The 72,089-nt window shown below is 37.0% G+C and overlaps 1 protein-coding gene and 2 long non-coding RNA genes across 3 annotated transcripts; 1 reads left to right on the forward strand and 2 right to left on the reverse strand.

The window, feature by feature from the left end:
• Positions 1-1,806: 1,806 nt before the first annotated feature.
• Positions 1,807-5,879, forward strand: LOC113333716 (proline-rich receptor-like protein kinase PERK7). Its single transcript, XM_026580146.1, has 9 exons — positions 1,807-2,039; positions 2,689-3,355; positions 3,445-3,978; positions 4,225-4,311; positions 4,427-4,497; positions 4,603-4,679; positions 4,789-4,936; positions 5,057-5,218; positions 5,328-5,879. The coding sequence occupies exons 2-9, from the start codon at positions 2,770-2,772 to the stop codon at positions 5,592-5,594; spliced, it is 1,932 nt and encodes a 643-aa protein (XP_026435931.1). The 5' UTR covers positions 1,807-2,039; positions 2,689-2,769; the 3' UTR covers positions 5,595-5,879.
• Positions 5,880-38,189: 32,310 nt separating this feature from the next.
• LOC113333432 lies at positions 38,190-39,312 on the reverse strand. Its single transcript, XR_003351980.1, has 3 exons — positions 39,013-39,312; positions 38,465-38,522; positions 38,190-38,366 (listed from the first exon to the last, which is right to left on the reverse strand). It is a non-coding gene; the product is annotated as an uncharacterized LOC113333432 (long non-coding RNA).
• Positions 39,313-41,207: 1,895 nt separating this feature from the next.
• On the reverse strand, positions 41,208-42,193 carry LOC113333433. The gene is made up of 3 exons (XR_003351981.1): positions 42,149-42,193; positions 41,759-41,826; positions 41,208-41,372 (listed from the first exon to the last, which is right to left on the reverse strand). It is a non-coding gene; the product is annotated as an uncharacterized LOC113333433 (long non-coding RNA).
• Positions 42,194-72,089: the final 29,896 nt, after the last annotated feature.

The following is a 72,089-nucleotide window of genomic DNA, read 5'->3' on the forward strand; positions in this document are numbered from 1 at the left end:
ATATGTATCACCATCTTAGTTCTTAGTGCAACACTGCCTTTAATTTATAAGGTAAATGCATTTTATTATTATCCATTTCACTTAGCTTTTGTATTAAAAGAAAATTGTGGTCTTCAAGAAACAAAAACAGAAATGACTCTGGAAAAAGTATTAATGATGAAAATAATTTGAGTGAATTATCAAGGACGCACAATAGAGAAAGATCATTATTTTCTTATAGTGATTGTCATCTTTACGGTGTAAACCGTGCCGCAATTTCTTCTTGGTTATTCAAAAACAGTTACATTAGATTGATGTTCCATTGTGATTACTTACCATCATATCCTTATTCACATTTCACCAGTTTGATATTTTTGGTGAAATGTGAATAAGGATATGATGGTAATTATTCATGATGGAACATCAATCTAGTGTAACTATTTTTTGAATAACCAAGGGACAATTGTGGCACGAATAACACTGTAACGATGATAATCACCATAAGAAAATAATGATCTTGCTCCATTGTGCATCCTTGATAACTCACCTGTAATTACTCATGTGTCATATGCTTCACTTAGCCAATTCTTGACCTATTCCATGTTCTTGCATCATCCTTGAGTTTAGGCCAACTCAATTCTCCGGATATGCCTCAATTTATGCCAACATCGCATGTTGCATTTGTCACTTTGACGTTGTCTTACCTTTTTCCTGAATAAAGCTTCATTGTGTTGGCCAATAAGCTTCATCACTTAGCTAATGACTATAATGTATCGCCATCTTTGCGTATCACTGGCCTATCTCAACACTTAACAGTCTATGCAGTGTAGTGGCATCTTGGCCGTTCACCGACTAGGCCAGCTATGCTGGAACGCGCTATCTTGGCCGTTCACTAGCCTGACCAGTCATACTGGGTTACTACGTAATCAAACCCGACTGGGAACTTTATTTATATACCACTCAGAATTCGTCCCTTAAAATATACCCTTATTCAATTTTTAAAAATACCCATATCTTCTGAAAAGTGGAAGCAATTAGCACAAGTTGCTTTGAGAAGTGGACGCAACTTTATACAAGTTGCTTCCAAAAAAATGAAGCAACTTTCTCAAGTTGACTTGAAAAAGATTATTTTTTACCCCTCGAGAATATTTGTGCAAGATCAACAAAAATGAAGGATATTTATAACATTCCCATAACTGGATACTATGATACAGATACGTCACCCTAAGAGTTATTACCACGGTAGATATAAGCGGCAATGGAATAATTGGTCTTCAAATGAGGACACGAGTCCATATACAGTCCAATGTTTGTTGGTGGGTAGCTTTCTTGATATGTATCGGCAGTATTATACTTTTCGTTTAATCAAATCAATTTCTTCCATTAAAACGTGGTGGAAACAATGGGTGATTATTTTGGTGTTGGAATCGTACAGTTGCTCCATGGACCTAAATTCCACGCCAAGAAATGGTTTTAACTACCGCCAAATTTAATGAAAATTGGTGGATTTTTTTTTCCTTTTCTTTTCCAAGGTTGAATATCTTACAAGTGTTATATTGTTCCAGCAAGGTATATATAACTTCATTGACATAAATAGGTGAATTCAGTTGTTTGGTCTCAGCAAGGTCTATATAACTTCATTAACATAAATAGGTGAATTCAGTTGTTTGGTCTTAAAATGTGGAGAAATATGAGAGAGCAATGGAAAAATTACAGGCCAAGAATAGGTAAAACAAGTAACAAACTATAACTTCCACAAGTAAAGGTGGCAAAGACAACAGGGACAAGAAAGTAGCAAGAAAAAAAAAATAGAGTAAGAAAGCGAAACACAGATTCAGAGAATAGAGTTTTTAGTAAAAGAAAAAGTAGCGCCTTGTGTGGGCATTAAGTTTCTTTTTTTTTACAAAACAGTATTACATGTAAATGTTCCCTCCTTTGGAGGAAGCGTGACTTGGGGAAAGGAAGGGCTCCCCTTTCTGCTTGTCATCCAATCTCGTTTACTAACCATCTCTTCCTCCTTTCAAACCTCAACTTTTCTTACCTTCTCTTCTAATACACAGGTACAAACCTCCCTCCTTTTGATTCCATGTGTTTGTTTCGTTTTTCTTTGAACCAAAACTAGATGTTATGATCACTGCTTAATTAGGATGGTAAAGAGAGATTAGATCAATCTTATATGAATCTTCACCCCTTCAAAGAAAACAACATAGAAATGTAAAACTTGGGAGTCATTTTTCCCGGTGGGTTATATTTGCAATTTGTTTCGTAGACCATGTGCATGCATAATCTTTCTATATGCACGTATTTGTGTTTTTTTCGTGCATGTTTGTGTTTGTGTTTTGTTTTCAGTAAATAAGGAGTTGAATCATGAAAGTTCCGCACGTAGATTCGAGTGGAAACCCTTGGATAATGACCTCGAACAATAAGCGATCTTTTTCGGATCAGTAAAGAATTTGATGGTGACGAGTTTCGAATTCAGGTCACTTGTATCCCATCGAGTAACTTTACGAACAATAGGCAACTAATGAACACAAAGCACGGACGGAGAATTTTAGCACATGCACATTTTTGTTTGGCATTTCCTTTTACCTTTTATTTATTTATTTATTTTTGCTTCTTTTGCTTATATTTCCATGCAAATTTTGTGGCACATTTTTTTCTTCTTTTTGCTTATACTTCATGCAAATTTTGTGGCTATGTGTGTTTTAGAGATTCTCAATTGAAGGTCATAATCAGGCGAGCAGTTACGGAAGGGTGGAGTATCGAAGAACATTACGTTTCATTAGCAAAATGTCTTCGTCCTCTGTGACTGCTCAATCGCCATCCTCAGATAATTCGTCATCCTCAAATGATAAATCACCTCCTCCACCCGATTCGTCTCCACCACCACCACCTTCACCGGATGAGGCATCACCACCACCTAAAGATTCACCATCTAATAACGCCGCACCGCCATCTAATGACGACGACAAGAATAACAATAAATCACCACCACCTCCATCAAGTGATGATAAAGGCAACGATAAGTCGCCACCACCTCCTTCAAGTGATGATAATAACGACGACAACAACAACAATAACTCACCACCACCTCCTCCACCACCACCACCACCACCATCTTCTAATAAAGCATTATCACCACCTCCACCTCATACACCATCGCACCACAAAACGCCTACATCTTCGGATGACTCAGATTCATCACCTCCATCGAATAGTAGCAATGATATCAATGCTAAATTACCACTTATAATTGGAGTCACGGCTGGTGTGGTGGTTCTACTTCTTTTGGCAATCATTCTCGTGTCTTGCTGTAAGAAGAAAAAGAAGAGAAGACACGATCCCATGCAATACTATATGGACCCCTCTCGTAAAGGTACATGGTTTTCGGATTCCACATTCGGGCTGGATGTTTTCCTCATTAGTCCTCCCTCTTCATCATGTAATCTATGTTTTATCGTGCAGGTAGTGACTATTATCAAAGCTCACAAAATCAACCTCAGCAAAATTGGCAAAACGGTCCGCCATCAGCAGACCATGGTTACAAAGGCCCGCCACCTGGGCAAGGAATGCCTCCACCGGGTGGCGGCGGATGGCCTCCCCACAGTAGTGAAATGAGTTCAAATTTCTCTTCAGGTCCACGCCTACCTGTTCTACCACCTCCATCTCCGAGCCTCGCATTAGGGTTTAACAAGAGCACCTTCACCTACAATGAGTTGGAGACGGCAACAAATGGGTTCTCTCAAGAAAACTTGTTAGGTCAAGGTGGGTTCGGGTATGTGCACAAAGGGATCTTGCCTAATGGTACAGTCATAGCAGTTAAGAGCCTCAAGTCAGGTAGCGGACAAGGAGAGAGAGAGTTCCAAGCAGAAGTCGAGATCATTAGTCGTGTCCATCATCGTCATTTGGTGTCACTTGTTGGATATTGTATTGCTGGTGGACAACGAATGTTGGTTTACGAATTCGTTCCAAATAAAACCTTGGAATATCATCTCTACGGTACGTATTCTCCATCCTCCTCCTCCTCCATACCTTGCCTATAAAATGCAGCCCATCGCGCATGTTTGTTTGTACCTTTGAGAAAGAAAATCACAACAGAAGCAGGAATGAGCTAAGAGGTTTTGGTTGTGTTTCTTGCAATGAAAACATGATAACACTTGGAAAATTAGCCAAGAGGTGTGTACTGTGTAAGCAAAAAAGAAATTACCTAACTTCAGAGCTCTTTTGAATGGTTGTTAATAACAGGAAAGAATTGTCCCGTCATGGACTGGGCTAAGAGGCTCAATATTGCACTGGGTTCGGCTAAAGGACTGGCGTACCTCCATGAGGATTGTAAGCAACTTCATACCTTCTGTTTGCGTTGCTTCTTTCTGTTACTTCCTTCTTCTGGCGTTTTTTTTATACTGCTTAGCTGAAACTTACATGTGCTGTGCGATTGTATTACTAGGTCATCCTCGGATCATCCACCGTGACATTAAGGCTGCCAATATTCTCATCGATGATAATTTTGAGGCAATGGTATGTGAACGAAAGATTTCAGCAAGAAAAAAAGTCTTTGTTTTAAAACTTTAGTTGTCCTATATTTGGATCATTCATATAATGACACGACAAGAAAACAAACAGGTTGCAGATTTCGGACTGGCTAAGTTGTCTTCGGACACATATACTCATGTGTCGACGCGTGTCATGGGTACATTCGGGTAATGGGAACTTCCATAAGTAAATGCATTTGAATATGTTTGGCAAGTTAACATGAATTTCCATGGAGATATGGATACTGAGATTGTCCTTTTTTCTTCTATAACGCAGGTACTTGGCTCCTGAATACGCATCGAGTGGAAAACTAACCGAGAAATCTGATGTCTTCTCCTATGGCATTATGCTTTTGGAACTGATTACCGGAAAACGTCCTGTCGACACCAGTAATACGTACATGGAGGATAGCTTAGTAGACTGGGTAGGAAAAATGATGTTCAGATAATTATACAGATACTTAAATACTGCTGAAATTAGCTTTCTTGCTCGTTCTGCTTCATAATATTACTCTTAATTCTTCCTTATTTACATGTTGGAACAGGCTAGGCCTATACTGACTCGTGCCCTCGGGGATGGTAACTTTGAGGAGTTGGTTGATCCACGTTTGGAGAACAATTACAGCCCTAGTGAGATGGCACGCATGGTTGCATGTGCTGCCGCATGTATTCGTCATTCTGCCAGGAGACGCCCCAAAATGAGTCAGGTTCGTTGACAATTAATTCGTACAGATAACATATAATCCGATTTACATAATATTTATGTTCCCTTAAAATGTCTCGGATTTGAAATATCATAAAAACTATGTCGAGCAGATTGTACGTGCATTGGAAGGTGATGTGTCGCTAGAGGATCTGAACGAGGGAGTGAGACCTGGACAGAGCTCAATGATTAGCTCTGGGAGCTCAGAGTATGACACGAGTATGTACAATACAGACATGAAGAACTTCAGGAAAACTGCATTGGCAAGCCAGGAATTAGGGACCAGTTCAGAATTCGCACATACTAGTGATTCAGGAAATCACCAAGCGTCATCGAGCGCCGACTCTCGAGAAATGACAGATCGCATTGTTACGCCTTGATTATACTGCTAGTCCGCCATGCTTGATTAAGAAAATCAGTCCTTTTTGGTTAGAAATTCCTATGGATGCTTGAAAAGGGAAGGGATTAAGCATGGGTTTACTATGTAATGTTTTCTTTCTCTTTTTCTTTTTCTTCTTCAATTGTTGTTAAATTTGAAGTTAAGGTGGGTGGTATTTTTGTTGTTTAATTTGAAGTTAAGGTGGGTGGTACTTTTGGAATTTGTGTTTAAAGTCTTATTTGAGCAATGTATTTCTCTTTATATATGTTTACGATGATTACCTGTATACTGGTGTGAGATTAGACCTAATTTTGACATAAATTCCCAAAGTTCCCTAGAAGTGGAGCAATTCATTTTAAAATTTCATGTATATATTTGTGAAGTAATATCAACAAATCTAAAAACTCAATACCATCCTCGCTCCAGAATAGAACCGGGGTTGATGGAGTTTACTCTCCTTCCCATTAGCTGGTTACCGTAATCGTACTCTCTCATTGTTTGGATAAAAACCATTCGTATTCGTTGGATGAAATTTGGTAAAATATGGTGTATTGATCTGGCAATGTACCGTGTAGATTAGGTAAGTGTTGATACATACCCGACAACCGGCCTTCATTATTTGTTATGTATGACCGCTGAATGGTCAAGATTTGATTTTGGACGTCTGGAAATTTATTTCATATTCTTGCACTGGGTTTACATATTATTTTATGTTGAAGTATAACTAGAAAAAGGAAAACTCTTATTCAATAAAGAGATAAGTTACATATTATATAGGTTTAAGCCTCTATATATAGACTATGAGGTACATCCTGGTTACATCTATATGAGCTGTACATACATGGGAACAAGGCCCTACAACACTCCCCATTGTGCGGTCCAATGTTAATGCTTCATATGTATTTTTTTTTACTCGATCAATAATATTAAGAAAAAAGCGAAAATTGTACAAGGACTAGGCCTAACTAGTGGTTAGCCGTGAGGCCATCCACTAGTTTAGCCTATTTGAAACGGAAATAAACCTCAATTCCACAGATAGAATGAAACCTAGCCTACCCTCATAAAACTCAAAAATATCTTCATCCAGCAAACATGCTTTCCTGACCAAAGCATCAGCAGAAAAATTAACTTCCCTATAACTATGAATATAGCGGATGTTATTGAAAAAAGTCTTCGCAATTCTCCACTTCTGCATTAGTTGCCATGGCAGCTCACCCTTCTGAAAAGATTGAATGCAACACATCGAATCTGAATGAATGCATATATTTTTAACATTCCACCTCTTGGCTAACATCGTACCATAAATTACCGCACATTTTCGCATAATAATTAGTCTGCCAGCCAAGGCCAACACAAAGAACTCCAAGCACTGCCGAATTGGCATCACGAAAAGTAACACCAGAACTGGTCTGGCCTGGATTACCAAGTGATGCACCATCACAAAAAATCATGATTTCATCTTGGTTAGGAAGAGACCATCTAACCTCATTTGGTGTAGAAATTTTGCATGATCTGTGCTGCACTTTGAAATAATTCGAAATGCGCAACTCTTCCACATTGTTAAGCATATGGCCTCTCATTCTAATTGAGTTATCACGTATTACCTGATAAACCCTACCCTTAAAGACGAGCCATTGAACTTCCATATCTTCAAAATAAGCCTTGTTACGCAGCTTCCATAATTCTGTGATGATTGCAAGATTTGCGACAAGCCACAAATCCTTTATCATCCCGCTACGCCCCTTTGCATCCTTGTAAGAGGCCACCAGATCTTCATTAGGTTGCAGATTGCAAATTCCATCCTCCCAAGCCCAAATCCTCCTAACAACTCTGCAATGCCAAGTGATATGGCTAATAGTCTCGCAACTCTTCCTACACAGGCGGCACATAGTAGGCATGCTCCTACCAGTCTTCTTAATAATGTTTTCTTCACTTGCGCAACATTGTTTTTCCCAAACCTTCCAATATTGCACACTCAAAGTAGGATGCACAACCTTCCTAATGAACAAAGCCGTACTCGGCAGAATTTCCGCTGGCGCCTTAATAGCAGCCTCTGCAGACTTGACTGAAAAAACGCCCTTACTATCCAGATCCCAAATTTTATAATCTTCACCATCGACAATAATAGGAAAATTTTCCACATCAATGTTGCAATGTAACATCAAATCTCTCGTTCTTTGAGGTATGGTCAAGCACCATCAACAATAATATCACTAACCTTAGTCGTAAAATCATTAGGGCCTTTGGAAGTGATCCCAAGCCTCTGCGCAATCGAAAAATAACCGCACCAATTATTAAAGAAAAGGGAAGTATTAGCACCATTACCTATAATTGAGCGAGTATGTCTTTGCACAAAATTGTAAACCAATCTGATTCCCGGAAATACCGAAGAAGCAAGTTTATGATCAATCAAATTGCCATTAATTTTGAAGTATTTCTCCCTCAAAAATCTGGCCCAAGTCTTGTCCAAGTCTCTAATAGAAACCCACAGCTTCATAAGCATTGCCTTTAACATCCAACAACTTCTTAATACATAGGCCACCCTCACGCCTCGAGCAACACAGGATGTCATAAAGAACCGTAAAATATTTATGTTTCTCCACATATAGTAGCGCTTCACATATAGTGTTTCAGATGTAGTACTTCAAATGTAGTTCTCTCCTCGATGATGACCGTATATAAGTCTATTGCCTCATTAAAACCTCTCCAAGAAAACCCAGAGGAACAAAACTTGAACTAAGGAAAAAAGAGTAGAATATTAAGAAAACTTAGAAAAGAGTTGAACTTGCATATGTTGCCCCGTTAAAACCTTGACAAGGGAAAACCATGGGATAAAACCTTGAGGAAGGTAAAAGACTACAACGCGATAAGTCTGAAAGTATTCTTTTTCTGAATAACCATTGTTGATGGTGAGTTTTTGACAAGGGCATACATAGTAAAGTGGTGTTTTCTTACCTGCATAAATATAATGATAATCCTTGACCCGTGTTGATGGTGAATTTTCAACAAAGGCTAAAATCGTAAAATCATGACTTTCCATATTTCTGACACGGCTTCAGACACGTATGTGAAACTCATATTTTAGGATTTGTGAAAGCTCATTTCACAATCTCTTCCTGAGTGTACAGCCTCTCAGAGCATGCATGAACATGTGATCCTTAAATCCTCTCAACTGATCTTTCAATAATTCACATATTTCATCAACACTTCTATATAGAATCAATAGTGATTGGACAGCTCCTAGACATATTGGATGCTAGTATAGAGCGTTAATGTCTTCAGGATGTCTCGGTGTTCCCTGACTATACATAACTAATATTCAGAATGAGTATGATGTCTCTACTATCTCATACCTCGATTCTTGAATAAACATAACGCTCCAAGACATATTGCATGATAGTATAGAGTCATTCATATATTAATTCTAACGCAACATTCATCAATTTAATCCCTAGAAAATAATATATTTTATATCATTACTCCATTTCATGGATTTTCTCAGTTGAATTCCATGGATTAGTAATAAATGTTCACTTTTCGGGCATCTGGGCCACCACCGAGTAAGCCCCAAGAAAACGGTGCAAGTGTACTTAGCAATAATGCACGAACGAGCACCCAAATGCATAAACGAGCATTCAAAAATATGGACGAATGAGGAAACCTATGCAAAATAGGAAAGGGAAATAATAAAGAAAAATAAATAAGAGGTGCACGGGACCGGCCCACCGGCCACGGCGACATCCTTTCCCTTTTATTTTTCACCTTATTTTATTATTTATTTTCCTCATCTCTTGAAAACTCCCTTGTTTGAGCAAACTTCCTCGTTTGAGAAAAACTCATAGTTACTCCATATTTCTTCACATGAGGATGAAAAATAATAATATAAGATAGGGAAGATCGTCATGGGACCGGGTCCACCCGCCGGCCATGCCTTGGTCGTGGCCAGTCCCACGCCTCCCTAATTCCGTATTTTATTATTATCTCTTCTCTCATTTCATCAAATTCCCTCGTTTGAGCAAAAACCTTATTTTTCCATATTTCTCAAACTTCCAAAAAGTCAAATGGTCACATGACCGTCCGGGCTTCTCACGGAAAATATTAAAGTATCATTATTTTAATGTTCTTAAAATATTGGTCGCTCGAGCAATGTCCTACTTGCTCATTCAAATAAAATTGATATTTTTTTGCTAAGTTCAAGCAAAATTGAGAGTTTCAGTCAAGATTTTGCTCTTCTGAAAATCCAAAATATTTCTCTAACGCACACCAGAAAATATCAAAATTATCAGAATTGAGCCACGAGCAACATGGTGACACGAGCATGCCACCTTGGTCGGCCAGGGGCGCCCCTTTGGCTTGCAAGATCCGGTCCCACATATTTGATGATTTTGACCTAATTAATCTTCTACAGTTCATATTGGGTTCAAACTCTTTCCAAACAACTTGGAATTTGATCCATCGACCGTGAGCTGGTTCCACGACCCCCAAGGGCCGGTTTCATACCCCTTGGTTGGTCCCTCGTCTCTCCATATTTAGGTTTTACCACCTAATGATTAGACAAGCACTATTTTAATAATTATTAAACGAGCATTTAATTATCCTTTTACCAATGGGTCTACAAAGGATTTGGTGCATGCTCATTCGAGCATATGGGCGCTACATGGACGTCCCATCATGTCATGTAGCCGGTCCCTATCTCATTCATGGTTGATTTTCAGTAAATCATCAATCGATCAACAATCAAACAAAATTAGGGTTTCAAACCAAATGCTCTGCAAAGCGTAATTCTGAACAGGTCCAAACACTAATAATTTTATGTTGATCCAGCAATCAACATTCTAATTAATCATGAAATATTCGGCCAACTACCAGTATTTTTAATTACTATTTTATTTGGTCCTGTTACCAATAATTCATTAATCGAGCAATATTTGCTCAGACCAGCTGTAGATGGTGGATTTTCGACAAAGGATAAAATCATAAAACCGTAATTGTACATATTCCTGATCCACAATAAAATGAGTATTATGGATCATGTCTCCCATTGAAGCATGAAAACTCATGTCGCAAGAGTCTGTGACTGAGTTTATTGTCTCTCAGAGCATACGTGAATATGCAGTCTCTCAACTGAGGCAACGACATATCTCATGAATACTGAGCAATTTCAGTAATCACTTTTATATAAAATCGAACGATTGGACGGCTCCTAGACAGCTCGCCTGCTAGTATAGAGCATAACGTCTTCAGGATGTAACAATGTTTTACCCGAGTATATAAAAGACATGCATATATAATCTTAACGATTGGACGGCTCCTAGACAGCTTGCCTGCTAGTATAGAGCAATAACATCTGCAGGATGTAACAATGTTTTCCCTGAATATATAAAAGAAATATGACGCTTCAACAAGCTCATATCGCTCAATTCTTGAATAATTAATGCTCCTAGACGATCGTGCTAGTATAGAGCCATCAATTAATTATTTCTAAATCATTAGATTCATTAACTGAATCCTTAGAAAATATTCTACGTTCTTCATAATATTTCATTACTTCAATTCATGGTTCTTCCCAGAAGAATTCCATGGGTTAGTGATAAATATTCAACATACGGGCATCTGAGCCGCTATCGAGTAAGCCCCGACCAAAATGGTGCAAGTGTATTCAACAATAATGCACTAACGAGCACCTCAATTCACGAAGGAGCATTCCAAAAAATGAAGGAACGATGAACCCATGCAAAATATAATGAAAAATAATAATAATAAAATATCAGCTAAGGCGCTAGGGGACTGGGCCCACCGGTCGGCCAGTCACGCCGTGGCCAGTCCCATGCCTAACTCTTTATTCTATCATATTTTGTTATTTTTCCTTGATCCCATGAAAATTCCTTCATTTGAACAAAATTCCTTCGTTTCAAGGAAACTCCTCAGTTTCATGGTGTTTCCTTCACACCAAGGAAATAATAAAAATTAGGAAAGGTGTCGCGGGACCGAGCTTACTAGTCCTCCGGTCATGCCCTAGTTGTGGTCGGTCCCACACCTTGCGTTCTTATTATTTTATTATTATTATTTCTTTCATCCCATAAAATTCTTTGATTTCATGATATTTCCTTCACATCAAGGAAAAGATATAAAATTAAGGGAAGACTCGCGGGACCGGGACTTAGCCGGCCGACCATGCCCTAGTCGTGGCCGGTCCCACGCATCCCTTATTTTATTGTTATTAATATTTATTATTTCCTTCATCTCATGGAAACTCCTTCACTTTAAGGAAAACTCAGTTTCAACAAACTCCTTGATTTCATGGTATTTCCCTAAAATCATGAAAATAACATAAAATTAAGAAAATGTCATGGGACCGGGTTTATTGGTCGGCCATGCCTTAACCATATCTGGTCCCACACTTCATGATTCCTTAATTTTATTATTATTATAACTAGTCATAAAAACCCAAAGTGACCAAACTTGTGATACAAAAAACCCACTCAAATGTTGGGATTCATTAAAACTCCATCTCAAACTAAATTGATACAAAAACCTCAAATTGTAAAAATTTGATGCAAAAACCTCAAATTTCAAAATTGGTTTCATCAAATTTTATGATGAAACCAAATGTTGGTTTCATCAAAATCTTTGGGGTTTTTGTGTTACTTATGTTTTTTGGGGGTTTTGTGTTACTTTTTTTTTGGTGGGTTTTTTTTTGGATGGATAGTGACACCTTTGTGGTTATAATTCACGGACCGTTATTATTATTTCTTTCATCTTATGAAGTTTTCCTCAGTTTCAGCAAAAACCCTGATTTCTTCGTATTTTCTCAAAATGTTGCTAAAACATGCATCAGAAAATATCAAAATTATTAGGACTGAGACACGAACACTTTGTGACATGAGAATATTACCTTGACCGACCAAGGTTGTCTCTTTGGCTTGCAAGAGGCAGGTCCCGCACATTTTTATCATTTGACCTAATTTGTTCACATTAGGTTTAAACTCTTCCAGACAATTTTGGAATTTCATGAAATGATCGTCAGTCGATCCCATGACCAACCGGGGCCGGTTTCATGACCCATTGGTCGGTCCTTCATCTCTTCATAATTAATTAGGTTTCATCACCTAAGGTTCAGACGAACCTTTTTTGAATGAATGATTAAACCAACATTTAATCATCCTTTCACCAACTAGTCTTCAAGAGAATTTGGTATTTGCTCACTCGAGCATCTGGATCTACATGGTCGATCCATCATCCCATGTAGCCGGTCCGTCATTCACTCTGTGGTTGGTTTTCAATAAATCATCAATTGATCAGCAATTGATCAAAATTAGGGTTTTCGAATCCAAGGTTCATAATTCCATATTCAAACGCTAATAATTTTACGTTGATCCCATGATCAACATTTTAATTGATTATACTCGGTTCAGTTCCCAGTATTTTAAGTTAATATTTTATTTGGTCTTTCTACCAACAATTCATCAAATGAGCAATATTTGCTCACCCTAACTATCAACACTTACTCGAGAAATATACCTCTGTCTCAACAGACATGTTAAATTCATGAGTCTTAGAACATTTGCAAATCACGTTCGACTCAGCAATACAAGGACTCATCGTCCCATAAAGTCAGTAACTGACTAACTAAATGCACGTCTGCCTTGCAGACTCCACAATCACGAGACATCAATCGTGTCACATGGGGGGATATTAACTAGGGTTTTGGTTTGGCGGTCTACAGCACGTGTGTTCATACACACGATTAGAATGTGAGAAAGTCATGCAATCAGTTGGAGGAGTTAGCAAAGTAGTGGATGGAAAATCAACCAAGTCTCCGCACAATGAGCAACTGGTTTTAACACGATTTCCACTTCCCCACTCTTTGACTCCAGCAACTGTCACACTTCATGAGATCAAGGTGTTTACAATTCTAGCAATATAAATAAGTCTCTGAATCATGATTGAAAAAAAGGCAATCTTTCGTCAAACAGACAACAAGAGATTAACAACTCGACGTCTGAGCAATTACTCTCAACAGAGGAAATTTAATCAATCAGAACTTATCTTATTTCTTCACGCAGAATACACAACACACCTACAATTTCGATCACCATTGATCTCACACATTTCCCAGCTTCCCTCCTACAGATCGACCCATCCTCTCTTGTGACCGAATTGACTCTGGAATGGCCATTGGCTTGGCTTAGGTAGGATTCCTACAGATTGATCTCTCGAACTCAAAACACTCCCTTTTTTTAGTGCATCTGTGTGAGGTTTGACAGTTCGCTCTGTTCAAGGATTTTCCTCCGCACGGTCGTCTTCTCAATTCCATAAAAACCAACAACTCGTTTTTCCCCATCTACAGATTGGAGACCACAGTGGGAGATTAATCTCTCGGTTGCAATCTCAATTCGTCAAGATGGTCGGTCTTAGGTCTAATTCAGTTACCAATTCGGGTTCAACACCCAACTCTAACATTTCAAGTTCTAGTGGTACTGCCGCTGCAAGTACTACTCCTTTCAACGTTGCAGGCTCTAGTGGTACCGCTAACACCACTCCTCCGGACACCAAATCTAACATGTTACTATTACTCCTTCGAGTGCTGGTGCTCCTGTGATCACTCTTGTCAATGCTGCAAGCAATGCTACTGGAACTGTCAACAATCCACCTCCTAGAGAATCTCCTGAAGAAACCATAGGAAATCATCCTACCATAGTTGATCTCATGAAGGTTCAGACTAAAATGGCTGCAACGCAGAAAGAGTTGTGCGCTTATCTCAAAACTCTCACGAACAAGCTTTCGTCTGAACAAACTCAGCCTCAACACGAGAAAGGAAAATCTAAAGAAACATCTTCAATCGTTGATCCTGAAATCTCTCCAATCCATGTTGTAGATGGTGAAGAAGTCCGCAAAGCTGCAAACAATCCACCAGCAAAGGAACCTGCAAGTTTCATCACTTGAGAGGACCTGAAGCGCTTTTTAGAAGATCGTGGAAAAGACAAGACATCATCTATCCACCGTCACCAACCTCCGTACCCTGCTGCTACACAAAGGATTCCTCTGCCAAAAGGTTACACCTCTCTAACATTCACTCTTTATGATGGAACGGGAAATGCTCGAGAACATGTTTATCGGTTTATGGAATCACTGGGTGAACATGAGCACAATCATGTCATCTGTTTGAAGGAATTTTCAAAGTCTCTGACAGGCAGAGCATACACATGGTACAACAACATTGCACCAGGAAGTATCACCAATTGGGGAGAAATGATTAATGCTTTCTACAGAAAATACTTCTCCGTCTCAGAGAAGATCACTCTCTCTTACTTAGGATAAATGTATCAGAAGAACAATGAACATCCGAGCAATTATGTGAAGAGGTTCAGAGTGCAAGCTTTGGATTCTCATGACCCGAATGTCACAGACAACTGATGGACTTGTGCATCAACGGAATGATCCCGGTCTATAGAGCCTTGCTGGAAAATCTTCGGTTCCAAACTTTCTCAGAGCTTCATGAAGCATCCAAACGATCAGTGACTACTGCACCTGCTTTACTGGAAAGAGGAAAGTCTGCAAGGTCGAGGGACCTCAAAGCAGTCGATGCCTAGTCAACAATCAGTACAATCTCCAGCCTTCAACAAACGTTGTTGCTGATAGGAAATCCGAGACACAGCATCAAACCGCTTCTCCAACATCCCAGGATCCTCTGAAGGCACAAATAAAAGATAACCAATCCTGAAATACACAAACCTCGACCCAGCATCAACGAACGGGGAAATAGTCTGACAGACTGAAACTTCTCTCTTCTTATGAAGGAGTGATCGAGTCACTGGAAGTCTGGGTTCAAGATGGTATAACCAAATTGTCATTCATCAGGAGAGAGACAATTGAAGAAGAAATGGAGAATCTCCGGTACTGTCTCCTTCATAGGTTCATCGATCATCCAACAAGTAACTGCAATATTTTTAATCACATCTTCAAAGAGAAGGTTGATCCCTAATAGCTTCAACTAGGGACTTAAGGATTATAGAAGAATCCTCTCCAGTCAGAACCTTTACACTCTGAATAACCAGCCAAAGAAGCAGTTCAATCGTTGATCGAGCATATCTGTGAAATTGCTCTATCTGTCTAAGATACAAAGGAAATACATGTTCACAACATCGAATTACATTGTGTCAGACGTCTGTCCATCCCGGAAATACTCCTTGAACCTTCATCCACAAACAAGGAGATGCACGACTGAGGACTGCTTACCACAAACCATATCAGAGTAAATGAATTCGGAAGAATGCTGGTCGATACTGACACCACCATCAACATCATTTCACTGAAAACCCTCAGAGCCGCAAGTATCACTTGACAAGAAGCTACTTGTGATATATCTCAATCAGAGACCTTGAAGGAACGCTCGGAAATACTTATGTCTATATCAACATAAGTTCAACCTAGGAAGAAACCAAGTTTCAATTTCTGTTGAGTTTGTAAGCTTGCAAACTAATCAGGAAGATCCAGGATATGACATGTTCTTCAGACGAGCGTGGATTCATGCTGAAAAGATGGCTACTGACAAAGCACCTTTGGTTGCACATATCTCCAATGAGGAAAGTTCTAATCCAGAAGATTTGGCGGGTATTCCGTCATCAGAGTACTTGGAGGAATTCCGAACTTTGACGAGGTTGAAGCAAGAACCTACAAAGATGCATAGACATTCATCAAGAGGTTCCTCACTCAGGAAAGTCTCATTCCTCCCATGTCTGTGTCTTTTATTTCCTCACATGCTATCCTAGCATGGGGACTTAATATGCTAGCAACTCTGCTACTGCAAGACGAATGGTAGCTTCACTGCATTAGTATTTTACCAAGTGGTTGAATCTGACATTTCTCCGAATCGAACACTGAGACATTCATTACTGAGATGATGTCTAAGCCTGGAAAAGAACACTTTGGACGTAGCCTTACAGGAGTGTTCATGCGTGCCACAAAAATTATAAAGCTTTGATGTCTGCACAAGTGTTAAATCCCACTACTGCAACGAACGGAGTACTGAATTAACAGAAGATATTCAAGGCCGATATGATCAAACCTAAGATCTTAAGGGATATGACGCTTCAAAGCTCAAGAATCTAAGAAGCCTTCAAATTTTACTCCCAATCAAAGAGTACACCTTCTATAATGGAGCCTCTACCTTCAGCACAAATATCTCGACGATAACACATTGATTCAACACCATCACGATCAAAGTGTAACTGAATTTATCCCATGATAATACTTCTGAAACAGATGCAACATCATTCATCCATGGATGGCACAAACCCCTTCAACATACACCGGGGACTTGATCTTAATGCTGAAATCAATTCTATTTCAATAAATGTTATCCAACATAACAAGTTATTGCAACCTGATGTGAATTCCATGAAACTTCATCAACGGGTCTCTCTACATCGCAAGCCCCTGCACGACTGAGAAACTTCCTTTCTTCACCGATCACATCCAGAATGGAAACTTCCGCTGCTATATACCGCAACAACATCGATTCCCTGACAAGGCACTTCACAGTAAAGGTTCGGGAGAATTTGGGTTAAACCCTACACCCTCATCTTAGAGACGCTCAACTCATCAATTAGTTCGTGAATGTAAAGGCTCACTGGATGAAGGAGTAAAGACTATGTCGATAATCATGGATCTAGCCTTTTCGGTTTCTGGAGCAACTCCGACCATAGTATCGGCATCAACAAGCATTTCTGGAGAAAATTATATCGTGATCCAGCATCAACGACGGTCTCAGGAGCAACATCCTCATGACAAGCTTCATCAACTATCCGTTCTCTGAAGTGTTACTCGATGGATCAGACTTCTCCAAGCACTAATGATTCATATCTAGGTGCGTAGACATGAAATATGTTCACATGAAAGTCTTTTCGAATCTTTCACAATGGGCGGGGACAATCCCAAGTCTTCTACAAGATGTTCTCGTCACCTCTATAAATGAGATACAACATACTTCAGCCCAAGGGTTTACAAAAACGTACCACAATACTTCCTCAATGAAAGATGTTTGTCTATGTATTTTCTACAATATACCAAAAGGGAGCATCAACCGGACATACGAGATGAAAGATATGGCCTCCACACTTAAGTTCATGAAATCTGAAAACTTGCACGGGATTACAAGTTACAAATGTGCACGCTTTGTTGGCTGACCTAGACAACTCCAAATTGGGTGATTATTTTCTCATATGATAACTTGGTCTCTTATCTTCAAAGGTTGGGGTCAAGAACAGAATTCCAACGATGTATGAGGTTCCTACAGCCTCCATAGCATACAACATGCAAGCAGAAATTCGTGGACGGGATTCATAACCTCTACAGTCGATCGATGTCCACCAGGTTTCGCTAAGTCCTTCATCAAGGTACCTCCTACTTCAACCACCTAGGAGTTTACATCAAGTTTTTTTGTACTTGGGTTCTCTATCTAGGTCTTTCCAGAAGAAGGGAAAAAGAAAGGGAGAGATTTAACAAAATACTGGGGACTAACGGTCCACTGATCACGACGATCAGTTCACAGTCCAAGACTCGTGACCGGCACCAAGTTCATCTACGCTAATAATTCATCATAAAACGAATGCTACAACCAAGACATACAACCATGATTATTACATCATCCCCTCTTGAGAGCAACCTCAGTTAAGGTCCCGTGACCAAGGTTTCAGAAGTGATGTTTCTACGGCTGACAGAAACAAGATGGCGCTGCATGCACCATACTCATGTATCAATAACGGTTCCTGATCTAAAATGCGTCAATGTCATTAAAATCCTTCACCAACCGTTCAAGACATAAGCGAATGGTCTAAAGACACAACAAGAGTGTTTTACAACAAGCTCGTCTGAGATGATTTTACATTATCCGGCACAAAGCAGCAATGTGGGAGAAACTGGTGAATAATATAGGGATGAGCCATATATCATTCTCTTCGTATGGATGTCCTCTACAATATATCCAAAATTCACAACAATTGGATAAACGAGCAAAGAGATGTGGCTGAAACATTGGATTACATGTCAGATGAAAATTTTCTGAAAGTCTCCTGGAAGTTTACTGTTTCGTCGATTTCGCCCCTTAAACGTTCTCAAAAGCCGAAACCCTTCTTTGATAAATCATGGAAATTTTTAGAGTATGAAGAAACATGGGTAGATAGAGAAATCCCGATATCGAACGAAGATTCTACAACATTTTTGCTAGAAGACCTAAATTCTGACTTTTCTAATGACGAATTATGACGAAATTCTTCATTCATCAACATCTGAATCAGGAGCTACACCATCAACCCGAATCCGAACTTCATATTCAGCCGATAATCTCACTTTCTGAAGTCGGCCGTGCTTCTGCTGATGAGATATGAGCTTTTCATCTTCAACTCTTTTACTCTGTGATATTTCATCACATCCCTGCTTTCCCTCAGCATCTGCTAATACCAATAAAGCATATATCTTAGCACGGACGACTCCTATATGATCGAGAGACGTACAATGTGTCAGCCTTCCAGTGTCTCTGAAAGGTTGATTCACCTCGGCATGAGCATCTACAGAAGTCTTCATCTTTGACTTCATAGAGTGTTCCCCGGAAGAGCCAGAAGAGTGGTTGTAACCAGAAGTCACCATTATCTGAGGCGAAAGACATGAAGTCATGGATATACCAATAAAAAACACGTAACAAAATGGTAACAATCCAACTCTTACCTATTTACAATTTCACTAGCTGTAGTGATTATAACGTCAGAATTTCGAAAAATCGGTCGTTCCTTCAAACCTGCAAAGACGAGAAAGATTCATTATTCAAAATCATGACTTGATTTTCATAAAACCATGAACAACCCACGTGAATTTTAACATCCACTGGTTTTTCAAAAATTGGACATACGTCCATTCTACAATTGTGAAAACTCACATACATACATTATTTCACCATGTATAATTGTCTACTTTCAACGTTTGTTCAAAATCAAAACATTGATTTTACAAAAAATACGGTTTAACGTGAAATTCACGTAAATTTGAAAAATATATATATATTCTCCCTCAAGAGTATACTTTCAAAATTTGTGAAATCTTACATATCGAAAATAAATTTTTCATGAAAGCTCATAGACAATTTTTTTTACTAACAGATGCACGTCTATTCAAAAAAAAAAAACTTTTTCTCTCGTGCAAGCATCTACCTATGAAACGAGAGTTTATTAAAATCTCACATATTTAAAAAAAATCTCTCCCACATTAGGGATTATTGCTAGTTTCTTAAACTAACGATCGAACGAACGTTTGTTCATAAAACAAGGGTTTTTACAAAACTCACGTCTATACATGCATATGTATATATAATTTTAACATGAACAACTCATGAACAAGTTATCAATTTCTGAAAAAGAAATTAAAAAAAAAAGAGCGGTCCTACAACTCTGTCATGTTATTGGGATCTTCGTTCAAGCCATGGTTCGCTCGTACAATCGAAAATCCGGTAACATTCTATCTTACGACTAAGTTCAATTACTTATTTCGTCTGTAACTAAAAAGAAAAAATCACCATCCAATGCTGATTGAGGAACATGACTGTCCCTCACTAAGCAGGGGACTTAATGTAGATGGTGGATTTTCGACAAAGGATAAAATCGTAAAACCATAATTGTACATATTCCTGATCCAGCAATCAGATGAGTATTGAGGCTCATGTCTCTCATTGAAGCATGAAAAATCATGCCGCAAGAGTCTCTGATTGAGTTTATTGTCTCTCAGAGCATACGTGAATATGCAGTCTCTAAACTGAGGCAACGACATATCTCATGAATACTGAGCAATTTCAGTAATCACTTTTATATAGAATTGAACGATTGGACGGATCCTAGACAGCTCTCCTATTAGTATAGAGCATAACGTCTTCAGGATGTAACAACGCTTTCCCTGACTATATAAAAGAAATGCATATATAATCTTAACGATTGGAGGGCTCCTAGATATCTTGCCTGCTAGTATAGAGCAATAACGTCTTCAGGATGTAAAAATGTTTTCCTGACTATATAAAACAAATATGACGCTTCAACAAGCTCATATCACTCAATTCTTGAATAATTAATGCTCCTAGACGATCCTTCTAGTATAGAGCCATCAATTAATTATTTCTAAATCATTAGATTCATTAATTGAATCCTTAGAAAATATTCTATGTTCTTCATAATATTTCATTACTTCAATTCATGGTTCTTCCCAGCATAATTCCATGGGTTAGTGATAAACATTCAACGTACGGGCATTTGATCCTCAATCGAGTAATCCCCGACCAAAATGGTGCAAGTGTACTCAACAATAATGCACTAACGAGCACCTGAATGCACGAAGGAGCATTCCAAAATACGAAGGAACAATGAACCCATGCAAAATAGAATGAAAAATAATAATAATAAAATATTAGCTAAGGCGCTAGGGGACTGGGCCCACCGATCGGCCAGTCACGCCGTGGCCAGTCCCATGCCTAACTCTTTACTCTATCATATTTTGTTATTTTTCCTTGATCCCATGAAAATTCCTTCATTTGAACAAAATTCCTTCGTTTCAAGGAAACTCCTCAGTTTCATGGTGTTTCCTTCACTCCAAGGAAATAATAAAAATTAGGAAAGGTATCGCGGGACCGAGCTTACTAGTCGTCCGGTCATGCCCTAGTTGTGGCCGGTCCCACACCTTGCGTTCTTATTATTTTATTATTATTATTTCTTCCATCCCATAAAATTCTTTGATTTCATGATATTTCCTTCACATCAAGGAAAAGATATAAAATTAAGGGAAGACTCGCGGGACCGGGATTTAGCCGGCCGACCATGCCCTAGTCGTGGCCGGTCCCACGCATCCCTTATTTTATTGTTATTAATATTTATTGTTTCCTTCATCTCATGGATACTCCTTCACTTTAAGGAAAACTCAGTTTCAACAAACTCCTTGATTTCATGGTATTTCCCTAAAATCATGAAAATAACATAAAATTAAGAAAATGTCATGGGACCGGGGTTATTGGCCGGACGGCCATGCATTAGCCATAGAAGGTCCGACACTTCATGATTCATTAATTTATTATTATTATTTCCTTCATCTTATGAAGTTTTCCTCAGTTTCAGCAAAAACCCTGATTTCTTCGTATTTTCTCAAAATGTTGTTAAAACGTACATCATAAAATATCAAAATTCTCAGGACTGAGACACGAACACTTTGGTGACATGATCATTTTACCTTGACTGACCAAGGTTGGCTCTTTGGCTTGCAAGAGGCCAATCCCGCATATTTTCATCATTTGACCTAATTTGTTCACATTAGGTTTAAACTCTTCCAGGAAATTTTGGAATTTCATGAAATGATTGTCAGTCGATCCCATGGACAACCAGGGCCGGTTTCATGACCCCTTGGTCGGTCCTTCGTCTCTTCATGATTAATTAGGTTTCATCACCTAAGGTTCAGACGAACATTTTTTGAATGAATGATTAAACCAGCATTTAATCATCCTTTCACCAACTGGTCTTCAAGAGACTTTGGCATTTCCTCACTCGAGCATCTGGGCGCTACATGGTCGATCCATCATCACATGTATCCGGTCCCTCATTCACTCCGTGGTTGGTTTCAATAAATCATCAATTGATCAGCAATTGATCAAAATTAGGGTTTTTGAATCCAAGGTTCATAATTCCTGATTCAAACGCTAATAATTTTACGTTGATCCCATGATCAACATTTTAATTGATTATACTCGGTTCAGTTACCATTATTTTAAATTAATATTTTATTTGGTCTTTCTACCAACAATCATCAAATGAGCAATATTTGCTCACCCTAACTATCAACACTTACTCGAGAATTATACCTCTGTCTCAACAGACACGTTCAATTCATGAGTCTTAGAACATTTGAAAATCACGTTCGACTCTGCAATACAAGGACTCATCGTCCCATAAAGTCAGTAACTGACTAACTAAATGCACGTCTGCCTTGCAGACTCCACAATCACGAGACATCAATCATGTCACATGGGGGGATATTAACTAGGGTTTTGGTCTGGAGGTCTATGGCACGTGTGTTCATACACACGATGAGAATGTGAGAAAGTCGTGCAATCAGTTGGAGGAGTTAGCAAAATAGTGGATGGAAAAACAACCAAATATCCGCACGATGAGCAACTGGTTTTAACACGAGTTCCACTTCCCCACTCTTCGACTCCCGCAAATGTCACACTTCATGGGATCAAGGTGTTTACAATTCTAGCAATATAAATAAGTCTCTGAATCATGATTAAAAAACAAGACAATCTTTCGTCAAACAGACAACAAGAGATTAACAACTCGACGTCTGAGCAATTACTCTCAACAGAGCAAACTCAATCAATCAGAAGTTATCTTATTTCTTCACGCAGAATACACAACACGCCTACAATTTCGATCAACATTGATCTCACACATTTCTCAGCTTCCCTCCTATAGATCGACCCATCCTCTCTTGTGTCCGAATTGACCCTGGAATGGCCATTGTCTTGGTTTATGATGGAGTCCTACAGATTGATCTCTCGAATTCAAAGCACTCCCTTTTTGCAGTGTATCTGTGTGAGGTTTGACAGTTCGCTCGGTTCAAGGAGTTTCCTCCGCACGGTCGTCTCCTCAATTCCTTAAAAACCAGCAACTCGTTTTGCTCCATCTATACGAGCAATGCTTGTTTAAACTATCAATATTTGCTTTGCTCGTCTACCAATACTAAATTGCTTAAGTTAGAAAAATACACAATCAACTAGGTTCATAACTCACTTCTAGCAATATTGATTCAATTATCAATATTTAATTGCTCGACCGAGAAATATTCCTAATGTTGATTCAACTATCAACACTCGAGAATTCCATTATCCAGCCATTAATATTTCATTGGGTCATCAACCAATATTTGGTTTGTCAGTCGACCATTATAATCTTTCTTCTTCGACAACCCATGACGCAGACAAGTGCTCAACAACATTTCCTATCAACAAGTTCATGATCGAGCAATCTCATTGGACGCTCGTCGATTCTAGTTATCAAAACATCATTATTACCTCAACTGGTAAAATGATGTATCACAATCCATCAAGACTCAATGTATGTGCATTATTCTACCTCAACTGATAACAATTTATCAAGACTCAATGTCTTTCCATTATTCTATCTCAGCAGACACCGTATGCTCAATCCATGAGTCTCAGAGCATTCCACATCCATTCATTATACTCGACTAATCAAGGATAAGATTAATGTCTAGCCGAGTCAATAATTGACCAATTAAATACATGTTTACCTTGCAGACTCCACATTTATGAGACATCAATCATGTCACAAGGGGGGATATTCACTAGGGTTTTGGTCTGGCGGCCTACGGCACGTGTGTACACCCACGATTGAGAAATATGAGTAATTCGTGCAAGCAGTTGAAGGAGTTATCAAAGTAGTGGATGGACAATTAACCGATTCTCCCACGGTCATGGAACTGGTTTGACCATAATTTCTCTTTCCCACTCACTCACTCCAGCAACCGTCACACTTACTGGGATCAATGTGTCTACTATTCTTTCAATATAAATAAGTTTCTGGATCCAAGACTGGGGGGAGACAACAATTTCGACCAACAAGAAATTATCACTCAATCGATCAGAACTTATCTCATCTGAACTCGACGGTTCAAAAACTTGCAGAAATCTCCAACGCATCCACAATCCTCGATCATCATTGATCTCACATACACTTCTCAACTTCCCTCCTACAAATCGACCCTCATCTCTATTTGTGACCGAATTGACTCTGAAACGGCCATTATCTTGGTTTAGGCAGAAGTCCTACAGATTGATCTCTCTAACTCAAAGCACTCCCGTTCGGTGCATCTGTTTGAAAAAGGTTTAGGCAATTTCCTCGTTCGAAGGACCGACCGCACGTCTCTTCACTTTTCCTTAAAAACCAGCAAATCGTTTTCACGCATCAACAACCCAACATCAGGATAATAGAATTTGTAATAATGATTTGTAATATGCAAGAGAATATATAATGCATATTCAACTGATGAACCCAGCAGTCTTGTAGATATTTTAATGTGTATATATATGCCAAATTTCAGGGTTTTCCCCCGCGAAAATCTCGTTATTTCATTGCGCCAATATATATATATATATATATACCTTTTTTAGAGCACTACTCAGTCCAACTCACAAGCGTTGCTATCTCAAACTTGTTTGTCAGGTTTAGGTGATCAAACCTGTAAGTCTTGATTTCTAGTATACTTATAGCTATGTCTCGGACTATGATAAAATGTGTAGTTGATCTTTAGATTTCACGGCGTTTATCGATTGAAGACGAAGATCTACTGAGGGGATCTTGGAAGAAATTCATCAACAAAAGGTATGTGGATACTAAAACTTATCTATTACTCAGAATTTTATTCTATTATATCTCTCATTGATACTAAGTCGTATACTATATATATTTTCACATTATACATATTTGATATTTCGAGCTGTGTTAGAGCATAGCTCGGTTGAATCCACCAAGCGTTGGTATGTCAAGTTTGGTTGTCATATTTTAGTGAATCAAAACTCATTTAAGAGTCACTTGATTATGTACTAGAGACAACTTCGTATAGGTTGGACTAGAAAGTCTCGGATTATGAGATATAGAAGTATTACTCGAAGACTTGAAGAATGTGAAGAAGTAACGAGCTACAACGACGACATCATCCTTCCTCTTAAGGTTAGTAATATTGACTTGAACTGTTTCACTCCTAACGCATCTTTCAAGTTGTGCTATATTGAAAACATAACTGCGAAGCTGTAAATGATTATACTCTAGTAGTGAGACATGATCACATGATCATAGTGTTAAGGAATTAGGATACGAAGTATAACACTTATCTTTTGAACTTCGTATATATGACATCGACATAATCGTATGAATGCTATTGTGATTATGCGCATGGGTAAAGGTGGTGATTTCATCCTAGGAAACAATGTTTACATTTTTTTAAAGGAAGTACATTCATGAACTTGTTTTATGAATCGAAAGGGAAATCGCTAGGCTTATTGGTATTGTTATTCATTGCATATCTTTAGATTACAAATATGTGTGAGTTAGTAGAACTGATCATAACTTGTTACGTATCTTTGTATAACTAATCACAGTGCCTGACTTATAATTTGGTATGACTTATATTAGTGTAATCGATCCTAAGTAATCACCTGAGATGGTATGATCGAAATTTTTAATTGGTGTGACCGATCCTAGTAATTGGTGTGACCGATCATAAAAGTAATGTGTAATCGATCCTTGTAATTGGTGTAGTTGGTGTAACAGGTCCTAGTAATTGGTGTAACCGATCCCGGTAATTGGTATAACCGATCCTAGTGACTTGTGTAACCAGTCACAACTAATACCATGAGAATATATGGTAACCGGTCCTGGTAATTGACGTAACCGATCATGGTAACTGACATAACCGGTCCTGGTAACTTGTGTGTTCGATCACAAGCAAACAATATTGAGGTAGAACCGATCCTTGTGTTTGGTGAAACCGTGAACCCATGATTAGTGAATTGATGATCAATCACATAGTTGTCTTGGAATGCAGATGAACCAATTCTAAACTTGTTTGGAAGTGTGGTATAATCGATTCCAAGATTGTAAATATGAATGAGGGTTTACAAGGAAAAGATGTCAACATACTTTGAACATGAACAGTAACTCTTATCTTTTGTTGTTCAAATATATTCCTTAATAACTCAAGGAGATCCCGGACAAAATAAATTAAAAATCTTTTAATTAAGGTTGTTAGTTTATATGCTTTAACTATCAGCAATTAAATGCATATCTCTAGAAAATAAAAATTGGTAATGTGCATTTACTAATTGGAGATTTTCTATTGAGAGATTTCAGAATTATTGGACAAAGCATTTCCAGGAATTATGAAAACCGATTTTGGACATTTATTGCATATCTTGAGAATGTTCGGTTTTGGAAATTCCTTGGCATCCAAATATCCTTGGTTCTATAAATACCCAAGTTTGCATATCTAGCAAACTATCCTAAGAGCCAGGCAAACTTCATCTTTTTATTGTTTCTGGTGGAGCCGTCTACCCGGAGAGGAAAGTACCCTAGTTAGGTGAAATCTCTTACGACCACTCGTTTAAATACTTCTGTGTGATCAAGAAGCTCTACGAGTACCGTTGGTTAGAAACTAGATAATTGCAGTTTATTTTAGTTTTCGATTGATTTGATTGACTAACGGTTGTTGAACTTTGATTTCACCTTGTTTGTTTATTCTTGAGAATCTTCTCTTCTGATATAAGATTCACTCAAACTAGATCGAAGTGTCGACGGGATCTTTAGAACTGTTTGTATATCTAAAGACATCTTGTGATAATCCATTGTTAACAGACTTTATTCTGTGTGTGATTGATCACCATAGATTTAAGTGGTGTTGTGCAGGTGTTTATTGAAGATTAAAGAAAATTTGAAGACAAAGAAAATTTCTTATTTGGTTTCTATATCTTTGGGTCTGCACAGACCTTGATCGGCTGGGATTCAACTAGAATCGGATTTATTCAATTGATTAGTTGTGTGAGATCGGCATCACCTTATAGTTTCTTGTTTCAATTTATATTGATCGATTGTAAATCTAAACTCTCCTACTTCGGTAGTTGTTGGATAGATTAATCGAACCAGGCAAAGGAGTTTATTATTTAAACAGAAGAGCCTTTGCATATGACTTAATATATCTTCATCTGAAAGAATCAAGAGAGTTGTTACCAAACAGATTTGTTATTTCTTTACTGTTTGGAATACGATCCAAAGGAATTGTTCCAGTGCGTGCACTTATTGAATGTCGGAAGCTCAGGGATACTGAAGAAACTAAGTGAACTAGGTTTAGTTGTTTGGTCTCAACTATACGAAGTTGGTTTAGATTTTACATAGCAACTTAATTCTGAGAATATTCAATTCTGGACTAGGTCCCGGGGTTTTTCTGCATTTGCGGTTTCCTCGTCAACAAAATCTTGTTGTGTCATTTCCTTTCTGCAGTTATAATTGTTGTTATTATAATTTAAAGTAAATTACACAAAGATTAACTCAATATTACTTGATAGTGATCCTATAGAGTTTGGTTAAGTCTGGTCCTATTATCAAGTAATCACACTTTGATTGTTGTATTTTCTCGATCTCGTATCCATAGACGATCACAGAAAGTGTGAATACCGATTTGTTGTATTGTCTCGACTTTGTCCATAGACAATCACTTTTTATATGTGGATAATTTAAAGATTGTGGTTTATTTGGGTACCCTCATCTTTTCAATTGGTATCAGAGCAGGAAAACACGAAAATATCTAAAAATCTGTGTTTGGTGTGATCCAACCTATAAGAATTGAATCTGTGTATGATTCAGTTAATGTACCACCAAGATTTAATGGGACAAATTCGCCATTATGGAAATCTGTTATGAGAACTTTTCTTTAATACCGAGATTTTAATACTTGGCTATTAATCGGAAAAGGATATCAACGACCGAAAGAAGAATATTCGGAAACGAGTTTAAACGTTTAGCGTTCTACACTTATGAAGAAAGAGCTCTTGCAAATCATAATTCTGATGGATTGAACGCCATAATACATGCAGTAAGTCATAATCTTCTACATCATGTTCTGTCATGTGAAACTTCTAAGGAAGCATGGGATATTCTTGAGACTGTATTTGAAGGAAATGATTCTGAAAGAGAAGCACGACTTCTTTCTCTTTCTTCTGAATGGGAATACTTTAAAATGGATGATAACGATACCTTCGAGGAGTTTAACTCTAAACTTTCTGAGATTGTTAATGCCTCTTTCTCTCTTGGAAAGGCTATACCTGAAAAGGAAATAGTATGCAAGATTCTCAGATCGTTACCATCCAGATACGAGTCTAAGAAACATGCCATAATAGAAGCCAATGATCTTTCTATACTTTCTCGAAGCTATCTTGTAGGAAAGTTAAGGATCTTTGACAAAGAAACTCTGCTGAAGAACCGAAATGTTGGATATGATGTCTCAGCTAATACAAGTAAATCTTCGAAAGAAGTATATATAAACAAGACTGAAAAACGTTGTCAAGAGGATGAAATACTTGTTGAAAAATAGCTTAACTCAACAATTATACTCCTAACACAACGGATTAAGGATGCTTTATTGAAATCTAATTCTAATCCTGATACATTATCTTTTTGTTATGAAAAAGGTAATGAAGAAATCCAATGTTTCAAATGTCGTAGATTCGGACATATGGAAAAACAGTGTTCCAGCAGAAAATCTCATAAGTGCAACAAGGTTTACATCTCTAATCTAGATGATATTCCAAGGTATGAAGGAATATCTAGCTGTAATGCACTTCTTGCCAAATCTAACAGTGATATACCTTGTGAGTCCAATCAACTCCTAAAGAACTGTTTAGAAAAACTTGAGTTGGGAATTAAGGAAAAGCAAAGATTAAATCTAGAACTTGAAAACCTTATGAAACCCCTGTCAGATAAAACTCAAGAAATAAAATCTGAGCAAGAAAAATTGGTTGACAAACCAAAAAGGTCAGAAGGTAAGTCTTCTGATAATGTGATAAGTTCTTTATGTGGAAAAAATAACCACAATGCAATCTTCCATGAAAATACAAAATAAATTCATCAAAGCACTTCGCAGGGGCATAAATATTTTGAAGGCTGATGAGTTTATTAGATCTCAAAAAGGAGTTGCAGACTCTTGCAATAACAAGAGAAAGAAAGAACACAAAGAAACACAATCTATTGTGTTTATAAATCATCCTAAGGATGTCTTTATTGGCTATGGTGAGATTAATCCTCACCTCAACACACACTGATTGTGTTGAAAGATGCATCCTCACTTGTCGCCCAAATTTCTTATTCTGAGGAGGCATAAAACTGGACAGAATGTGCAAATCTGTTCGTTAGGTAACAATAATCTCATAATCGATATTTTTTACTTTTGGGATAAATATATTCGGTTTTATAAACCAAATTATATCACCCCTTGATTTTCTCCCATTTTATATATATATTCTTCTTGTCTGAAAGAATACCATCTTGTGTCAATGTAGAAATCAGTAAAGGAAGGGTCATCCCTTGATGATTTAGCACTGTGTGCATCGATTATGACTGAAACTCATGATGTCTCTCAACATGATAATCTTCAAGATTCTCTAGGAAAACAGATTCCTACTGTTAGAAGTTGTGAAAAAGCAGGAGTCTAACAACCACACCCAATATTTCGTTCCGAAATCTGTATAGACAAACTCCAATATACTTTCAAGAGAATCAACTAGACAGTCATACTCAATCCATAGAAAAGGATATCAAAGATTTTTATATCTCAATTTCTCAATTCAATCTGCAATAAGCAAATAGGAATTTGCGAGCACGATTGAATAAGAGAAATAACTTGAACAGTACCAAAGGCCAATGTTCAAGTGTCAATCAATTTATATCAACAACAAAGTTTGAATTATCTAATTGATTGATCTTAACGCACAACCTGTGATATTTCTATTATATAACAAAATATAATGCGGAAAAGAAATAACACAGATACCACAAGTTTGTTAACGAGGAAAACCGAAAATGCAGAAAAACCCCGGGACCTAGTCCAGATTTGAACACCACAATGTATTAAGCCTCTACAGACACTAGCCTACTACCAATGAACTTCGGACTGGAATGTAGTTGAGCCCTAATCAATCTAATACTGATCAAGGTACATTTGCGCTCCTTACGTCTCTGAACCCCAGCAGGATTCCACGCACTTGGTTTCCTTAGCTGATCTCACCTACAACCAAGAGTTGCTACGACCTAAAGTCGAAGACTTGATAAACAAATCTGTCTCACACAGAAAAGTATATTGGAATAGATAAATTTGTCTCCCACAGAAATACTTATGAGTTTTTTTTCGTCTTTTGATAAATCAAGGTGCACATGAACCAATTGATAAACCAGACTTATACTCCCGAAGAACGACCTAGTTGATAAGCACGAAAGTGCGACGCATTTTCACCCATAAATACATTAGTTGGGACTCATTTTATCACTAATAAACTTGTTTGTAGGTATTTTTGGAAAAATAAACATTTTTGAAAAATTCGGCTCGAAAAGTTGGTATAGGCACCCGGAGAACACATGTTATTCGGACTCTCAGTTGTGGATAAGGGGCACCCCAGGAAGCCAACTGTTATTCGCACCCTAGAACAGGATAGGGGTACTCCACCTTCTTCTTCCTCTTTTGAATTTCATTTTTGGCGGGAAAACTTTGCAGACACACGGGCATATTTTGACTCGAGATTTGAAGGTGTTTTAGAGAGACTCAATGGCTGAAACTTTTTGAGATGATTTGATAGTGCATATCAGAGTTATTACGGGCAATTTGATCGCTGAATTTTTGTTGGATATTGTTTCCCAACAAAACAGGAGAGGCTAGTTTTCTCGGGTTTTCTGGGAAAGTTTGGGCAGAGATTTACGTGGAGATTTTCATGGGAAAGGCTTTGTTTGGGCCTGTGATGATGAAACAGGTCTGGTAAATCCTTTGGTTTCGTAAAAATAGCAAACTTTACGTGGATTTAACAAAACAGAGAGGAATATTCTCCCGCGAGATATTCTCGAGATTTTGTGTTATTTTTGGTTGATTTGGGCGTGGCTGAGTGTGTTTGACAGCATCAAAGATGAGAAAGAAGCATGCTGGGAGTGTGCTGGCAGAAAATCAACGCGTGAAAAGGAAAGAAAGGAAATTTATTATTGCCGAGAAAAATTATCTTTACTGTCGAGTTATGGGAGATATTTTTGAGTTATGAGGAGTAATCCTTGGGCCTGTCGAGTATAAAAGAGTTTCTGGGGTCGAAGAGAAGGGGATCGAGAGTTGGAAGAGGCTACAGAGCTGAAGAGGAGAAGTTGCAGAAAATTCTCTGCTGCTGCAGAGAGGTAGAAGACGAAGAACACAAACGACGCTACGGGTCTGTCGTTTTACAACTGTCACAGTTCAAGGCTTAGTGACAATTTTTCTACGACAGTTTACTAATATAGTTTCTGTAACAGCTGCTTTGCAAATTGTAACGGTGAGTTTGTAACGCCTGTTAAGCGTTGCAAATTCCTGGTTTATGTTATTATTCTCCTATTCTTCATTGTAAACACCATTTGGGCTATATAAAAAATATTTTGAGAGTGTCTACATCATGAGTATCTAAACCCCAACACTGGGACGACGGAGGAAGTCTAATTTCATACATGGGTAAAATTATTTTATTCTCTATATGACTTTTGCACTAATTAAAATAGAATTATGATTTTGATTAATTAGTTGTCATTTCATTTGATGGGTCATGCTTTCTTAGATGTTTTGATGTCCCATACTTAGGATTTACAACTAATATTTTGAGAATCTATCTTGGAAAAAATAAGAGTCCATGTTTTTATTTATTGAGCTAGAATTCTTGAAGAATAAATAATTGAACTTGATGATATGAATTCGGTGGAATCCTAGTCCCAGTAACTCTCTCTTTTATTTATCATTTTCATTAAATCTTTTAATTAATCTTCACAAGTCTTAGAGTTCGAATCTTATTTACTACAACAACTTTGAAAAATCTTATCACTAGTATTATCAATCACCTCACAATAATCTTAATCGTATGGTAGCGAAACAATATATTGTGGAATCACAAACGATGAGACGAAGATGTTTGTGACTACTTTTTAATCTTACCTATCGGAGATAAATCTCTAGCAAATCTTAGCAAAGATAATACTCAATCACGATAGAAGAAGTAAGATCAGAACACGCAACTACAGAGAAAATAGTTAGGTCTGGATTCACAATCCCAATGAAGTCTTTAAGTCGTTAACCTACAAGGCTTCGTGAAAAACCTAAGGTTAAAGGAGAATCGACTCTAGTCGCAACTAGTATCACACAAGAGGTGTGGGGATTAGGTTTCCCAGTTACTAGAGTTCTCCCTTATACAGTTTTCAAATCAGGGTTTGCAATCTAAGTTACCTTGGTAATAAAGCATTCAATATTCACCGTTAGATGAAAACCTGATTAGACTCAAGTTAATATCTTTCAACCGTTAGATCGAACTTAGATTGTTATACACAAATGAAGTGTACCCTCATTTAGGTTTGAGTAACCGTACCTAAACGTGTACACTATGTTGGATCAACAGTAGTTAACCGAGGTTAGCTATATGAACACTCTCATATCAACCTTATTCATCTTAACCACAACTAGTTCAAATGATTCAAATGAAACTAGTTACAGAGTTTTCAATTGCTATATTCTCATAGAAAAGCAAAATCGGTTTGATTCACTCGAATCAATTCATGAATATTAAAGTCACGGTTTGCAAAGAATGCATTCCTTAATATATAAATGTATTAGTTCATGAACAAACAGATTTTATAACTTTAACCACTCAAGTATACATACGGGTACGCATACCAAAGTAACCGGTCTGAGTTTGGGTTCGCCAGTATGCGAATGGGTACGCATATCTTAGTACACTTCCAAAACCCAGCAGAAATTCTCGGACCTATACCTTACGCAAATATGTGTATCGGTATGTGTACCTGGTACCCGGAATTCCACAACTACAAGTACGCATACGAGTATGCATATGGATCACATACATTCAAGAATGCATACTATGTTCATAATCCAATAGTTCTAAACTCTATTTAAATCATTGAAAATTTCTTAGAGGATGACAATAGCCGTTTTCACACACTAGTAGCATCAAAGAAATTTTCAAGTTATTGAAATAATCATAACGAAACATTCCGAGTCTACACAAAGTGATTGTATCACACAAACCGTGTAAGATGTTACTCGGCGATTTTCACATGATCATATTTTGACTTTCGTCAAGGATATAAGATGAACTTGGTTGAAGCGAAAGCTTACCAACACATATTTCGAGAAATATGTAAGCGAGTTAAACTCAGCTCGAAATCTAAAATGTGCATAATCGAATACTATATAGTAATATGACTTTTGTCTCAATATATACGATAGAGTAAAAATAGACTTTCTTAGTGATAGATGAGTTTTAGTCTCCACATACCTTTTGTTGATGAAGTTCCACAAGTTCTCCTCAGTAGTTCTTCGTCTTCAATTGATGAATACCGTGAAGTCTAACGCTTAACTACACAATCTATCCTAGTCCGAGACATTACTATAAGTAGACTAGAAATCAAGCTTGAGATAGCAACGCCTGCGAGTTCGACCGAGCAGTGCTCTAACAATCTCCCCCTTTGTCAATTTTAGTGAAAAAACTATCAATACATATGGATTACAAAATAAATAAACTTTGTAGCTTCTCATCCAAATGCTTGATCTCCTTGGTTCTTCAACATTACTCGAAATATTCGTCACTTCCAAGTACTCCAATGATTCTAAATGTGTTCAACTCAGCCTCATAGTTGTTGAAGATCCGTAGCTATAACAATAAGAAAACAGTTGCTCTCAATCATTGTTATACAGTGTCATAGTATTATTACACAGCATCAAAGTTCAATTGTATCAAAACTTTGACAACAATACTATGATGATATGTATCACTCCCTCATAGTCAATACTTCATCTCACAATGCAAACCACTCCCCCTTACATAATGATACGCAAACCATATGTATTTGTAGTGTGAACTATACATTAATTCTCCCCCATTTTGTCAATATAAATTGGCAAAGGTATGAAAACTAGTTGGATTCTCATGAAATTTTCATAGAGATACTTAATGACCAAAAGAGAATAACATACCAACTTGTTTCGAAATGGATAATTCAATCATAGGATTGGTGGTAAAATTCTGCAAGAAGGTTGAGTTTTGATGTAACTTGGGTGTTGTGAACTGTTGGTGTTGAAGTTGATTGAGATAAACTGAGTAAAGGTTGTTAAAGTCTGAGATTGTGAAGGAAATGGTTTAAAGTCGGTTTATCAGGAAGAATAAGAGTTCAATTGTTGCTGGCAGTAGTTGTGTAATTGAATGTGCAGGGTTGTTTGAGATGATTTCTAGATGATTGTTAGGTTATTAAAAGGCAACATCTATTGGAAAAGTATAGTTGATGGTTTGTGGTCTTAGTTGGAGTCGTAATTACAGAACTGAAGGGGAAGTTATTATGGTTGTGTATATATTTGGTTTGAGGAAGTTCAGAGAGGTGGTGGTGTTGTCTGTGGAGTGTTATTTGTGATTGAGTTAATGATGACAGTACATGGAGGAGGCATGATATGTATTTGAATGGGTAATTGGATTATAGTGCAATGAAAGAATAAGTTGAACCCTGTGAAGTGAGGTAATGGTGATATTTATGGTATTGCAAATGTTATGAGTAATGATATTAAAAGTGTAGGAGCTGTAGTATTGTCTGAATTGAAATTTAATTGAATGAAGTAGGAAATGAATGGGACTGTAAGTCGCAGGAAAGAGATGAATTGAATCTCTTTAGTAGAAGCTTAAAGCTGCAATTGCAGGTAAACTTAGTTTGTATTTGTAAATGAAGTTTGAAGTTATTTAAGAATAAACTAGGTATCACCCGGCCTACGGCCGGGTTCAACCTTTTTGTCGTCAGCCGGGTTTTAAGGTCCTAGCAAAACGCAAGTGTTAGTTATTAATGAAAAGAAGTTTAATTATTGTATACAAAAGAGGAGTCCAATAAGAGAAAAAAAATAGCAGGTGAAGAAGCTTAAAATGATGGATAGACAAACGGACAACCAGTACGGTTGGGTCCCCTCTAATCATGAACTCCACCAAAAAAAATTCTCTATAAGGTTTGCACGCCTAACCACACTCATATGAGCAGCTAATAACGTACTTATGCACCAAAAAAATGATCCACGACATTCATGTCTTTTCTTTGGTTAATATGTTTGTTTTCTTTTCTTTTTTTGTAGATCGGTGTAATTTAGAGAAGTCGAGTTAAAAAAACCAATCTTGAGTCCGGTGGTTTTTATAAAAAGATTGCAAGCTTTCAAGTATAAAAAGATAAATATAATTTGTATTGGAATTGACCTTAATCCATCGCCACTTTCAATGGTTGATCCAGAGACCTAAGGTTATAGCTGGGGCAGAAAAATAGCTAAGGTCAGCTATAACCTGGTTGGAGCTGGGATTATAATGGAATAAGCCGTGCAAAGATAATGTTGGTTATAAATGGCTGAGAATAGGTTAAATGTTCTCGCAAAATAATAGGTAAAATTTTCTCATTATCATCGCGAAATGAAGAAAACATGCAAAAAAGAAGATGTTAGGACACGTAGTCAAGAATCTTCGTTGTTTTCTGCGATAACTGTTTTAGTCAGTTCAGTTATCGATATTGTGTAAAACTTGAACTGAAAGTTAGTAAATGAAGGAACGCTCATTTTTTTGTCTTTTCTTGAAGCATGAGTAATGGTAGTTACAGTTGTCGTTCCAAGAAGGAAAATTTCCTCTCTACCCTATAAATTGATGCTTATAAGTAACATAAAGATTCAAAGAATACACAACAAAAAGAAAAAGTGATGAGTGATCTTTTAAGGAAAATATTAAAATTGAGATTTTGGGCATTTTTGGGAGAAATTGCAATCAGTTTCAATGTCAATCGGACTACTAACCCCGTGTATGCTTTAAACGTTGTTAGCACAAACTTATTCCACCGCGTTTCAATATCAAGTTATCCAAATTTAATCTACGCATTCAACAATGAGGCCGACCCATAGGATGATCAAGTTTGATCAAATGAGTAACGAATATATAATGTTTTTTATTACATTTTGCTAAAAAATATATAATGGATAATGAAGTTGTGACATTTTGTTACGATTGGTGGGTGGTTGATCAAACTACAGACTCAATTTTTTCCATATCTTCGTTTAATGCTTCACAGTTATGCTTACAAATGCCAACGCTTTCGTTACGGTTTGTCGTTGTATAATACAACTTACAAAGGATGTTGACGGTGATACAAAGGAGTAGATCGAGAGAGACAATATTAGGGTTTTGTTTAAATTCGGAATTAGTGAGAAAAATTAGGAATTATAGTTTAATTTAAGAATTTGGATCAGGATCGGTAGATAGTCATGATAAGAGGTTAGTCGGCCTAGTCGGGCAGTTCTAATATTGGTTATAATGGGTCGTGGCACGATCTCAGCCGTCGATCCTAGAGATAATACTAACCATCTTTTATCCATCATAGACACCACCTTTCCTTTGAACATTGATGAGTTGTTGTTGTAAGTTAATCAAGAAGTTGATAATGCAAAAAACAGAATTGTTGCATGTTAGTCATCCCAATCAATCTAGCTGACTCACCTGAATCAGTCTTAGTGACTGAGTTAACCCAGTTTTGACTCATTTGACCAGAATAGTTAGACTTTAAATTGACCAGACCCTGGACTTTGAACTTGACTTTAGACATGGACCACCAGTTGACCTGTTGACCGTTAGTAGACTCAGATAGACTGGACCTTATTTTAAGGCGCCAGTTTAGTGGATTTGGGCTTAGACCTAGTATTCATATTTTGAATGTTTGGATCCTTATGATCCGAATTAACCTTTGGCTTCTTCTACAAAGTTGTAGATATTCACAAGACTTAACTAATGGACTATAGAACCAACCCAATTCAATTAATAAACCTTAGTTATACTAAAGATAGATAAATAAAAGATGTAGAACCTTAAATGAGCCTAGAATCATTAGAAAGACTTGTATGATTCTTGTGTGAGCCTTTTGTCTAGTTTCTTAGACTTCTTGTGTGATTAACAGTTAGTCTATATTAACAACGATCGATTCAAAGGATGAACCGGTGGATCGTGGATCTCGAGGTAGGCGTAACTTGTCATCAAAAGAGGTGGGAATACATTTGACTCTTTTGTAACCATTGTTGTTTCTTTTACAAAAGTCTTTGTTTATTAAACTCATGCATTGCAGTTTGTGCATGCCATGCATTGTTTAACTTGTATTACAATAATTCTATTGATTTTGTTAATCTTTCCATGGTTTGGAAAGGACCTGTAATGTTTTGTGGTTAATATGAATTTTTTATGGGAAATGAGAATTTCCACGTGCGGTATATATGATACGCTCCTTCATTTATATCTACATGAATTTGAGATTTTATGTGTATTAGGTGTGTAAGGAATTGGGCAACACTAGTGTAAACTAATAGGGTGTGTAAGGAATTGGTCGACACTCAATATAGTACATTGTTTGAAGAAGGAGTTTGTCCATATACATGTTTGTTTATTTCAGTGACTTGGTTAGGGCTGCACATGGGTCGGTTTGGGTCGGTTTTGGCCTCACCCACCACCCGACCCACTGATGGCGGGTAACAGAAGTTGTCACCCGCAACCGACCCAACAACACAATGGGTCGGTTGTCACCCGACCCATTGTGACGGCGGGTTTGGTCGGGTGGGTGGTGGGTTACCCACCATAAAATAAAATGACATTAGTACATTACATTAACAAGGAACAGAGTTATTGAGTATAAGTGTATAACTGTATAACAGTATAAGTGTATAACAAAGTTGATAAAGCTAACAATAAAAAGGAACAGAGTTCAATTGTTCAAAGCTCAAAAGATAAAAGAGTGCATTACTATTGAGTATTGCGTACTATACTAAAGCCTAATATCATATAAAGCGACCAACAGCGAGTCGCTGCAAGCCTGCAAGTTTGTGGATGTTTTACCTCCGAATGGCTGAAAGCCTGAAATAAAACGAAGTCTGTAAATTAGTTACAGTAACAAAGATGAACTCAGAAATATCAAGCTACTGACAATGACCCTTGGGCCTTGGCGTCATTACCTTGTCTATGAGTCTATGACGATAGAAGAAGAAGCAAGGTCACTGAAACTGAATAGCTCTGCAAGCGAAATGATTCAAATGAACAATTAAACTGAATAACTCAGCTTCATCATAATCTCAACATCCAAATTCAACTATAAGAACATATAAAATATCCTAATACTAAGAACATCAAGATAACAGACAATATACAGATCAAAGCAAAATTTGAAAAGCCAAATTTCAAGATTCTCAAACCATAGAAAACAGTATAACAAACATCAAACAGATAACTGAATTTAAGAAATCCAATTGATATGAGTTACACGACATTGTGACAATGCCTCTGACATGTTGATATAGAGATAACTATGAGTGATCTTCGGATTTCAAAAGATTTTTGTTATAGATTACTAACATAACAGGGCAGTTAACATAACAGGGCAGTTAATCTATTCACATAGCATGCATTATGTTTAGTAAACCATGTACTTTCATGTAATAAACATGCTGCAGTAAAACTCACAGTGTCATGAACAACAATAGAGCCAAGGAAAATTTAGACATACCAGACTCAGCAATATCAATCTCCTCCTCCTCGACTCCAAGGGTAGATGAATCCATGTCTATTGGTGTTCGTAACCAATTTTGTAACAAAATTAAGGCCTCAAGTGTCTTGGGCTTTAAGGAGCTTCGAAAAGGATCCAAAATTCTTTTTCCGGTACTAAATGCTGATTCTGAAGCAACGGAAGAAACGGGAATAGCAAATATATCTTTAGCCATAAGTGGCAAAATGTCAAACCTCGCAGCATTTACCTTCCACCATTGTAATATATCAAAAGTAGCATTTTCATTTGTGGGTGTGTAGATCGGTTCAGCCAAGTACCTTTCTACCTCAGATCTCCCAATGTCCTCCACATTACTCAATTGATGCTTTCGTTTATTCCTTCCCGCCATATACTTGGCCTTGCTAGAAATAGTACTTCCAAACAGCTCCACAAAATTTTGATGAAGATACTGCACATCTAACATTTTCTGCTTTATAAGCTGCAAACAGCTCCACAAAATTTTTCAGAACTTCTTCAACCCATTTTTCTACAAGTTTTTTCTTCATTGCTGGGTCATAATGCACAATTAAATCTTCAACAGTCACAAATAATCCATGTTCTTTCTCTCGTGGATCAAGAAGTACAGCCATAAACATCAACGAATTCATCTTTCGGTATGTTCCCCAATATTTGTTGTACTTGAGCAACATTACAGCACCCATGTGGCTTAAGAAAGGGTCCTCATGTGTATTTTTCCATTCTTATAATTCTTGACGAACAGTGCCAAGTTCCAATAAGAAAGAATGAGAAGTAACATAAGTAGAAGCTGAAAATGCAACAGTTGCTTCATAAAATACTTGTAGAAACTTAATCAGAACTCTCGCGTTGCACCAATCGTATCGTTCAGGAGCATGCACTTTTGGCCTGTTTTTTTTCTTGGCTTTCCTGACAGCAGCAGAATCTTCTTCTTCAGTAGTATCAAGTTCTTCTTCATTGTCTGATTCCAGATCATAATCAGCATCAAGATCAACAGTGTCATCACCATCACCCATAATATTATCTGGTACTGGAATATCAAAGCAAAACTCTTCACAAAATGCCTTATCCAACTCACGTAGCCTTTCAAATGCCTTTTCATATCTTTCAGCAGCAACAAGCATTAAGTAAGTAGAATTCCACCGCGTTCTCACATCTAATATCAGACCCTTTTTACAATCTATTCTTTCCGACTCAGCAGCCTCCGTAAACCTTTTATATCTTGCGGGAGATTTCGTGACATATTTTACCACTGCCCTGATCCTGAGAAGTGATGTATGATACTTCTTCATACCGTCCTTCACAACAAGTGCAAGTACGTGAGCCGCACATCGAACATGTAAATGTTTAGCTCCGAGTAATGCAGAACCCCAACTCTGAACTCTCTTCCTCAAATAGTCAACAGCAACTTTATTTGCAGACGCATTATCAAGCGTCACAGTGAAAACCTTTTCAAGTCCCCAGTCTAGCAAACATTTCGCCAAAGCCTCTCCAATATTTGTACCTTCATGGCTATCAATCAAGCAAAAACAGATAATTCTTTTATGTAGTTTCCAATGATGATCAATGAAATGCGCAGTCACTACCATATAATTGTAATTCTGCGATGACGTCCAAGTGTCAGTAGTAAGGCACACTTTTATCTTGTTTGCTTTGAAATAACTTTTCAGATTAGCCTTCTCTGTCAAAAACAGCTTGCACACATCACGGTATATTGTCATACGACTTGGAAGCTTAAATCGAGGCTCAAGATACTTACAAAAAGCTATAAAACCTTCACCTTCAACAATTCTAAAAGCCATTTCATCGGTAACGATAAATCTAATCAGCGCTCTCCTGCACGCATCTTGAGAAAAAGACACCCCAACCAACTGTGGTTCCTCTCCAAGCTTGCAAGGCTGGAATTCAAGTGTTTGTTGTCCGTCAGCTCTAGCCTCATTCATTTCATTCTTATACTTCTGACACTTATCCAAATGATGTTGGAGATTAGAAGTCCCATGTTTCTTACCATCCAAATTTTTCTTACCAATCTTGTAATTAGCCTTTTTGCAATATTTACATTTCGCTCTCTCACCATTTTCATAAATATCATAGTGATCCCATACCTTTGATCTCTTCACACCAGCATTAGGATTATCATCTAATGTTTCACCTGCGGCACAAGCATGAGAAGGTTCAGAAGCTGGTGTAGATGAGCCAGCGGTACTCCCTGTCCCTGCTGATGGTCCATGCACTTGTCCAGAACGCGGTGGACGTGGAGGGGGAGGTCCCATTTGTGATGCCACTCCATGTATAATTGGAAGATTAGAAGCAGAATCATCTTCTGAGATTTCAACCATGGTAACCTGCACAAAAGAAACAATTGAAAGTACTAACACCATACTGAATTGAACAAAATACTCATGACTTAGTTCAAATACCAAATAAATTAACTAGGTTGTACTAAAGAACTGAGATTGATTTAAAAAATCAATTAGAACTTGCTAGGTAATCAATTCAGTCCATATAAACTAGGTAATTCTAACATGTAGCTTCAACTGAGTCCTAGCGGTAGGGTTTCCGAAGGCCTTATGTTAACGACAGAAACATCCTCTCAACAAAGAGAGAATGAGCTACAAGTAGCTTTTGCGATTCACCGCTAGGACCATTTTTATCATGCTCAATAAGATTCTATCAAACTTCACCTAAACAATATAAAAGGAACCAAAATAAGCAAAACAGTTGGATATACCTTCTTAGTTTTCCTAAACCAACTCTGATTAGTTGAATTTGTTACATAAGTCACTACCCCACCGACACCTTACAGCATAGATACACAATACAAAAATTCTTAAGTTCAGACCATACAACTTATAAAAACTTCTAAGTTAAGAGATTATACAAAATTTATTGAAGTACACCAATTTAATTCTAACATGTAGCTTCAACTGAGTCCTAGCGGTAGGGTTGCCGAAGGCCTTATGTTAACGACAGAAACATCCTCTCAACAAAGAGAGAATGAGCTACAAGTAGCTTTTGCGATTCACCGCTAGGACCATTTTTATCATGCTCAATGAGATTCTATCAAACTTCACCTAAACAATATAAAAGGAACCAAAATAAGCAAAACAGTTGGATATACCTTCTTAGTTTTCCTAAACCAACTCTGATTAGTTCTTCTTCAAACTCTAATGAACTGAACTTCAGTTCTTCAATCTTGACAAACCCTACCATGGAATAAAAAAAAACATTAGATTCAGATAAACAACAAAGTGAACAAACCATAAAATGGAAAGGACATATAAAAGGAACCTAAATAATCAAAACAATTTCATAGTTGGATATACCTTCTTAGTTCTTCTTAAACCAACTCTGAGTCTCTGACCAGTTCTTCTTCAAGCTCCAATGACTGAACTTCAGTTCTTCAATCTTGAAAAACCCTAACATGGAAAAATAAAATAAAGGGTATTAGATTCAGATTCAGTTCTTCAATCTTGACAAACCCTAAACACATAAACATTCAAGAATCCTTTGAATCTACTGATTAAACTCTTCATTACTGAGTTCTAACATAGTAACATCATACCAATTCATTCCAAACTGAAATTAAAAAACAACACCCTAAACAGATAAACCCTAAATTGAAAATTACTGAGTTCCTAATCTTACCTTCCGTTATTGGTTTGCTTCTGGTGATGCCGATGATCCACAAAGAGAATCTGAGACTGAGAGAAGAAAAAAGAATGGAGTTGGAGACTTGGATGGAGATGAGTCTGTCTGAGAAGGAGAGAAGACTCAGAAGAGGGAGAGGCCGCAGAAGAGAAGAGAAGGAGATTGTGATTAGGTTAGGTTAAGTTAGGTCTTTTATACATCAATTCAACGGCTCTGATAATCCATCCTAGGTTAGATCTAAGGGTCAGGATCCTACGTTAGTTTTGGGCGGGTGGGTGGGTCGGTTCGGGTGACGGAAGTTTCTACCCGCAACCGATCCAAAATAGGTGGGTTCTGGCGTGCCTCACCCATAGTCGACCCATGCCTCGGCGGGTTGGGTCGGCTGCGGGTATTTTTGGTCGGGTACGGGTTGGGTCGGCGGGTTGGGTCGGGTATGTGCAGCCCTAGACTTGGTCACTATTTAATGTTTCGGAAAGCATGTATTGTTTTCCAAATCTTGCTTATGATTACTTGAAAGTTAAATGTTATTCTTGCTGGGCACCCCTTTTAGGTATGATGTGCTCACCCATTCCCACTTTCAGTTTCAGAGACAGATCAGAGTTGCGCAGCGAAAGCTTCAAGGGTTGATTTCGTTAGTTGGTTAATTTTTATCTATGTTTATTATATGCATATCGTATTTGTAAACCAAATGACTATTATATATATATATATATATATATATATATATATATATATATATATATATATTTGAGAGGAGTTCTTATATATATATATTTCTGAGCGGGGCTAGTTTTTGGGTTAAGTTTTGTAACATATTTCTTAATTGAATGTTTAAGTAAATGATTTAGATTTTTAATGCCTCTTATTTAATTAATCTCTTGGATTAGTCGGCTGCTAATTTAGGGGCCGCTACATTATTGGTATCAGAGCTCATTATTAGATCTTAAATGGGAAGCAATAGATTAGCCAGTGCCAGTTAGTGAAATAGATTAGTTTAGAACTGGGTTGGATTGTGAGATAAATCTTAATCACTATAAGCTATATATAATTAAAAGATTTATTTGATTGATTAATTTGTTTGTTGATTGTTTGCGTATGTAATAAAATAAAAATTGTAGGGTACATTGCTAATAAAGGTTAAGGACTAATCAGTCTAAAAAGTATGAACACGTACACAATCCAATACTAGAAAAATAGTGACAATAGTATTATTTATAAAAACTATTTTAGTATTATTGATAAATCTTAAAAGTCACATAAAATCTTATTGAGTACCTTGACTTATACGTAGGGTCAATAATTTATAATTACATAAAATGTCAATATTTTGGGATTTAATAATATTTGTAAGAGTAGTTAGAAAAATAGTTCAATCATCAATGTTGATAATAATAATATTATAATGGTAATTTTAGAATAAATATAAAACTAAAAAAAAATCACTAATTTACAGTTTGTAATTAATCATTATACAAAGCTTTTGGTTGGTAACCTAGCAACAAGCTGGGCTCCAACACCTTTTTGAATAGCAACGCCTAATCTATGAAAAATAAAGCTACCAAAACCACTACTAGCGTCGTTACTAACTAAACAATTCTTCAGGCGCTTGAAAAAACACAAAGTATCCTCACCCAACTCTCCTAGAGTAGAGAAAGCCAAAACACTCAATCCATGGCCATGTGAAATACACTTGTCCAAGTATTTAGAGTGTTTACGTGAAACCGCATTAGATATAGCTTTCCCTGGGACGAAAGAGCGAATTCCATCACCTGCGAAGGGCGAAACACCAGTGACATCCATACAAACATCCTTTCCGTCTTCCCAGTTAAGCACAAGAATATCAGCAGGTTTCAGCTCTTTGTTATCATTCGTCAGAAATCCCAAAGAAACTTCCTTACGAGCAGGAACACTAGCTTTGAAGCAAATGTCGACGACTACATCACGAACAATATCATGTCGAAACTTGGGGCCTATATCCTTAGCACAATGAAGTGCATGATCACCAAAGATGTCCATGGTTTTATTACAACTTGGGCACAAGCCATTCTCAAGAAAAAATGGGATACCAAGACGATAGCAAAGTACAACTCTAAAATGTCTAGGTCCAAGGCACTGATTAAGCCCAATGATGGGTACAGCCATTAAATAATCTTGTGCATGCTTCATACGGTTGCACTGCCACAGGATGGAATCTCTTGCGGACATAGAAAATTGGTCTGGGATTTATAAATTAAAATAATAATAAAAAATGATTCTAATAAAGTAATGTTAGCATTTATCAATTAGTACCATATTAAACTTAACTAAAATTTCAATAAGGGTATATAACGATAAAAATAATAATCATGATTAAATAGCTATGAAAAATTATTTACACTTATCTACGATTAATTATTGTAAATTAAACTAATGACAACTTAGGAATAGATATTTTGGGTTTAAGCTAGACAATTAATATAATACTTATTAGGCGTTAGACGTGAAAGGTGAAGATATAATGTATAAAAATAAAAAGACTCGACTTGTTAGTAGCCTTGCATCAAAATTATCTTTAGTCTAACAAATGATTTAGTAAATCTTTAAAATGAAACAAATATATATGAAATAGTAATTATAGTATTCAGATGCTTAGTATAATATTAGAACTAAAAGAAAGTAAATTCATATATTAATAGGATACGCTATATTAATAGTAAAATCTAAAGACTATTAAGATATAGTATAATTTTATACAGACTCAAACTTAAGCCATATTAAATAACCAACGCCAATCTTTAACAAGATATAGTATACGGATTCGAGATGAATAAATAAAAATCTGTTGTATCAATACTTACGTGAACGTAAAAGTAAAATTATATTTAGAAGATTAAGGCTTAGTGTACCAACTGGACTATCAACTTAAGAATAATGAGAATAATAACACAATTCATGATAGTATTTGAGTAATTAAGATGGTAACAAATCTATAATAGATAATAATTGAAAATTTTATATATATAGTATCACACTAAAGTTAAAATTTCAGATATTATAAATTGACGTGAATCGAATTTGGATTACTAATAATGATGAAATAAATAAATAATAATAACGGTAAATAAATTTTGATGATTAGATTGCTTAAACTGATGTGGACTATTTATATATTTTACGAAGTAAATTAATCAGACTTACACCAGTTACAATAAAAGTTTAGAGACTAATTAATCTTAATGAACTAATACTTAGTTAATCCAGCACTGGGGAATAGTGAGGTTGGTAATTTTGATGTGTTCGGGTGATACTTGTTACGTAGGTAGGCATTGTCAGGCGTCGCGAACCTAGATAGGGCAACTGCATTCTTGTATCACTAGGCATTGTAGGGAGACTTGCTTCTATTAGTGGATTGATATATCCCAAATTTTACTTAGAAACTTTATTATAGAATATCTTTTTTCATAAATAGAACCAATAACTTATTTAAATAGAAACTAATCTATTGAACCTAGAGCCAAAAGTTTTAGTAGTAGAAAGCCATATAGGTTTGTGCTTTGTTTCTTATTATTTGCGCTTAGACAAGAGATGGGATTATTCTTTAAGGTGGAGAGTTTTTGAAGACTTTAAGGATGATGTGATTTTCGAGGACGAAAATGTATAAGATGGGGTGAATGTAAATACCCTCAAGCTCGTCAACACTATTAGACCAGTCAAGTGATGAATTAGCCGATAATAGTTCGATTAGTTTAACACGAACGTTAGTTATTAGAAATTAATATAACAATGATATAGATACGAAACTAGTACCATCGATTAGATCTCGAAAAGTTATGCGAAATGGACTACTCGAACGTGTGAATCGGATACCAGATGAAGAAGAAAACATCAAGACAATATGAAGGGTAAAATCATCATTTATGGGAAAATGCTTTTGGGGCAACAAGGTCACGTTGTGGCTGCCCATATCATTTGAGAGAGTTCCTTTATCATATTTTGTTGGTCTTATCCCCAACCGATCGAGAAGATAAGTCTTCTTTTCTCTTCTTTCTTCTTTCATTTTCTCTTCATTCTTCTTCTTCTTCTTCTTCTTCTTCTTTCCTCCCTCTTCATCTGTTCTTCCTCTGGCGATTCAGAGAGAAATATCAGATGGGAAATTTCTAAAGATAAGTTGTGAGACAAATGAATCAAGCGATGGAGGAGGTGTTGTTGCTGTTTGACTTTTAGAGGAAATTAAATCGAGAAGCCAGTGAGTTAGGGTTTGCAAAACTGGTTAATTGAATCCGTTTGGATTAGATAGATTGTTAGGTTGCAGATAGATAAAGAACACGAGGGTTGTGGATGAATTGTTGTTTTGAAGTTTTTTTGATGATTAATTGAAAGGCTAGGGTTTGTAAGAGAAGTCAGAGAAGATGAAATTGAGGATTTAGAAGATTAGTTGGAGGTGGGTTCGTCATAAATTTGAGTTAAGGTTGAAAGGTTAGCTTGAGAATGATCGTTAGGGTTTTGAATTTGAAGTTGTGGGTGTTGTTTGAAGCTGCTAATGACAATTTTAGGGTTTCAGTGGAGGTGATGGATGATGAAGCAGTTCAGAGGGTGATAAGAGTTGGGTAAGCTTCGATTTACCTTAATTTCACTAATTTGAGTTAAATTGTTTCTATCCTATATATATATATATAGTGATTATGAATTGAACTGAAACCTAGTTATGTGTGGGGTTGAGCTGTGATGGTAGTATAGGGTTGTGTTAAAATACATGAAGGGGGGAAAATGTGGTAGTGTTGTTGAAATTTTGAATGGATGGAAGTTGTGGATGAATGTTCAGGATTTTGTAAAGGAAATGGATAATTCAATCATAGGATTGGTGGTAAAATTCTGCAAGAAGGTTGAGTTTTGCTGTAACTTGGGTGTTGTGAACTGTTGGTATTGAAGTTGATTGAGATAAACTGAGTAAAGGTTGTTTGAGTCTGAGATTGTGAAGGATTGGGTTTGAAGTCGGTTATCAGGAAGAATAAGAGTTCAATTGTTGCTGGAAGTAGTGGTGTAATTGAATGTGCAGGGTTGTTTGAGATGATTTCTAGATGATTGTTAGGTTATTAGAAGGCAACATCTATTGGAAAAGTATAGTTGATGGTTTGTGGTCTTAGTTGGAGTTGTAATTACAGAACTGAAGGGGAAGTTATTATGGTTGTGCATGTTTGTTTGAGGAAGTTCAGAGAGGTGGTGGTGTTGTCTGTGGAGTGTTATTTGTGATTGAGTTAATGATGACAGTACATGGAGGAGGCCTGATATGCATTTCAATGGGTAATTGGATTACAGTGCAATGAAAGAATAAGCTGAACCCTGTGAAGTGAGGTAATGGTGATATTTCTGGTATTTCAAGGGTTATGAGTAATGATATTAAAAGTGTAGGAGCTGTAGTGTTGTTTGAATTGAAATTTAATTGAATGAAATAGGAAATGAATGGGACGGTCAGTTGCAGGAAAGAGTTGAATTGAATCTCTTTAGTAGAAGCTTAAAGCTGCAATTGCAGGTAAACTTAGTTTGTATTTGTAAATGAAGTTTGAAGTTATTTAAGAATGAATGACTTGTTGTTGTAATGTTAATCAAGAAGTTGAGAATGTAAAAAACAGAATTGTTGCATGTTAGTCATCCCAGTCAATTTAGCTGACTCACCTGAATCAGTTTTAGTGACTGAGTTAGCCCAGTTTTGACTCATTTGACCAGAATAGTTAGACTTTAAATTGACCAGACCCTGGACTCTGACCTTGACTTTAGACATGGACCACCAGTTGACCCGTTGATCGTTAGTGACCGTTAGTAGATTCGGATAGACTGGACCTTATTTTAAGGCGCCAGTTTAGTGGACTTGGGCTTAGACCTAGTATTCATATTTGGAATGTTTGGACCCTTATGGTCCGAATTAACCTTTGGTTTTTTCTACAAAGTTGTAGATATTCACAAGACTTATCTAATGGACTATGGAACCAACCCAATTCAATTAGTAAACCTTAGCTATTTTAAAGATAGATAAATAAAAGATGTAGAACCTTAAATGGGCTTGGAATCATTAGAAAGACTTGTATGATTCTTGTGTGAGCCTTTTGGCTAGTTTCTTAGATTTCTTGTGTGATTAACAATTAGTCTATATTAACAACGATCGATTCAAAGGATGAACCGGTGGATCGTGGATCTCGAGGTAGGCGTGGCTTGTCATCAAAAGAGGTGGGAATACATTTGACTCTTTTGCAACCATTGTTGTTTCTTTTACAAAAGTCTTTGTTTATTAAACTCATGTATTATCAGTTTGTGCATTCCATACATTGTTTAACTTGTATTACAATAATTCTTTTGATTCTGTTAATCTTTCCATGGTTTGGAAAGGACGTGTAATGTTTTGTGGTCAATATGAATTTGTTATGGGAAATGAGAATTTCCACATGTGGTATATAGGATGCGCTCCTTCATTTCATGAATTCGAGCTTTTATGCGTATTTGGTGTGTAAGGAATTGATCTACACCAGTATAAACTAATAGGGTGTGTAAGGAATTGGTCGACACTCAATATAGTACATTGTTTGAAGAAGGAGTTTGTCCATATACATGTTTGTTTATTTCAGTGACTTGGTCACTATTTAATGTTTCGGAAAGCATGTATTGTTTTCCAAATCTTGCTTATTATTGCTTGAAAGTTAAATGTTATTCCTGTTGGGCACCCCTTTTAGGGATGATGTGCTCACCCATTCCCACTTTCAGTTTCAGAGACAGATCAGAGTTGCGCAGCGAAAACTTCAAGGGTAGATTTCGTTAGTTGGTTAATTTTTACTATTTTTATTATATTGCATATCGTATTTGTAAACCAAATGACTATTATATATGTATCATTTGAGAGGAGTTCTTGTATATATATTTTCTGAGCGGGGCTAGTTTTTGGGTTAAGTTTTGTAACAGATTTCTTAACTTAATGTTTAAGTAAATGATTTAGATTTTTAATGCCTCTTATTTAATTAGTCTCTTGGATTGGTCAACTTCTAGTTTAGGGGGCGCTACAATAACATACCAATTTAGCAAGAGACCTGGTCCATAACATACAGTCAATAGTGCTTGGCATCATGTTGACCGCAATCAGTTTCGCAGCAACTTTGAGAAACAACCCAGCACCACGAACATCAATCTTGTCATCTCTCCGAGAGACATCTCTATTAAAGAGACGATTTGACATCACTTGTGGAGTCAATCTTTCATTCTTAGGAGGAGGAAATCGAACACTACCAATATGAATTATATTCAACAGGTAAGCAATAATATGACGATCCACAGTGAAAGTAATACCTCCTACAATAGTCTTGAGCATGCAATTGCTGGGTCTGGATCATCAATATTTACTTAAAATTGTGCAGTCATATCAATAAGAGCAGTTCCCATTGATTTGTGAATAATGCCCCAAGAGTGATTTTTGAAGAAATCAGTTAAACCTTGTACCTCAATTTCAGAAGCATTATAGTATCTTTCAAAAACGGGTTGTTTGTTCTTGTACTCCAAAAAAGAGGTCACGAGCAGCAGGGTTAACAAACTTAGCACGGATACGAGAATCATAGAAGGAATTATCCCTAGCTTGACCAGTTGAGTTCCCAACATGACTAGTTCTCTTCCTATGTGCCATTGATGGATATGAACTCACGGAGAAATGTTGAGAAACTTATTTGTTTTGTGAACTTTTGGGTTTTTCTTCCTTGTACACGAACTGATGCTAATGGTAGAACACAGGTACTGCAAGGAAACGAGCAACAAACGCCAACCCGTGGTGTAAATTATTTTTTTGTGATAACAAGGAACTCAAGAACACTCAAAAAGGTTGAGAAATGAGGTTTTGGGAATCAACAGTTCACGAACTGTTTGGGTTTCTTTCTTTTCGTTCTCGAACTGTTGAGAAGAAGAAGAGGCGAAGAGAACGAAGTTGGTTTTTCCTCTTTTAATGTGTCGAACGGTGGTACTCGAACCAGTTACACACTTTCTGGAACATGGTTCCAACATGGACTGGATATAGGTTCAGAGTATGTGACCTATTTTTTTAGTAATTAAGGCTCAACAAATACAATTACGAATTACCTATGTAGTATCAGACACACAGCAAGAAGGTCTCGCTCACCGTGACACCAAGAAAGAGTTTGTTTCCAGCATCTCTTACAACACCCAGTATCGAAAGATACCCAAAAATCAGTTTTCTTTCGTTTTTCAAAGAACATCAGAATCTCACAAAAAAAAATTGTGTTCCTGATTTCTTGTTTTACTACAAAAGAAAAACAGTTTATGCATATAGTCTTTAGTACTGCGAAGGGAAAATCTTTTGACAAAAACAGACGTCCTAACTTCTTCATAAAAGAAGATAATACTACTATCTTGATAGGAAGTATCAGAAATTGAGCAATGAATTGATTCATGCTTTGAGGTGGTACACTCGGATGGCTGGGACTTAAACTCCTTTTTAATTTGTTTAGTTTGTTATAACTAATTGGATTACGCAGAGGAGGAGCACTGCTCTCACTGATTAGTAAATCAATATCAACCTCAACATAAGTATTATTCATCATAACTTGATTTAGCCTATCAAGAGATCCTTGTTCATTTTGGAGGTATATATCAACATCATAAGATAAGCTTTCAAGTTTCTTTTCAATTCCTAAAAAAACTTCAAGGGATTTTAAACCTGGTGGAGGTTTAGATATAATTTTTTCTACAAATTTTATTAAATCAGTCATGGAAGAAAATACTGGAATCCCTGGATCTGGTTGTGCATTTATTGAGATAATACTTCTGTCCATATTCAAATCGCTACAAACACAGACTTATGAGGTCTTAAACGTGTTTGCCTGCTCTGATACCAATTGAAAAAGAGGGGGTCTAACAACCACACCCAATAGTTCGTTCGGCAATCTGAATAGACAAACTCCAATATACTTTCAAGAGAATCAACTAGGAAATCAGACTCAATCCATAGAAAAAGTATATCAAAGAGTTTTATATCTCAATTTCTAAATTCAATCTGCAATCAGAAAAAGGAATTTGCGAGCCCGATTGAATAAGAGAAATAACTTGAACGGTACCAAAGACCAATGTTCAAGTCTCAATCAATTTATATCAACAACCAAAGGTTGTATTATCTAATTGATTAATCTTAACGCACAACCTGTGATATTTCTATTATATAACAAAATATAATGCGGAAAAGAAATAACACAGACACCAGAATTTTGTTAATGAGGAAAACCGCAAATGCAGAAAAACCCTGGGACCTAGTCCAGCTTTGAACATCACACTGTATTAAGCCACTACAGACACTAGCCTACTACCAATGAACTTTGTACGAGAATGTAGTTGAGCCCTAATCAATCTCACACTGATCAAGGTACAGTTGCGCTCCTTATGTCTCTGAACCCCAGTAGGATTCTACGCACCTGATTCCCTTAACTGATCTCACCCACAACCAAGAGTTGCTACGACCCAAAGTCGAAGACTTGATAAACAAATTTGTCTCACACAGAAAAGTCTATTGGAATAGATAAATCTGTCTCCCACAGAAATACCTATGAGTTTTGTTCCGTCTTTTGATAAATCAAGGTACACAGGAACCAATTGATAAACCAGACTTATATTCCCGATGAACAACCTAGTATTATCAATCACCTCACAATAATCTTAGTCGTATGGTAGCGAAACAATATATTGTGGAATCACAAACGATAAGACGAAGATGTTTGTGACTAATAATCTTACCTATCGGAGATAAATCTCAAGCAAATCTTAGCAAAGATAATACTCAATCAAAATATAAAAAGTAAGATCAGAACACGCAAATACAGAGACAATAGTTGGGTCTGGCTTCACAATCCGAATGAAGTCTTTAAGTCGTTAACCTACAGGGTTTCGTGAAAAAACTAAGGTTAAAGGAGAATTGACTCTAATCGCAACTAGTATCACACAGGAGGTGTGGGGATTAGGTTTCCCAGTTTCTAGAGTTCTCCCTTATATAGTTTTCAAATCAGGGTTTGCAAACTAAGTTACCTTGGTAACAAAGCATTCAATATTCACCGTTAGATGAAAACCTGATTAGACTCAAGCTAATATCTTTCAACCGTTAGATCGAACTTAGCTTGTTATACATAAATGGAATGTATCCTCATTTAGGTTTGGGTAACCGTACCTAAATGTGTACACTATGTTGTCTCAACAGTAGTTAACCAAGGTTAGCTTTATGAACACTCTCATATCAACATTATTCATCTTAACCACAACTAGTTCAAATGACTCAAATGAAACTAGTTATAGAGTTGTTCAATTGCTATATTCTCATAGAAACGCAAAATCAGTTTGATTCACCCGAATCAATTCATGAATATTATAGCCACGGTTTCCAAAGAATGCATTCCTTAATATATAAATGTACTAGTTCATGAACAAACCGATTTTAAAACTTTAACCACTCAAGTATGCATATGGGTACGCAGACCTAAGTAGGAAGTCTGAGTATGGGTTCTCCAGTATGCGAACGGGTACCCATACCTTAGTACTCTTCCAAAACCCCGCAGAAATTCCCGGACCTATAACTTACGCAAGTACGTGTACCGGTATGTGTACTTGGTACCCGGAATTCCACAACTACAAGTACGCATATGGGTATGCATACTATAGTTCCGGTCATGGATCACATACATGCAAGAATGCATACTATGTTCATAATCCAATAGTTCTAAACTCTATTTCAATCATTGAAACTTTCTTAGAGGATGACAATAGCCGTTTTCACACATTATTAGCATCAAAGCAATTTTCAAGTTATTGAAATAATCATAAAGAAACATTCCAAGTATACACCAAATGATTGTATCACACGAACCATGTAAGATGTTACTCAGAGATTTTCACATGGTCATCTTTTGACTTTCTTCAAGGATATAAGATGAATTTGGTTGAAGCGAAAGTTTAACAACACAAAATATGTAAGCGAGTTAAACTCAGCTCGAAATCTCAAATGTGCATAATCAAATACTATATAGTAATACGAATTTTGTCTCAATATAGGAGATAGAGTAGAAATAGACTTTCCAAGTGATAGATGAGTTTTAGTCTCCACATACCTTTTGCGGATGAAGTTCCACAAGCTCTCCTTAGTAGTTCTTCGTCTTCAATTGATGAATTCCATGAAGTCTAATGCTCAACTACACAATCTATCCTAGTCCGAGACATTACTATAAGTACACTAGAAATCAAGACTTATATAGTTTTCTTCACTAACATTGACAAACAAGCTTGAGATAGCAACGCTTGCGAGTTCGACCGAGCAGTGCTCTAACAAGTTGTATTAGACACCATGAGTTGATGATAAAGGATTCAAAAGAAGCACTAGGTGATCTTCATTCTCAACTGCTTGAGATGAACAAATATTCTTATGGAAAAGGAAGTGCTAAGAAGAATTTGAATCCAGTATTCGAAAGCGATCTTCATAAGACTCGTGATTAGAAGAAAAATAGACATCAGTTTTTGATTTATTTCAACTATTGTATAAGGTCTATTTTTGAATAAAACTATCTATTATTAATGAATGAAATTATCATTTTATAATTTTTCGTGTGATAGTTTTTCCGAGTACATAGCATGTGCTTGAATGCTTTATATTATTGTTATGTGTTTATGGGATGTTTGATTTCGGTTTTCATAACCTTAATATTCGATCTCATATGATGTGAACCCTTATGGTTTATGTGGCTTTTTGATTTAGCGGGATTAAGTTCTAGCCTATGTTGGTAGGCTTTATCAAAGGATCATAAGGTGTTCCGATTGAGACTCATATGTAAAAAGTCACAATGTGTTGAATCAATTTTTGTTTACATGAATTATGTTTAGCATAAACATATGTGTTTCTGGTTTTCAACTTTTGATATTGGCATGCATTAGTTAAAAGCGATTCAACCTTTCTTTGGTAAAGGTTGCTCTTTGTTGTTGTTCTTTTGTTCTTGCGAGAGGATGACAACATAATGGGGGGGGGGGGGGGGGTTCTAAAATGAACTTGCGCTTAATGATATATCTTTCTCGGGATAAGAGGATACGGAATTTAAGGTAACAGATTTGTTAGTTAATCGTTTTCCTGTTTAAGAAAATTCAGATTTTATTGCATATATTTTGTTTTTGCTTAACAAAATTTCGGTACAATTGATGTTTATTCCATTATGTATGTATGGATGTGTGTGTGTGTGTGTGTGTGTGTGATTCAATTGTTCTCGGTTAAGAAAAATTGTGTCAATTTGTTTGGCTTATTGTTTGATATCTTCTTTATTGTTTGGTATCAAGTGTTTTTTCTTAACGAAATATCGGTCAAATTCCGGTGCTATAATGTCTATGTTTGTTTCAATTGCTTCCGGTTAAGAGAAACAATTGTGCAAGTCAATTTACTTGGTTTGTATGTATTGTTTATGGCTTAACAAAATACGAGATCATTTGTTTAGTCCAATTCGATTCCGGATAAGATAAACTAAGTTAATTATGATCTTAGTTAGACTTATCAGATTGAAGGATTCGGTTATTTAAGTATAATCGAATGCCTTGACAAGAAATACTAGTTAACTAACCTAGTACTTGTCTTGTCTGAAGTGAAAGGTCTAAGTTACTGTCTGAATAATTAGAACCTGATGAGAAAAATAAAGTTTATTCTGATCTTTATTTTGGTCTTATCGAAATAAACGATTGTAGTTGTGCAATCGGTTTAGCAAGGGAAGTAAGTTTCTTAGTCAATTTGTTAAACTATTAGGGAAAATTGCTTCGGGCAATTTTTTCCTTGATAACATATTAAAACCAAATTACTTGTAGTTTCGGTTTTGATATTGGTTACCTAAAATGGTATGTGAAACCTTCGTGCTTAACTCTTATAGGTTGTACAAGGAATTTAGATTTGTAAGATCCTTTCGGTTTGACCTTTATTTGCTCGAACCTTTGTCATTTTGTGAAAAAAAGGGGGAGAAATATATGGAGTAAACAAGTGATTTGTAATCACTAAGCAAAGGATAATTGTGCTTAAACGTTATATCTAACGAAAGAGTAAAGCAATTGACTAAGGGGGAGCAACATATCATATTTCTATTGTAGTTATCTTGATTACAAAAGTGGAATAACAAAGATTTTCGAAATGAAAATCTACCTATCTTGCCTTTAGGGGGAGTATTAGCTTTATTATTCAAATGTCAACAACGACATTTATGGATTGAATAAATGCAGGTTATTGTGTTGTTGAAACTTGGAATCAAGCGTATGTGTAATGAATTCTTGTAATTTGTTTATCCATATGTATTAAGAGTTTAATCACTAAAATTGACAAAGGGGGAGATTGTTAGAGCATAGCTCGGTTGAACCCACCAAGCGTTTTTATGTCAAGTTTGGTTGTCATATTTTAGTGAATCAAAACTCATCTAAGAGTCGCTTGATTATGTACTAGAGACAACTTCGTATAGGTTAGACTAGAAAGTCTCGAATTATAAGACATACAAGTATTACTCGAAGACCTGAAGAATGTGAAAAAGTAACAAGCTACAACGACGACATCATCCTTCCTCTTGAGGTTAGTAATATTGACTTGAACTGTTTTATTCCTAACACATCTTTCAAGTTGTGATATATTGAAAACATAACTGCGAAGATGTGAATGATTATACTCTAGTAGTCAGACATGATCACATGAACATAGTGTTAAGGAATCAGGATACGAAGTATAACGCTTATCTTTTGAACTTCGTATATATGACATCTACATAATCGTGTGAATGTTATTGTGATTATGTGTATGGGTAAAGGTGAAGATTTCATCCTAGTAAACAATGTTTATATTTGTTTAAAAGAAGTACATTCATGAACTTGTTTTATGAATAGAAAGGAAAATCGCTAGGATTATTTGTATTGTTGATCATTGCATATCTTTGGATTACCAATATGTGTGAGTTAGTAGAACCGATTATAACTTGTTATATATCTTGGTATAACTAATCACACTGCCTGATTTATGATTTGGCATGACTTCTATTAGTGTAACCGATCCTAAGTAATCACCTGAGATGGTATGATCGATATTTGTAATTGGTGTGACCTATCCTAGTAATTGGTGTGACCGATCACAAAAGTATTGTGTAATTGATACTTGTAATTGGTGTAACCGGTCCTAGTAATTGGTGTTACCGATCCTCATAATTGGTGTAACCGATCCTAGTGAATTGCATAACCGGTCACAAGTAATACCATGAGAATATGGTAACCGGTCATGGTAATTGACGTAACCCATCCTGGTAACTGACGTAACCGGTCCTGGTAACTTGTGTGTTCAATCACAAGCAAACTATATCGAGGTAGAATCGATCCTTGTGTTTGGTAAAACCGTGAACCCATGATTAGTGAATTGATATTTGAGCAATCACATAGTTGTCTTGGAATACAGATGAACCAATTTTAAACTTGTTTGGAAGTGTGGTATAATCGATTCCAAGATTGTAAATATGAATGAGGGTTTACAAGGAAAAGATGTCAACATACTTTGAACATGAACAGTAACTCTTATCTTTTGTTGTTCAAATATATTCCTTAATAACTCAAGGAGATCCCGGACAAAATAAATTAAAAATCTTTTAATTAAGGTTGTTAGTTTATATGCTTTAACTACCAGCAATTAAATGCATATCTCTAGAAAATAAAAATTGGTAATGTGCATTTACTAATTGGAGATTTTCTATTGAGATATTTCAGAATTATTGGACAAAGCATTTCCAGGAATTATGAAAACCGATTTTGGGCATTTATTGCATATCTTGATAATGTTCGGTTTTGGAAATTACTTGGTATCCAAATATCCTTGGTCTATAAATACCCAAGTTTGCATCTCTAGTAAACTATCCTAAAATCCAGCCAAACTTCATCTTTTTGTTGTTTCTGGTGGATCCGTCTATCCGGAGAGGAAAGTACCCTAATTAGGCGAAATCTCTTACGACCGCTCGTTTAAAGACTTCTGTGGATCAAGAAGCTTTACGAGTATCGTTGGTGGGAAACTATATTATTGCAGTTTATTTTAGTTTTCGTTGATTTGATTTACTAACAGTTGTTGAACTTTGATTGCACCTAGTTTGTTTATTCTTGAGAATCTTCTCTTCTGATATAAGATCCACTCAAACTAGATCGAAGTGTCGACGGGATCTTTAGAACTGTTTGTAGATCTAAAAACGTATTCGGATAATCCATCATTAACAAACTCCGTTCTGTGTGTGATTGATCACAAGAGATTCAAGTGGTGTTGTGCAGATGTTTATTGAAGATTAAAGAAGATTTGAAGACAAAGAAGATTTCTTATTTGGTTTCTATATATTTGGGTGTGCACAAACCTTGATCGGTTGGATCCAACTAGAATCCGATTTATTCGATTGGTTAGTTGTGTGAGATCAGCATCACCTTATAGTTTCTTGTTTGAATCTATATTGATTGATTGCAAATCTAAACTCTGCTACTTCGGTAGTTGTTGGATAGATTGATCGAACCAGGCAAAGGAGTTTATTAGTTAAACGGAAGAGACTTTGCATATGAAATTAGATATCTTCATCCGAAAGAATCAAGATAGTTGTTACCAAACAGATTTGTTGTTCCTTTACTGTTAGGAATACGATCCAATGGAATTGTTCCAGTGCGTGCACTTATTTAATGTTGAAAGCGCAGAGATACTGAAGAAACTAAGTGCACTAGGTTTAGTTGTCAACTATACGAAGTTGGTTTAGATTTTGTATAACCGCTTAATTCTGAGAGTGTTCAATTCTGGACTAGGTTCTGGGGTTTTTCTGCATTTACAGTTTCCTCGTTAATAAAATCTTGCTGTGTCATTTACTTTTCCTTTCCGCAATTATAATTTTTGTTATTATAATTTAAAGTAAATTACACAAAAGTTAACTCCGTATTACTTGATAGTGTTCCTATAGATTTTAGTTAAGTCCGAACCTATTATCAAGTAATCACACTTTGATTTTTGTATTGTCTCGATCTCGTATCCATAGACGATCACACAAAGTGTGAATACCGATTTGTAGTATTTTCTCGACTTTGTCTATAGACAATCACTTTCGGTAAGAGGACTTATAGGTGGGTAATTTAAAGATTGTGGTGTATTTGGGTACCCTTGTCTTTTCAAGCTTAGTTTAGCTCGCTTATATCTTTCTCGTAATATGTGTTGGAAGCTTTTTGCTTTAGCTACATTCATAATTATTCTTGACGAGCTTAGTTGGAAAAAATTTATTTGTTGGAAACTAAATAATGAGTCAAAAGATGATCATGTAAAAATTGCCTTGAAACATCTTACATGATTTGTGTGAGATAATCATTTGATGTTGACTCAGAATATTTCGTATTGATCATTCGATCACTTGAAAATTATTTATAAGCTAATAGTTTGTGTGAGACAGCTATTGTCATCTTCTAAGGATGTTTCAATGATTGAAATGGGAGTTTAGAACAATTAACAATTATCTGGATATATCACAGTATGCATACAAGTATGCAAACTGTTGTAGTATGATTCAGGTCCGGAAACCAAGTTTACATGCCAGTATGCGAACAGTTTTAACCATTAAAGTCCAGGAACCAAGTATGCATGCAAGTATGCGAACGGTTTTACCTGAGTTAGGTCCGGGACGACAGTATGCATACCCGTTTACGAACTGTCGGACAAGACCAAACTCCGTAACTTAAGTTTGCTTGCCCGTTTGCAAACTAAGTTGGTTTATGTTCTAAAATCGATTAAGTATGATGTCATACTCATGAACAAATACATATATAAATTAAGAAATGCAACCTTTGCAAACCGTGGCTCAATGTTCATGAATTGATTATCTTGAATCAATCCGATTTTGTTTCAATTGTGTCTTGTATACTTCTATGAGAATATAAAAAATTGAACAACTCTATAAGAAACACAATTAGATTCATTTGATTATAATTTGATATAGATGTTTTGGAAGAATGTGGTTAATAGGAAAATGTTCATATATCTAATTTCGGTTTACTATTGTTCAGCCAACTCAATATACACGTTGGTACGGTTACCGATATCTAAATGCAGGTACATTTCATTTGTGTGTAACAAGCTAAGACCATCTAACGGTGGAGATATATTGCTTTTGTTTTAAGCAAACTTAGCTTGAATCTTAAATCAGGATTTCATCTAACGGTGAATATTGATTGTTTTGTTTCAAAACTATCAAACCCTGATTTGAAGACTATATAAGGGAGAACTCTAGCAACTGGTAATAGTTGCGTACTAGAGTCCATTCTCCTTTAACCTAGGTTTTCCTAAAACCATTATAGGTTAACGAATTAAATACTTCATTAAGATTCTGAAGCCAGACCTAACTATTTTCTATGTAGTTGCGTGTTCTCATCTTACTTGTTATATCGTATTGAGTATTATCTTCTCTAAGATTGGATCGAGATTTATCTCCGATGGGTAAGATATAAAAATTAATCACAAAGCTCTTAGTCTCATTCTTTCTGATTCCACAATAACTTTTTCTACTACCATATAGTTAAGTTATTGTAAGGTGATTGATATTTATAGGTTGTTCATCAGGAATACAAGACCGGATTTGCGTTCCTCGTTAACAAAATTCTGGTGTCTATGTTATTTCTATTTCCGCATTATATTGTTTATCTTTATAACTGAAATATCACAGGTTGTGCGTGAGGATCAATCAATTATAATATCCAACCTTTGGTTGTTGATTTAAATTAATTGACACTTGGATATTGGTCTTTAGTACCATCCAAGTTATCTCTCTTTGATAAAGACTCGCAGATTTCTATTTGCTTGAGTGTAGATCAAATCGAGAGATTGAGATATAAACTCTTTGATGTACTTTTATCAAGATTGAATCTGAATGTCTAGTTGATTCTCTAGAAAGTATATTGGAGTTTTTCCATACAGATTGTTAATCGAAATATTGGGTGTCGTTGTTAGACCCCCGCTTTCTCAATTGGTATCAGAGCAAGAAAACATGTTTAAGACCTGATAAGTCTGTGTTTGTGGCAGTCTGAGGACAAAGTCTCTCTTACACATACCCAGATGTCTCCTGAAGCTTTCGATTACGCCAAGTGTCTTGGAAACACCTCAAAGGGTTACTCCTTAGTTTATTCTTCCGAATCCCGTGCTAGAAAGATTGTTCCATCTGATGTTGACATGTCTTCTTCTCATGAGGCATGTGATACTCTGGCAAAGGCTGAAAAGGAGCTCACCAGAATTTCAAAAAACTCTGCTGATTTTATTGATTTTCAGAATCATGATCAGCTTATTGATGAATTTGAAAAGTCTCTTGATCGAGAACATGATCTCTACAGCATCATTGAGTCCTTCTCTAAGAATATTGAAAAACTTTTCCAAGAAACTACTCTACAGCGTGAAAAGATTAGTGTTCTTGAGGATATTGTTAAGGAAGACCCAAGTAGAGAAAAACGTTTGATTGAGACGCATTCATCAACTCTTAATAGACTTCGTGTCGAAAAAGAGAAACTAGAAGCATCCCTTAATCTAGCCCATGAACAATGCAAATCCTTGGAAAAGGAAAACTTTGTCTTAAGGAGAAATTCTTCTGTACAAACTAATTCTCATGAATTACAATACATGACGAAATGTTCTCCAGAAGAAGATTGTGTCAAGAAAAGTTTACATAACTTACAATCTTCTTATATGGCTATGAAGTTAAAACAGGTGCCAATTATTGTTTCTCCTCCATGAATCTGTACCTTCTGTGGGAAAAAGAATCACTATGCTATCCATTGTTTTGAAAGAAGGAAACAAATTTCTAAACTTCATAATTTGCTTCTCTCCACTATCAATGGAACAAATAGTCGATCGACTATTGTTGTGAATCGCATTCCCACAGAAAATCAGAAAACTTTTAAATATGATCTCCTTCTTAAAAATCATCATAGGGCTCGAGTACATTCTATCATAAATTCTTGTGTTGCTAATGAGAGCATTCCCTGTATTTATAAGACTGTTTTGTGTAAATCTGAATCTAGAAAATGGATCCCTATCCATTCTGATCCTCTTGTTCCAGTTGCAAAAGGTCCTATATTTAGTCCTCAGAGAAAACCTTCTGACAGATATTCCAAACAAGTAGTGTCTTACTTCTCTGGGATGAGCACTTGTCAACAAAAGAAGGATATACAAAAACAACGTTCATTTAATGATCTAAAAGCTTATACTTGTGTAAATTAATCACAAGGTTGATATCTCACATACAAAAAACCTAGTTGTGAGAGAATTGAATAGGTATGCTCTTGTCAAAGTGACTCTAATTATCTAGCTAATTTCTTATCGTTCTTAGATGGATAGTTGATCAAACACTTTTATTTGAGTATTTCTTTATCCTTTCTTTTTATTAGTTTTTTATTCCTTGCCAGTATACTTTTTGAAAAGTAAAAGCATGGACTTTTTCGTGCAGTGCTTTGTGAACCCTCTTCTTACGGGTACACGTGCGGTTTCAGGGTCTCTCATAAACCTATCTTGTAAACCCTAAGTCTCTCGAATTCTATTTATATACCTATTTTATTGAGTTGATATCTTTACTATAGGTTTCATATTATCAGTGGCTTCTTCTTCTTGCTCATGGGATTTACCTAAAGATTTCATTGATAATGCAGTATATTTCGAATTCGGTAAATAGAAGGGAACTTTTGTTGAATTTGAAGGTTCCTTTCCTCAATCTCCTGATTCCTATTCGGATATAGAGGAGGTTGAAGAGATTTCGTCAGATGCAGTTCTTGACTTCCTAAAGAACTTTGAGGAGGCAAAACAGCAACTTGTTGGTACAATGAAGTGTCTTGATGTGGTAAGAACTGAGTTGAAAAAGGTTAAGTCTGACCTTGTTCTCATAAAAAACTGTGTTAAAGAACTTCTCAATAAGAATATCCTCTCAAATGCTGCAGAGGATGCTGTCATTCGCAGGCTCCAAGATCTCAAGACTCAAGAAGGTCCCGAACTGTCTATTTGACCCTAGTTCGTCTCTGATTTGGCATAGGAGGTTGGATTTGGCTTAGCTTATTTTTGATCTTATTTTCCTAGTAAATCTTCTATTTTTCTTGTTTTGCTTAGAAGAATAACTAGAGTTTGGAATAGCCATTATCGTGATTACACATAGCTATGTCCAACGTTTTCATCTTCATGTTTTTAGATTTATTGGTTTAAATTCTTGTGGATGGGGAAAAACGAGTCGCCGGTTTTTTGGGAAGTAAAGAGACGAGCGTGTTGTCGAGACTCCTCAGCTGGGCGAAATGTTAATCCTCACACAGATGCACTGCAAAGGGAGTGCTTAGATTCGAGAGATCAATCTGTATGACTCCAGCCTAAACCAAGTCAATGGCCGTTCCAGAGTCAATTCGGTCGCAAAGAGGAAGATGGGTTGATCTGCAGGAGGGAAGCTGAGAATTGTGTGGGATCAGTGATGATAAAGGATTGTGGGTGTGTTGAAGGTTTCTGCAATTTGTGGTGAACTAATGAGTTCGAATAAGTTCTGATGGATTGATGAATTCTTGAGAGTAGTTTTCTCGAGGAATTCTGCGTAGACAGTTGATAGCTAGTGATCAATCGTTGCATGTTCTTCTTCAATCATGGATTCAGAGACTTATTTATATTGTCAGAGTTGTGAACACCTTGATCCCTGTAAGTGTGACGGTTTCTTGAGTGAAAGAGTGGGAAAGTGGGAGATCGTGGTACAACCAGTTCCAGGTCATGCGGAGACTGGGTTGATCATTTACCCACTACTTTGCTAAGTCCTCCAACCGTTGACACGACTTACTCGCATTTCTCGTTGTGGATGAATCCACGTGCGTTGTAGGCCGCCAAACCAAAAACCTAGTTGTTATCCCCCAATTTGACGTGATTGATGTCTCACGAATCGTGGAGTCTGAGTGACAGACGTATATTGACTACTCAGTTGTTGACTGATTAGACAGTGAGTCTAGGTTTTGTTAAATAGAGCATAATTGGTGAATGCTCAGCGATTCATGGATAGAACATGTAATTCTCTGAAATGGTGTCAGTATTGTATATTCAGTGATGAATTACTGACCAACGAGAGCAAGTATCGCTCGATTCGACGAATTACTGAATATTGAGAATTTGACGAGCAACTGAGCAAGTATTGCTCATTTCGACAAAATACTAAATGTTGATAATTTATTGTGCAATCGAGAAAGTATGCTCAATTCGACAAATTACTGACAATTCACTAAATATTGATAGCTGGATCAATATTTGAGCAATTGAGCAAGTATGCTCAATTCCACAAAATATTTATTGGTGACGTGACCTAATAAAATATTAAAATATTGGTAGATTACCAAATATTATATGATTAATTCAGACGCCGGTTGCTGAATCAATATAAATTCATTAGTTCTTGAATCTTGCTCAGAATGATGATTCGTAGAACATTTTATTCGAAACCCTAATTTCAGATCATAGTTGATGGGTCGCTGAAAATAGGTCATGAGTGATATAGGGACCGACCACATGGGATGATGGGAGTCCATGTGGTGCCTAGTGTTCGAATGAGCATGCACCAGGGTTCTCAGTTCGAGAGTTGGTGAAAGAATGATGACTAAATGTCGGTTTCATCATTTCCTGAAATATTGTTGGGTTCAGCATTAGGTGATAAAACCTAGGTATGAAAGATGGGGACAGACCAAGAGAGCATGGGACCGGCTCTTGGTTGGCACGTGACCAGTTTTTGGCCGTTTGAGCAATCCCCAGGTTGTTTGGAGAGAGTTTGGGCCTAATATGAGCAGAGCAAATTAGGTCAGAATTATGAAAACGTGTGGGACCGGCTTTGTGCAAGCCCTACGGATGACTCTGGTCGGTCATGAAGGCATGCACGTGTTGCCGTGGTGTCCGTGTCTCCGTACTGAGAGTTTCAGTATTTTCTGATGTGCGTTCGAGCAACATTGTGAATTTTCAGAAGAGTTTCATCTTGACTGAAATTCTTGATTTTTGTTGGAATGAGCATGTATGCTCAATTCATCAATATTTTGAAAATATTAAAATAAAAGTCTTTTAATATTAAAAATTGTCGTGAGAGGCTAGCCACTCGTATGGCCATGTTGACTTTTGGTTTTCGTGAGTTGAGCAATATATGAGAAAATATGAAGAAATCATGAATTTTGCTCAAACCCGGGAGTTTCATGAATTGCGGAAAATAATAATTATGAAAAGTTAGGGTTTGCAAGGTGTGGGACTGGCCACGGCTTGGGCACGGCCGGACGGCTAGGTTGCCCGGTCCCGCACACCTTTTCCTATTTTATAATATTATTCTTCAGTAATCCTTGAAGTTATGGAGTATCCTTGAAGTTATGGAGCATAGATATTTCTTGACGAGGATCCGGAGCATAGATATTTCTTGACGAGGCAAGTAGAAGCCATCTTGCGTATTATAAATGATATCCGCATCACAGCTAGAGATACTGTCACCCGGGATGTACTCTTTGATTGGGAGTACAACTTGAAGAAAGCTGAAGAACTTGGCTTCAATCTGAAGTGGCTTCGTCAAAAGATTGATGCTATCAGGAAAGCAGTGGAAGGTGATACTCCTTTCACCACCAGTGATGCCGTGTTGAATAAGATGGATGAAGTTGCTGAGCTGACCAAGAAGCTGGGGACGGAGAAAGCTGCTTTGCAAGTCTTGGAGGATGCATTAAAGCAGAAATCTTATTTTGCTGACTTTTTTTAGTTTTCTTTCCATGATATCTTGAACCTTGGACTTCTGAGAGATGCGAGGTTTTATTTTGGTTTTTATTTCTTGATTGGTTTTGGATTGTGAAATCGATCGTCTTGACCAGTGGACCGTCAATCCCCAGTATTTTGTTAAGTCTTTCCCTTTCGTTTTTCCTTCTTCTGGTGAGACCTAGATAGAGGACCCAGGTAGAAAAATTGATGTAAAGACCTAGGTGGTCGAATTTGGAGGTACCTTGATGAAGGATTTAGCGGAAGGACCTGGTGTACATCGACCGACTGTGGAGGTTATGAATCCCGTCTAAGAATTGCTGCTTGCATGTTGTATGCTCTGGAAGCTGTAGGAACCTCATACGACGTCGGAATTCGATGCTTGACCCCAACTTTTGAAGCTAAGAGACTGATTTATCACATGAGCAAAGAATTACTCAATTTGGAGTTGCATAGGTCAGCCAACGAAGCGTGCACATTTATAATTTGTAATCCCGTACAAATTTTTCAGATGTCATAGACCTGACGGTAAATGCAATATCTTTCGGCTCGTATGCCCGATTGATGTGCCCTTTTGGTATGTTGTAGAAGAGACATAGAAGAACATCTTTCGTTGAGGAAGTATTGTCCCATTACTCACCCATTAGTACGTTTTTATAAACCCATGGCCTGGAGCATGTCGTATCTCACTTGTAGAGGCGATGAGAACATCTTGTAGAAGATTTTGGTTTGAGTCCGTCTGCCGGGAAAGCTTTGGGAAGACGCTCATGTTAGCATTTTTTCATGTTTACACATCTTTATATGAATCATTAGGGCTTGAATAAGTACGATCCATAGAGTAACGCTTCAGAGAATGAATAGTTGATGAAGCCGGATGTTGTGCCTGAGACTGATGCTTGAGATCACAATTGAATTTTCTCCAGAAATTCTTGTTGATGATGAGACCATGAATGGGGTTCCTCCACATATCCTTATCGATTCCGATACTATGGTTTGGAGTTGCTTCAGAGACCGAAAAGGATATTCTTTGCTCCTTCATAAGTGGCTTCGTCAGGGAGTCGACGTTGTCGTGGCAGATAACAGCGGCAATCTTCATTATGGATGTGATTGGTGAAGAGATGAAGTTCCTCAGTCGTGTAGGGGCTTGTGATATAGAGAGGTTTCGTTTGATGATGTTTCATGGAATCACATCAGGTTACAATGACTTGTTATGTGGATAATATTTATTGAAATATATTGAATTGATATTTCCAATAAAATCAAGTCCCCAGTGCATCCCTCATTCACTTAGCATAGTGAAGGAGTTTGTAGCATCCATTGATGAACGATGTTGCATCTACTTCAGAAGTCTTATCATGGGATAGTGAAGGCTTCTTATATGCTTGAGCGCCGAGGTGTCGAATGTCTTAGGCTTGATCGTCTCGGCCCGTGTATCTTATATTGATTCGGCATTCTGCTCAGATAGCGGGATTCAACACTTGTGCATACATCAGAGATTTATGATACTCGCGGACATTCCTACAAGTCTATGGAGAAATGCCCAAAGCGTTCTTTTCCATGCTTCCGTCATCTCTCAGTAGTGAATGTCTCGGTGAGATGCTCGATTCGAAGCGGTGTCAGATTCAACCACTTACTGAAATACTAATGCGGTGAAGCTACCATTCATGAAGTATTGCAGAGTTGCTAACATAATTGAGTCCCCATGCTAGGATAACATGTGAGGAAATAAATGACATAGACATGGAAGGAACGAGACTTGCCTGAGTGCGGAACCTATTGAAGAATGTCTATGCATCTTTTGCAGGTTCTTGCTTAAACCTCGTCAAAGTTAGAAATTTATCCAAGTGCTCTAACGATGGGATGACAAGTAGCTTCTTGTCGAGTGATGCCAGCAGCTATGAGGGTTTTCAGTGGAACGATGTTGATGATGGTGGCAGCATCGATCAACATTCTTTCGAATTCGTTTCCTCTGAGATGGACTGGTAAGCAGTCCCCAGTCGTGCATCTCCTTGTTTGTTGATGCAGGGTTGAGGTTTGTGCATTTCAGGATTGGTTATCCTTTCTTTGCGCTTTCAAAGGATCCGGAGAGATTGGAGAAGTATGTTTTTGCTGTGGTGCTTCGGATTTCCTTCTGCTTCCTTCAACAACAATGTTCATGGAAGTTTGGAGGTTGTATTTTCTGTTGAAGAGACGCTGAGTATCACGAGGTTCTCAGTATAGGTCTTTCTCTTTCCAGTAAAGCATGTGCGGTAGTTGCTGATCGCTTGCCTTCTTCATGAAGTTCTAAAAAAGTCTGGAATCGCACATTCTCCGGCAAGGCTTCGTAGATTGGGATCATTTCGTTTTGTTTATGCTCTCCTAATGCCTTCATGAATCGACAAACGTGTTCTCGACCGTTCCCTGTTCAGTTGTAGTGTGGATGTTGTGGAAGTGTAGCCCTTCGGGAGAGGAGTTCTTTGCGTAGCATCAAGATATAGAAGTTGATGACGACGAATCGGTGTCTTGTCTTTTCATCGATCCTCCATAAAGCGTTACAGGACTTCACGGGTGATGAATCCTACAGGTTCCTTCGTTGGTGGATTGTCTGCAGCCTTGTGGACTGTAGACAGTTGATAGCTAGTGATCAATCGTTGTCTGTTCTTCTTCAATCATGGATTCAGAGACTTATTTATATTGTCAGAGTTGTGAACACCTTGATCCCTGTAAGTGTTACGGTTTCTTGAATGAAAGAGTGGGAAAGTGGGAGATCGTGGTACAACCAGTTCCAAGTCGTGCGGAGACTGGGTTGATCATTTACCCACTACTTTGCTAACTCCTCCAACCGTTGACACGATTTACTCGCATTTATCGTTGTGGATGAATCCACGTGCTGTAGGCCTCCATACCAAAACCCTATTTATTATCCCCCAATTTGACGTGATTGATATCTCACGAATCGTGGAGTCTAAGTGACAGACGTGTATTGATTAGTCAGTTGTTGACTGATTAGACAGTAAGTCTAGGTTTTGTTGAATCGAGCATAAGTGGTGAATGCTCAGCGATCATGGATCGAACATGTATTTCTCTGAAATGGTGTCAGTATTGTAGATTCAGTGATGAATTACTGACCAGCGAGAGCAAGTATCGCTTGATTCGATGAATTACTGAATATTGAGAATTTGACGAGCAACTGAGCAAGTATTGCTCAATTCGACAAAATACTAAATGTTGATAATTTATCGTGCAATCGAGCAAGTATGCTCAATTTGACAAATTACTGATAATTCACTAAATATTGATAGCTGAATTAATATTTGAGCAATTGAGCAAGTATGCTCAATTCGACGAAATATTTATTGGTGACGTGACCCAATAAAATATTAAAATATTGGTAGATTATCAAATATTATATGATTAATTCAGACGTTGTTTGCTGAATCAATATAAATTCATTAGTTCTTGAATCTTTCTCAGAATGATGATTCATAGAACATTTTATTCGAAACCCTAATTTCAGATCATAGTTGATGGGTCGCTGAAATTAGGTCATGAGTGATACAGAGACCGACCACATGGGATGATGGGGGTCCATGTGGTTCCCAGTGCTCGAATGAGCATGCACCAGGGTTCTCAATTCGAGAGTTGATAAAAGAATGATGATTAAATGTCGGTTTCATCATTTACTGAAATATTGTTGGGTTCAGCATTAGGTGATAAAACCTAGGTATGAAATATGGGGACCGACCAAGAGAGCATGTGACCGTCTCTTGGTGGGCACGTGACCAGTTGTTGGCCGTTTGAGCATTCCCCAGGTTGGTTGGAGAGAGTTTGGGACTAATATGAGCAATTGAGAAAATTAGGTCAGAATTATGAAAACATGTGGGACCGGCTTTGTGCAAGCCCTAAGTATGACTCTAGTCGGTCATGAAGGCATGCACGTGTTTCTGTTGTGTCCCTGTCTCCAAACTGAGAGTTTCAGTATTTTCTGATGTGCGTTCGAGCAACATTGTGAATTTTCAGAAGAGTTTCATCTTGACTGAAATTCTTGATTTTTGTTGGAATGAGCATGTATGCTCAATTCATCAATATTTTGAAAATATTAAAATAAAAGTGTTTTAATATTAAAAATTTCCGTGAGAGGCTAGCCAGTCGTGTGACCATGTTGGCTTTTGGTTTTCGTGATTTGAGCAATATATGAGAAAATATGAAGAAATCATGAATTTTGCTCAAACCCAAGAGTTTCATGAATTGAGGAAAATAATAATTATGAAAAGTTAGGGTTGGCAAGGTGTGGGACCAGCTACGTCTTGGGCATGGCCGGCCGGCTAGGTTTCCCGGTCCCGCACACCTTTCCCTATTTTATAATATTATTCTTCATGAATCCTTGAAGTTATGGAGAATCCATGAGTTTTTGTTGAAACAAGGGAGTTTCATGAGTTGAGGGAAATAATAATTAAGAAAAGTTAGGGTTTGCAAGGTGTGGGACCGGCCACGGCTTGGGCATGGCCGGCCGGCTATGTTGCCCGGTCCCGCACACCTTTCTCTAATTTTATATTATTTTCCATGAGTTCATCAAAATATGGAGAAACCGTGAGTTTTACTCAAACAAGGAAAGTTGCTGGGATGAGGGAGTTTTCATGAGTTCATGAAAATGATAAAATAAGAAAAATAATGGGAGAGGCATGGGATCGGCCAGCCGATGGGCCCGGCCCATGGGCGCCTCTTCATTATTTTATTATTATTATTTGTTTATCTCTCCTGTTTTGTGTAGGATTCCTCGTTTTCCATATTTTTGAATACTCGTTTCTGCATCCGGGTGCTCAGTCATGCATCATTGTCGAGTACACTTGCACCATTTTATGGGGCTTACTCAGTGGTGGTCCAGATGCCCGATTGTTGAGTATTTATCACTAATTTATGAAATTCATTGGAGAATGATTCATGAAACTGAGTAATAAAAGTGAGTAGTTTTTCTATTATCAATCCATAGGATCAGCCGTGGCTTCGACCATGAATTCGGAATAGTAAAATAGGTATTACCATTCCATGGGATCATGGATTCGACCATGAAATCGGAGTAATAAAATAAGTGGTGATATTACCATTTCATGAGACCAGTCGTGGGTTCGACCATGAAATCGGAGTAATATCTATTACCATTTCATGAGATCATCCGCGGATTCGATCATGAAATCGGAGTAATACATTTATCTATTACCATTTCGATCATGAAAGAAGAGTAATGAGATAAGATAAATTATCTTCTAGGAATTCAGTGGTGAATATGACATATAATTTAATCTCTTGCGTATAGTCAGTGAACCAGCGAGTGTTGCCAATGTCCCGAAGACGTTTTGCCCTCTCAAAATTTCATGTATGGAGACTGCCTGAGTCTATACACGGACACTCTACATAATCAGGGAACAGTGAGTGTCACCGGCTTCCTGAAGGCGTTATTGCTCTCAATCTTACGGAGAACCGCCCAATCGTTCTTCTATGTAGAGGCGAATTCCTCTATGTAGTCAGGGAACAATGAGTGTCACCGACATCCTGAAGGTGTTAAGCTCTCGATCTTACGAAGAACCTCCCAATTACGTTATTCTACATAGAGGCTATGATGACATTCCCGGTGTCGAACGCTCCGGAGAGGACTTTCGAGCGACATATGCATCATACTTCGTAAAACACGAATCATCACATGGATTCCTGAAGCCGTGTCAGAAACATGCAATATCATGATTTTACGGTTTTGACCTTTGTTGAAAATCCACCATCAACAATTCTAAATTTGTTTGGAAGATGATTTTTGCAGTATTAATCTTTATGGTTTTATATATTGCAATATTGTTATGGGATATGTATGTTTGCGCCCGTGAACTTGATTGTCCCATACTTTGTCAAAAGTAAAGTCGTTCGTGAGTTGATATGTATGTATTGATGAAAGAATGAATTGAATTTTGACAAATACAAAAGTTAAGCCTATTATGTCAATTTTTGATGGAAGATAGGTTAAAGTCTATTGGATGTCATTGTGCAAATGGTGATGGAAAATAGAATGAGTCCTTGATCACTACAAAAACATGAGTCTATTGCTACGTTATTTTGCCACACATTTAAAAAATGTGGCAATAAATAGGTTTTTGCCTCACTATGTTGTCGGTGTGGCATTAAAGAAGATCTATTGCTACACGCACGAGTAGTCGAGACAAAAAACTATTTTTTTGCCTCACCTAACTTTTAGTTGTGGCAATAACTATAGATTTTTGCCACATCAGTGTAATAACTATAGATGTTTACCACATCAGTGTAGCAATATTATTAATAATATAATCGATCCGCGAGTTATAACCCCAAAGGTGTCACATCCATGAACAAAAACTCCAACAAAACAAATTGTTCACAAAAACCCCATTTAATATAAATTGTCTATATTAGCCTTCTAGTTTAAATCGCCCCAACAAAAATAAAAAACAACCCCATCTTTAATTTTAAATCACCCCAACAAAAATAAAAATCAACCTCACTATTAATTTCTATTATATTATCACCACCACAAAATAACACCACCAGCAGAACCACCACTGTGCCGCCACCACTGACCACCGCCGCCAACCACCACCGCCACCACCTCCACCGCCACCAACCACCACAGCACCACCGCCGCCGCCAACCA

This window comes from Papaver somniferum, unplaced genomic scaffold (assembly GCF_003573695.1).
Source record: "Papaver somniferum cultivar HN1 unplaced genomic scaffold, ASM357369v1 unplaced-scaffold_133, whole genome shotgun sequence".
Classification (NCBI taxonomy): domain Eukaryota; kingdom Viridiplantae; phylum Streptophyta; class Magnoliopsida; order Ranunculales; family Papaveraceae; genus Papaver; species Papaver somniferum.

Excerpts from the sequence above, each read along its gene's own strand:
- LOC113333716 (XM_026580146.1), top strand. The coding sequence starts at position 2,770 with ATGTCTTCGTCCTCTGTGACTGCTCAATCGCCATCCTCAGATAATTCG. Across the intron at positions 3,979-4,224 it reads CTTGGAATATCATCTCTACG|GAAAGAATTGTCCCGTCATG; the intron begins GTACGTATTCTC and ends TGTTAATAACAG. Across the intron at positions 4,312-4,426 it reads GGCGTACCTCCATGAGGATT|GTCATCCTCGGATCATCCAC; the intron begins GTAAGCAACTTC and ends TTGTATTACTAG.